We start from the raw sequence: 72,089 nt of genomic DNA, 5'->3' as shown, positions 1-72,089 counted from the left end.
TTAAGTTATGAATCCATAAATGGATTAATCCACGCGTGAACCCAGAGCCGTCATGATCCAATCACTTCCCAAAGGCCTCACCTCTTAGCACTGTTGAATCGGGGGACCATGTCTTCAACGCAAGAGTATTTGGAGGACATTGAAGGCCAGCCCTAATCTTTGTCAAGTCTCTCACAAGTACCCAGGGAGGAGCTATGTCTTCTGCCCAAGGACCCTTTACATTGACAGCTGCTGCTCAGAGGTCTTCCAATACTGAGTAGGGGAAAGAGGCTAACGTCACACATTTGCGATCGAAGCAACCGTGGTACATGCCTCCGATCCCAGGTACTCAGGGATACCTGAAGCCAGCGATGCAAGTGCGAGAACCTAATTGAAAAATAAACGACAACAAAAATGGCTCGGGGTACGGCCCAAGTGGAACAGCATTTGCCTGGCAGGTCTGAACCTCAAACCCCAGTATCACCAGAGGGGAAAATAATGAAGCAGAAAGACCAAACTTACTTAGACTCTAGTTCTCCCGGCCTGTCCTTCACCCAGAAGTGGCCAGCACCTCCATTTCCCTTTTACATGAACTGCTGTGGGAATCCGAACCACACGTGTGACTTGGGCAAGCACATGTCCTTGGCTTCTTCCCTGTCAGTGAGCTCAGGTTGGGTTGATCTACAGCTGCGTGGACCCGATGCACAACTGGGGCAGAAAATCTCCGGCATCTCCATTGTGCCATGTCTTCATACCGCAGCCCCGGCCAGAATTGGCCTAATATCGATGGCACTTGGTATAGGCAAGAAATAAAAAAAAAATAAGCCAATGGCCAGGTGCCAGAGCCTCATGCCTATAATCCTAGCAACGAGGAAGCCGAGACCAGCAGGATGCAGTTGGAGGCCAGCCCAGGGGAGAATGTGGTAAGACCTCCTTCTCCGCCATAGCTGGGCACAGCCCAGGCATACCTGCTGTCCCCGCCAGCAGAAGGCCGAGACTGAGAAGAGCACAGGTCCAGGCCAAGCCAGGAAGCAGCTGGGAGCGGTGGTGTGCATCCCCACCCCAGCTGCGGCAGGAAGCAAATGATAGGAAGAGGGCAGCCCGGGACCCTTGGGAAGGAAGCGGGGCACTGTCTCAAAACTAACTAGTGCAAAGAAAGGACATGGCTTAGTGGTAGAGCACCAGACTGGCACATACAAGGTCCTGAGGCCAAACGCCAGAGAGAAATGTGTAAGCCAACCGTGAGGGACATTAAAGGAAGTACGGGATGGATGCCTGGCTCAATTTAACCTGTAGGTAAGCAACACATAATTTTTGCAGTGCAATTCTGAGCAGCACACAGAGACAAGTATCTATTTCCATGGTTTGTTTTTTCGTCTTTCAAAACAAAAAAAAATGGTTCTGGTTCTGTGGAAAATAATACAGAGGTGTCTCAAAAAATTAAAAATAGGACTGCTATGTGATCCAACAATTCCCTTTCTCGTGACATGGTGGGGGGGGGGATCCCAAGTCAGGATCCCAAGGAAATGCCTACGCGCCGGTCCCCTTGCACGGCTCCTCACAAGAGCCGAGATGTGGGAACAACCTGATTTTCCATCGACAGATGAGAAAAACACAGTCCTTGTGCCCGGCGGAACACGAGTCAGCCTTTAAGAAGAAGGAAGCCCACTGTTGGCAGCAATGTCGATGCGCCTGGAGGACATGATTCAAAGTGAAGTGAGCCAGTCACGGCAGGGCAGGTGTCCATGATTCCCCTTAAACCAAGCCCCTAAAAAAAACACGGGGCTGGGTGTTGGCGGTGCCTCTGGTTTTTTTGCATTTGTGCGAACATTTTTGCACCCGGGCTCTGGCAGCAGGAAAGGCACTGGCTAATCAGTGGACACCAAGTCTCAGCTCTGCAAGATGGGTAAGTCAGCGATCTGAGCAGCAACCGGCTGCTTTGCACACCACGCGTTAGGAGTTCCGAGCTCGGTGTTACTTAGTGGAGGGGTTGTGTCCTTCTCAAAACAAAATAAAAGTCACAATAAAAAGCTGATCCAGGGCCCAGGTAAGAAAGAACGCCCCCTGTGGATCCTACACCTATTGGATCCCAAAACATTAAAAAGCCAAATCCAAAGAAGGCAACTGCTGACCCAGGAGATACCTTTAAACCTATTTTTCTTCTCCACCCGGTGCAGCTTCAAATACAGTCCTTCTTCGAGGGGAGCAACTCCCCAGATGGCCGATTCACCTCCCGAGTGCTGCATATATCTCAGAAATATCTGCTTCTCTAGATAACCAGGCATTCTAGTTCATACCCCAATTAGTATTGCAGATTCACGGGCGGAGCTTGTGAACGGAATCAACAGCTGGAAACAGACTAAGAAAAATATACCAGAGGGGTGGAGTTGGTGGGTACCCCCTCCCCACCCTATGCCACCACCACCACCCCCCACCAATTCCTTCCGGTATTCTACCATGTCTCGTGAATTCTGGAATAACGGAACATGACTCAGTATGACCCCGCACAACGCACCAACACAGCATCAGCAAATGCAAAAGGATCCGTGGTCTTTAAAGGATGTCAAAAACGTACACAGCACTCTCTTCCCTCCTGCCTGGAGATGGGATGGTGGCGGGAAAGGAGGGGAAGAGCTCCTCCCAGTCTTGGGTGCCGTTCTTCACAAGTGGTGCTTCTGTGGTCTCTAGAATTCCCAACATGGAGAACCAGGTCCCTGGAGCCCTGGGCCTTTGCACCTGCCAGAGAGCGCACCTGCTCTGCCTCAGTCCCCCAAGGCCTGGTCATCAAGTTTGCCTCCTGAGCTAAAACCACAGCCTGAGGCACTTGGCTGAGGAAGATATCTTAAAATGACCGACGCTCCCCTGGAGGCCAGTTCTTCCTGGTGACTGGCTGTGTGTCCGGGTTGGGAGGCCTGGGTCCTGGCGGGGTGGCCCGTGCCCAGGGCTGTCCTAACCCACACTGCCTCTCCGGCTCACCTCTCGCGATGGTCCAGCGGCCTCTCCCCCCCCTCCCCCCCCCCAGTTTCTTCAGCCTTGGGAACAATAGCACGGCTTTGGGATCCCCCTTGAGCACATCTGACTCAAACTCCGGCCCTTGAAATACTTCCAAACCCAAAACTTTTTATTTTCCATTTTATTATTATTTCCTTCCTCCTTCCCTCCCTCTCTCCTGCCTCACTCCCCCCCCCCCTTTTGTTGGCTTGAACTCAGAGCCTGGGTGTTGTCCCTGAGGTGGTGGTTGCTTTGGTTGTTGTTTTTTTGTTTTGTTTTGTTGTTTTGCTCAAGGCTACCGATCCACGTGAGCCACAGCTCCACTTCCAGCATTTTTTGGGGGGGTTAGCTGGACCCAGGAGTCTCGTGGACCTCCTTCCCTGGGCTGGCTTTGAACCGCAATCCCCAGCTCTCGGCCTCCTGCGTGGCTAGGATTGCAGGAGTGAGACCCGGGCACGGACGTGCTTTCTCCTCTCGTGAGGACGCGGTGGGTTTGGAGACGGCCGCTTCTGCGCGAGAACGCGCCCGTCTGCGGTCAGCCCCCTCCGTGTGCGCTGAGGCTGTTCCACGACGGCGTGAACCGGGGCGGGGCAGGACGCGCCCTGAAGCAGTCTTTGTGGAAAAGAGTTTTTTAAGTGGGCAAATGTAGTTGCGTGGACCATGTCCAGAAACACTGGCCGCGTCGGCAGCTGCCTTCCGTGCCCGAGTGCAGACATTTGCTTACTCACACCCCAACAGAGAGGCCAGACAACTCGCGTCCTGCCGAGTCCCACTGCCAGCCAGCCCATTTCTATGCCGACAGCACTACAGAGCCGTGCAGCCCCTGGTGCCTTCAGAGAACGCTGTGCCCCCCCCCACACACACACACCCGACGTCACCTGGAGCCCTTCCTCCCGCTGGAGAAACTCCATAAGACACCGAGTAAGAGCTGACAACACGTTCATCATTAGCCTGCGCGGTGAACATGTTTTCACCTTGCAAGCCGTGTGCTTCATATGCCACAACACGATTTCCGGGACATTCACAAATTCTGCAAATGCTGCTGAGATGGAGGAAGCAATCCAGCCGGCAGCCAGGAGAGGAGGGGATGAACGGCGGCAGGTTCTTAGGGCTCAGTAGAACTCCAAGGTATGGAGAAGAGAGCCCCGGAGTTCAGCTCGGGAAGGGAACAGAATGCCTTTTCCACAAGATGCCCCGGGCCCAGTTTCTAAGACACACACGCAGAGCCCGTGGAAACGGGGAGAGGCGCCCAGACCTGCGTCACTGCGCGGAGTCGGTTCCCTATGTAAAAGCAGCCTGAGCCTCTCACCCCCGAGCGCTGTGCGGGGGGAGTGGCGCGGCCCTGCCTTCCATTGCCATCACTTTCTTCCAGGTTCAAAATCCAGTATCCCGCTCTCATGAAAGCCTCAGGAGGGAGGAAATCCTACCCCCACACTGATCACCGATTGATTACCACTTGGCGAAATTATCCATAGATTGTGCGCGTGCATGTGCGCGTGCATGCGTGCGTGTGAGAGTGTGTAAGGAGATAGGCACGCGAAGTTAACGGGGAGGGGGGCAGTTCTCAACCCTCCACGCCGTACACCAATGTCACATTTTAATGTAATATCGTGCCCAATGCATATTCATGAAATAGAATCTTGGCAGTGACACAAGGAGAGTGGGAGGGAGTGTGTTTGGCGGAGTGCGTCACGTTTCCAGGCCAGCGGATTTTTTGATTAAAGTCCCTTATCCGTTTTATCATGCATATCCAGTCTCTGATTAAAGTGATCTGCTCCTGACACTCACAATGTCAGTATGCACTGAGACCCTTCTCACTAAACATGGTTGGAATTTATATCCTTAAAAAAAAAAAAAAGGACCCCCATACACCCTACAGCTAAGCAGCAGAAGCAGGGACGGCCGCGTTCATTTAAATCTGGCTCTGTCGGAGAGCTCTGTGCGTCCCCAAACACCCGTCCCCTGGTTCAAAGAGGCTGAACCCAGAAGATGAATCAGCGTCCAACTTCACACGCTAAATTCTATTCCTTTTTTTTTTTTCTTCAAGTTAACTTCCTTCTTTTCTGATTGTTGGGTTCTTCTTTTAATCGAATGTTTCCCATATAAGAATAGGAACCCACACAGCAGACTATCCAAACGGCTTCTCCTTCCTCCAAATGAAAGTCGGTATGTCCCATTTCCCTGAAACTGTTCATCCCATCCCTTCGCAGAGGGGGCCAAGCACAACAGGACCACTTTCCACTTCACGATGGCCGGGACCCGAGCCTGGAAGACCACAGACAGGGAGGAGTGGGCAGGAACTCCCAGCCTCCCCTTCAGAGTCAAGGGCACAAGTCTCTCTGGAGGTGATATGCTGCTCCTCCAAGGCCAGTAGAGAAAGGAGAGCAGTATACGTGTGTGCAAGACAGGGACCCACAATCCAGAGCCCTGGGTCGCATCACAGCCAACCACCAAGTGGCCTCAGCAAGTCCTACTTCTATCCATGTAGCCATGGCTCTTCTGAGGAAGAGAAGACAACACCCACTCCAGGGGCCAGAGTGCAGCTCAGATGAAATCACAGATCTGCCAAACACAGGTTTATCTGGCCCATAAGTGATCCAGGCGGATGGATGAAAGGATGGATAGATGGATGGATGGATGGATGAATGGATGGATGGAAAGACAGTAGGAGAAAGAGAGGAGGACAGATAGATACATAATAGATATCGGTGGATAAAACAGAGGGATGGGTAGAAGTAAGAAAAAGAAAAGAAAGATTATTGATAGATACAAAACAGAGGTAGATAAAACAGAAGGATGACAGATAGCTAGACAGAATCAGCACTTAGTGCCAGTGACTACGTCTTGTCCCCACTGTGCAAAGCCCAAAGGGCAGCTGGGTCCATGAGCACTGCCCAGACAAGGGGACTCCGTGGGGAGTGGCAGTTATAAATGAAGGTTAGTGCCAGGCGCCCATGGCTCACACCTATAATCCTAGCTGCTCAGGAGGCTGAGATCTGAGGGTCGCGGCTCAAAGCCAGTCTAGGCAGACAAGAGAGATTCTTTATTCCAACCATCAAAAAGCCAGGAGCAGAGCTGTGCCTCACAGAGTAGAGTTCCAGCCTTGAGTGACACCCAGGTCCTGAGTTCAAACCCAAGAACACACACACACACACACACACACACACACACACACACACACACACAAAATCAAGGTGACTTTTGGACAAATCAATCACCAAGCCTGTCTCCACAAGGGTCAAACAGGGAGAAGGATGACAGGAGACAAGCCCACAGGAGCCTCAAGGGACAAAGCAGGAGGGACTGGTGAGGTTTGACAGAGCAGGGGATGGCGGCTTGATCTCCTGGCCAGAGACCAGCAACACGTGCTGTTGGAAGAGACGATCAGGCACAGGGCACACAGATCGGGGTGCCCAAGGCAGATGGCAGGCAACAGCTGGGGGAGGGGACAGGAAGAGAAAGGGGGGTATGGCTACAGCTCCGTGGACCAGCAGCTACCGTTTCTCTAGCAGACTCAGTGCCAAGTGTTCTCCATGCTGTCCATCTCCCATTGGGCCCAGCCATTCTTTAGATCATTTACTACCAGGTTTAGATCCTTTATACAGGTGGACACCGGAGGCCCAGAGAGATGTTGTAACTTCCTTAAAGCTGCGTCGCTAGGAGTTTAAACTCAGGCCAGGAGGCAAGGGCCAGGAAGCAGTGACTGAGTTCAAAAACCCTCTTGGATCCATTGTGCTTTTTGCACACAGGATCTGGGGACCCATCACTAGCACCTGCTTTAACTTCTTACCTGTTACAGGTAACGGGCTTCCCTGGTGTAATCCTGACAGAGTCGGAACAATAGGAAGGGAGGAAAAAGCCAGAACGCATTGCCACTGCAAGCCCAGGGTTTGCTTATCCACCTCCCCAACATTTGCGAGGCTTAATTAAAGACAGGACTGGCTGGCTCTTTGTTTGTGCTACAGCAGCGGGAGGTTCAAGAACAGGTCCTTAAAAGACTCCGAAGTGGTCACAAGGGCTCAGAGAGGAGTCCAAGCCAGCAGATCTGCTCCCGCCGTGGGCTGTGTGTGTACCACGCAGACAGAGCCCCCACCGTGGTAGCCAGGGCAGCCTGGGTGACAGGAAGCGGGCAGAGGCCTAGGGTTGGCCAGCCTGGGCAAAGAGCATTCACCAATGCCTAGAAAGTCTGAAAGGCCACCCTGTGCTGTTGTCAGAGCCTCCACCACATCCATCACCTCCCTTAGCCCCCCTGACATCCCAGAGGCAATCCTCACCATTCCCAGCCTCCTCGTGGTGACAGAGAGGCGGGGGAAACCTGTCACCCAGGCTGCCGTAGCAAAGCACCAGCCGCCACCACGACTGAACTACAACACGCTGGCTTCCCGCCATCCCGGGGCCTGGAAGTCCAAGGTCAAGACGGGGTCTGCAGATGGTGCCTTCTCCGTGTCCTCGAACTCGGTGGGTCTGTGTCCCATGCTCTCCTCCTAGGGACACCGCAGGAGCCCCACCACACCCCGACTTCTTCCTTGCTTACCCACAGGGCCTCACCTGAGTAGCAGAGTGAGAGCTGTAAGCCAGGAGGGAGGAGGGGCAGCTCCAGAAGACCATCCCGGCTGCATTGCTTCCTTCTCCATCCCTTCGCGCCGGACCACGCTGGTCCCGCCATCTTCTCACCCAATGCTGCTGGGGAGAGCAAGCAGGAACCTTGTCAGTGGCCAGGTCCAGCCACCCTTACCACGCCCGCCAGAAGCTGACAGCATCCCCACCTGCAGGTGTGTGATGTGATACACACACACACACACACACACACACACACACACGTCACCTTTCATGCCTCTTGTGGCACGGATTTCTTCCAGTGCTCCCGGGGACGTTTCTAGCATTAGCCTTGTTTGTTACCAATGGAAACTGAAGCTCAAAGCCCAAGCGATCATGCCAGACTCCAGTGAGCATGTGTGATAGCTGAATTCCAAAGCACTGAAGTCTGATCCAGAGCACTGGTATGGTCCCCGATCCAGAGCACTGAGCCCCAACCAACGACGCTGGTCACTGAGCCCCAATCCAGAGCAGACCCTCGACGGGAAGTTCTTTCCCTATCCACAAGCTTCAGGCATCCGGTTAACAAGGCCTTGTGGGGCTCCCACCCCAGGCACCCACCTACCTACCTATGAGGCACCCACCTACGAGGGCTCGCAGGTGTGAGAGAGTGACTGCTCACCTGGTAACAGGAAAATGACCCGACAGGGGCCCTCCAAGGGGGTGACGCGGAGTGAAGACCAAAAGGCCCTGAGGTAGTGTGGTGAGAGCCAACGCTGGAGAAATGGGCAGGGGACAACTGTCCATGACCCTGGGAGAGTCAACTCGTAACACGGGAGAAAGGAACACGACAGACCTCTGCGTGGGAAAAACTTGGGCTTGGTGAAGCCATGGGATCGGGGAAACCAACTTCCCTTGCGGGTGCAGGAAGAGGCTCCTAGGAACCAAAGGGTCTGGTGGGCACTTGATTTAGATCACGGAAAGGACACTGGAGCTTCGGAGGCGCCAGCCTCTGGGACGCAGCTCAGCCTGGCGACCATCGGGGCAGCGGAGTCCCTGCGGCTGTGGTTGAGGCTGTGGACAGAGGCAGGACCGGAAACCCAGCGCCCTCCCGGCAGTCGCCTGAGGGAACCAGATGCAGGAAGGCCGGCAACCCACTCCGGTCCCATTGTGCCTGCTCAGTCAACGGAGGCGCAGCACACCGCCGTAAAACAGCACGACTGTTTTCTCCATCCTAATTGACGAACAGCTGTGCAGTGACTCCATCCCGGAGCTCTGCTCGTCCCAAGGAAGGAGGGCTCCGGGGGGGGCGGGGGGAGGGAATGGGGAGGGAGACAAAGTCTTGCCTTTGTGGGCCCATGGGAGGCGGATGGAGGATGGGAAGTGAGGGACTCCAGAGCCAAGATGGTAAGAAAACCACTCCATCGAAGGGAATTTAGGGCATGGATTTCTTCCCTTGGGGTGGGTTGCTTCCTGGTCATTACTGCTGTCGTTCCAGATTCCCACTAGAGAACCAAACAGCGGCCGAAGGCAGGAGACCAAACCATAGTCACACCACAGACGGACCTACAGCTTTTCATGGCGAGCGTATTCTGCACAAGCACTTCATCATTCAGACAGAGGCGTCTGTAACCAGCTGCTCGGGTTTTGCTGGTTGGAAATAGGCTGGGAGTGGCGCAGGGAAACTGAGTCCAGGGCCAGGACACGGGCCTCTGTGGTGACTGGAAAATGGCCTTCTGTTTGAGCAGGTAAAAGGAGAGAAAAAAAAAAGTATAGCACTTCCTGTCTCATTAGTATTACAGGAACTTTAAGTTTCAAGCACTACGAATAAAGATTTATTCGAACACACATTCCAGTGTCCTTGAATTGTCTTTCCTGGTTAGAAGAGCAGGCCGGGAGAGTTTGGACAGAGGTCACAATGGTCAACAGAACCTAAGATATTCGCCTCTGGCCTTCTAAGGCCTGCCAGCACCTTGTCCGTGGAAGTAAGTAGGACTCGGGAAGGGGACTGACAGAGCCTCAGCCGTGTGTCACAGACAGGCCGGGGGCTGGGGCTTGCTTCCCCTGCAGGAGGAAGGAGGAGAGAGAAACTCAGAAAAACTAGCAACGCGTGCAAAATCGGGTAGAGCATGGTGAACTCGGCGTTCTCCAATCTGCCCACACCGAGGGCGTCCGTGGCTCCCCATCCCTGTCTACAGGGTCGGCGTGTCTCCCCGGTACACAGGGTAGCTGTCCTGTGTCGGGTGTCTCTGGGTCACTCTCTGAAGACAGTGCCTAGTGTGAGCATGTGTGTAGAAGCACTAGTTGACAGGGGTGCACCTGGGAGGGGGGGTTTCTTGTGTGTGCGCCCTCTCCCCTAGGTAATGGCACTCCAATGTGTTGTCTAATAGAGTCCCGGATGTTGCTGTGAAGATAGCTTTTAATTGCAATCAGACATTTAAATCAATAGACCCTAAGGAAAGCGGATGATCCTCTATGGGTGGTGAAGGTCCTTCAGAGATGGAGTCCCACCACTACGCTGTGTTTGGAGTCCCACCACACCAGCTTCTGGTGTCCAGTCTGCCCTGCAGGTTTTGCATTTGCAAGCCCCACAGGAGGAGCATGAGATGGCGGCTTAAAATCCACCTGGAGGCTCTCCACTCAGAGATAAAGGGAGTGGGAAAGAGACAGGGGAGACAGAGACGGAAGAGGACACAAAGCGTCCTGTGAGTTCAGCCTCAGATTCCAGTCAGAAGCAGCTGGGAGAGAAAGGCAGGTCCATCCTCAGGGCCAGAGCCAGAGCCAGTTTCCTGCTCCTGTCCAGTGCTCTTCAGACAAACCCAGGACCAGTTTCTCACTGGGCCTGACAATGGCTGAGCTCCGTCCTCTGTGAGTCACAGGTTCATAAAAGCAGTGACCTCACGGTGCTGTCATGAGGATTAAATAACTGCACAGCACTCAGAGGGGAGGCAGGGCCCAGCGAGTCCCCAGTGAATGTCAGCCATCACGATCTCGTTGCTATCACTCATTCACAACACCCCAGGCTTCCCCAGGGGGCGAAGGCCAGGGCCCGGGCTTGGCTGGAAAGGCCAGGGCTCGGCACGGACGGAGGCCAGGGCTCCGCGAGGAGGCCAGCGCTCATCCGGGCAGCCTCCCAGTTCCTCCAGTTCCAGGAAGAGAGCTGACAATCAGCTGTCAACGTGTACCCACGCCTAGAACACTATTTATAAGCCTCCGTTCTGTTTAAAAGTGCAAGAAATAGTTAAATGTTTCCTATTGTTGTATCAGTGAACCAGTTCAGAGACTGCCGACTCAATTCAATCAAAATTAGTGACAAGAAAGCAATTTTCCCGTTCCGTTCAGCATGGAGGGCTGTTTTGTTCAGCTTTGTCTTACCAGAGGTGATTCTCCATCTCTTACCTAGAGGTAAGCCGAGGACCCCCCCCCACCCGCCTCCACCCCCTACCCAGCAGCTCTGAGGCTCCCTTTGTCTGGATAAGTATTATCCAGTAAAATGAACACAATGAGACAATGTTTACCTTAATGCTGTTTAAAAACCACATCGCAACAAGAGATCAATAGCTCTCCACAACAATTTACCAAAGACCTGGCGTGGGGGAGAGGAATTCAAATTGCATTGATTTTTTTTTCCCATGAGCTTGTGCATGTGTGTGTGCATGTGTGTGTGTGTGCGCGCGTGTGTCACAATAAGAGTGAGCAAGCCAGAGTGTTGGCAACATGGTACATGAGCAGTGAGTAGAAAACACGAGGCAGGAGGCACAAGAGGAAGGCGGCTGGCTGGTGCCGTGGGAATCCACAGAAAGCCGCGATGGCGGGGGGAGGGGGGGGAGGAGTGGGGGGCGCGAGGAGGCCTGGAGGACACAGATCTGGAAAAGGAACTGGAGGTGACCTAGAGCTCCTTCCTGCTTCGCATGCGTGCTCTCCAGAGCCGGGTCTCCCAAGGCAGAGGCTGCCACCCACCCACCCACCCTCCCTAGACCCCGACACACAGTAGGTCCTCCTCAGATACACCTGCTGAACGACTAGACGGAAGGAAAGGAAGGCGCAGGGCAGGGAAAAGCCAGGACCGACACGGAGAAGGGAGAGAGGGACGCAGCAAGTCAACCCCGGCGGGACTGGTACCACGTTAGCCCCGGTGCACGGCTCTGAGAACCGAACTGAACAGGGATGGTTACAAAGACCCTTCCTGTGGGCAGGAGGTACCAAGCAGCCGCAAAACAGTGTCAGGACTTGGGACTCGGCATATCCCTCGGTCTATTCCCCGGGAGGAAAGGCCTCCCTGCTTAAGGCTGTGTGTCATCCCAGGGACCTGCGGGGACACAATCTGCGCCTGCCTTCCCCCCGGGAAGCCTTGAACACCTGCTTTGAAAGGAGTAGACGTGGAAGGCTAACTAAATAAATAAATAAGCAAAGCGGGGGGGCTGGGGAGCGACATGGAGGAGGGGGCCCGGAGAGCGGAAGAAGGAATGTAAGTGGAGAAATTACTGGAACTGAAGTGGGGTTTGAATGGCAGTGTGGGCATCCTGCAATTTCACACATTAAAACATATTTTTAAAGAAACGACTACAGTGCTGATTGTATAAGGGTGAAGCTTTCCACTCCTCGGACTATTAATAAGGGCTTCCCATAGAGAAGACAAATACATGCCTGATGCATTTTTAATCCTTTGCCAATACATTTGACTAAAGCTGTTTGCTGTTTCAATGACAGGATTTAACTTGCCCTTCCGTATTCAACGTTGCTGATTATTAATGACATTTAGAAAACACAAGCTATGGACTTACATTCGGGACCCATGAAAACCTGTCCTCCCGACCCAGGGAAGGGAGACCCGTGGGGGAAGCCTTCGTGCAAAGGAATGCAACCCTGTTGACCCCAGCCTGGTGGGGGTGGGGAGGGGCTCCCCGCAGGGAGTTGTGTGCCGCCCACATGTCCCCCTCTACCCTCTCGGTGCGGGAGCCCCGGTGAAGATCAAGCTTCTTCTTGCTGCTGCTTTTCTCTGTAACCTTCATGACCATTTCCACGTGGAACGTTCACTCCCCGCGTGGTAAGGTGGTAGGATCTTGGCGACATTAAACCAGATCCGCAGAGGGTGTTTAGAGTTCTCAGGATCCACCTCCCCCTCCCTCCCCTGCCAATAATAAAAAAAAAAACCTTGGTGGAAGAAGAGGCAGCGCAGGGGATGGACACGTAAGGAACTTTGAAACAAGGGATCAAAGGCTCAGGATCCAGCTCTGGGATCTTAATAGGATACAATCGGGGGGCTGGGGGGGGGGGGCGGGAATCCTTACCCTGACACAGATGATTATTTTGTGCCTTTTTTATGATTTTAAGAAACAAATTAATGCTCAGGCTAAAATGAAGTCACCTACACGGGCGCCCTCCAGGCCGCCTTTATTCTTCTGGGTCTGGGAATGTTAATAAGAGCCGGACAGCGGATCAGACGGGGCGTGCACGGCGCCGGTGGGAAGCCCGGTGGCAAGTCACCGCGGTCGTTTACATGCCCCACTCCGGGGCAATCGGGGACCCGAGAAGCCAAGAGGAAGGGAGGAAGCGTGGCGTGCAGTCTGCCAGGGACTCGTCTTACTCAACCCGCAAAGAGTCCTTTCCACAAACGCCGTCCCCGTCTTTTCTGCGCCGGCCCTCTATTGTAACGGAAAACAGTTTCCCCCCACGAATCGCAGGAAATCAATACTGCGCTGCACCAAGTTTGCGTTCATCTTACACCGTTCAGACTCCAGATAGGAATTATTGCCACGGAGATGAGCGAGGCCTTTCCACAACACACACACACACACACACACACACACACACACACACACACACACCGCCACCAACTCCACCCCTAGACCTCGGAGGGGCCACAAGTTTGGAAAACACGATCACTGTTTCTGAACGGAGGGGTGAAGAGGATGAAGAAGAAGAAAGGCGGGGTGCACAGGGGTTACCTCTGAGAGATTTCAATGACTAATAATAGGGAGGCAGCATAAAGGCTGAGATCCGATTGAAGCGTGAGAGTCGCCGGGGAAGCATTGCGTGTCAGTCTCGGGGTGCGCCGTTCAGGGGCCAGCTCCTGAGCCTGGCAGCCCAGAAATATAAAGTCCAGATTTAATTCTGATACAGAGAAATACAATTTCAAAACCGGACGTCTTATCATCTGCGTGACCCACTGGAGAACTCATTTTCCTAGCAAAAGGCTGTCAGAGCCATTATGTTGTACAAGGAACCAATTTACCACTACAGCTAAACAGAGCTACCCGGGCTGTGGGAACTTACGCATTTGAAGTTATCGCTCAGGAAGAAAAAAAAAATAGCATTTCAAATGTCAGTGAAATGGGAAGGAATAATTGAAAAGTATCAATCAGAGAAGCACAGGGGTCAGCAAGGCCAGCTGCAGGCGGAATGCTGGGCTTTAGTCTTTTGCTTGTCTTTCCTGACCCTTCCTTCTCTGGCTCACCTCTCAGACCACCCCACCCTCCCGCTCTTCCCCTTCCGCTCCCCCCCTCCCCAGGCGTGTTCAGATTCCACTGGAGGAAAGAAAAGAAGGGCCCCGTTGGGCTGCTGTTCTGCCTCCAACATGCAAAGGGGATGTGTCTCACTTGGACACACACACACACACACACACACACACACCCCTCTGCCGCCCCCACTGATTAGTCCTGACCCACCTTGACAAGGTCACAACTCTCTCTGCATCTCCACCCCAACCAAATAAGGAGCTTCGCATCTACCTTGCAGGGTGGCCCAGGGATAAGTAGAGATGCAAAGTAGCTGGAACCTTGCCTGGCTTGTTGACAGCTGTCCCCGGTGCTCTCCTGCTACCCCTGCAGGTGGGGAATGGTCCCATGGCTCAGCATCTACCAGGTCGCCTGTGACAGTCCCCTATGGGAGCTGGCCGTCCGTCCGTCACTCTCTCCAGAAACCCCTTCCCACCTCTGCGCTCCAGGTTGGCTCTGAAACGCTCTCCCCCATGGCCCACTGCCTCTCAACTGCGTGCACTGCTGGACCAGCAGCTCACCAGCGGCCTTCCAACCACCTAGTTAAGGCTGCCACACCAGCTAGCCTCCTCCTCCTCCTCCCCACACCAGAGAACAAGGGCTGGGCTGGCTTGCTCTACACTCACTCCCTTCCGCACAGCTCAGCTCAGATGCCAGGGACAAAGAAAGCGCACTCGGCCCCTTAACCTTAGGACATAACCTCCTGCCCCCACCCCCCGACTCTCTCGAGGAATAGCGTATGCATTGTGGGACGCACTGGACAAATGGATATTCACATCCTCAGAGGCACAGACCAAGATGCCGTGAGACGTCATCATGCTACTCAGGACAATAACAAAACTTGTCAATTGTGTATTTCTGGAACTTTCCACTATTATTTCCGGATCACAGTTGACCCAGATGAAAACTGAAACCCGGAGACGAGGGGAGAGGGCAGGGGCGGGGATGAACAGTGTCGGGGAGGCCAAGCCGCTGTTGAAGAGGGAACGAACGGGAGAGCCCTCCTGCCAGCCGCTCTCTACGCCCAGGGAGACCCGCAGAACTGGGCCACCCACCCGCATGGGCTGGGCACTGCATGGTGGCATGGGTACCGTGCTGAGAATGGGGGAGGGGGACGGGGGGAACACCCCCCTGGAGTTGGGCTCTGAGACATGGCTGGAGGGATGGGGCTGCCCAAACTCCAGGATGCTGGCTCCTAGTGTAGCCCTGAGGCCGTGCTTCACCCCCGCGTAAACATACCCCTCGGATCCAGTCACACCCATGAATTCTCCACGGTGCCTGAAACCATCCACCCCATCCACCCCACCACACACACACACACACACACACACACACACACACACACCTGTCCCCTGTTCCTTCTTCCTTGTCCTTCCCACTCAGGGTTCTCCTCAGGAACATCTCTATCTCTCCGTGGCCCTTCCCTGAGCCACCTTGTTCTCTGTACTTAGGATTAATGGCTTTCCCAGTTACCACCCCCACTGATCTGGGGTCCCTGGGGCCCAGGGATCTGCCTCAGCCCTGTGTCTGTCTGTCTGTCTGTCTGCAGGGCAGAGGCAAGCCAGAGGAGAATCACCATGCAGAAGGTGGTGCTGAGCCAGTCAGCCGAACGCCCCAGTACCGCATCAGGCTCAGTTCACCTCAGAATCGAGGCCCTTCTTGGGCCCTGATAGGCAGAGAACTCAGCGAGATGACACCCCCAAGTTCACCACGGCCACCGCCATTCCCAGGCTCAAAAATACACACAGCTTCGCATGGGGGGGAAACTTTGAAATTCAGATGTGTTTTACAATCGATGTGAATATTTAACACGGCAGTGTTTCTCTTGTTCTCAAAAAAAAATCTGTCGTTCTGTCTGAGAGTGCCAGCCAGCACTTCAGAGACTGAGAAGAGGGGAGGCGGGAGCTGGTGACCTCTCCTAGAGGGGAAGTCTTTTCACCAGAAAAACTTTTAGGGACTCCCTCCAGCGACATAAATGTCACGGGATCCTGTAGGCAGGGTGGCCACTGTCCCTCTGTGTGTGTGTGTGTGTGTGTGTGTGTGCGTGTGTGTATGTGCATGCGCGCACGTGTGTGGTTTATAGCTACCCAGTCCTCTTTCAACTGGGGGAAGCATCGTGTTTGACGTGTTCATTTTTTTTTCTTTACCTCCCTTTATTTGACCAAGAATCATCAGCTGGCTAACTGACCTCTTATTGTGTCTTTTGATGTCCCTGTAGCAGGGCCCTGGGGCTGTAGCCCTTGTTCATCTAAACTCATCCCGTCACCAGCTGCTTCAGGATGCCCTGGGTAGAGGGATACACGGTGGTGGGCCCTGGGTCTCCTGTCTCCATTGCTGTCAGTTTCTCCTACTTTGCTCAAAGGTCTCCAGTGAAACAGAATGACTCCAAGAAACAGAAGCCAAGCCAGTGTCTCACGCCTGCAATCCTAGCTACTCAGGAGGTTGAGATCCAGGATGGCAATGTGAAGCAGACCAGGCAGACCCTCATCTCCAATGAATCAGGCTTAAGTGGCAGAGCACCACTGGCTAGGGGCAAAAAAAAAAGCCTAGTAAGAACACGAGGCCCTGACTCCAAGCCCCAGAACCAGCACAAAAAGAGGGAAGCAGAAGCCCAGCAGATAACTCTCCTGCTCCCTGTTTATTGGCCAGGAAGGTAAAGGCCACCTCCTCCCCGTCAGAGCTCCTGCCTGAGCTGAACCCAGGGGGCCCGGGCTCCTCTGTGGAGTAGAGGCCCAGTTCCCTGGCCTCCGGTAGCTGCCTCTGGGCCACCCCGGCCCATCACACCTCCTCTGTCCTGGGAGGCACAAGTAGGCAAGAAGAAGAAAAGCGACCTCGGGCAGTCCCTTCGCCCACCCGGCATCTCATCTCTGTAGGAGGGGGTCCTCACCCCTGCCATATCGTACAGGTGTTGTGAGGATCACAGGCGCCGCCGCTTTGAAGGTCACGTGTGGCGTGCCGCACAAACACAAAATGAAAGGGACAGCAGGGAAGCGTCCATCTCCCCATCTGGGCGGTAGCCTGGACACCCGCGGGACACCAGCATGCTCTGGTCTCCAAGCTCCGCCCACACCAGGCCGGTCAGTGGTCAGCGCCGCCCTCTAGAGGGAAGTCCCATGACTCCCATTCCAGAGATAAGCAAGGAGAGGCGGGAACCCAAGAAGTCTGGCTCCAGGCGCTCCCATCTGAACCCGTACCCTACACCCCCTTCTTCCTTGTGCTCCACTCCTGACGCACAGCAGACCCCTGCCCTAAATACTAGGGGCAGAAAGAACCCCCCCCCCCCGCCCCAACGTCCTAAGAAGATGGAAGTAACGGCTGCTCGGGCTGCCAGTGCCTTGCTGGTAGCAGGCTCTTTGTAAGCATGTATTGTGTGGGATAGATGGACTCAAAGAACATTTCTTTGATCCGTTCATTAGGAAACAAAAACCCCGCAACATCCGAAATGTCTACCACTGAAGCTGGAGTCATCTACGGTGAAGGACGGTAGCAAGCCAGAGGCTTCCGTAGCACACAGATCTCAGAGACCGAGCCTGCCTGGCCTCGGGCTGGCTCTTCCCGATGCCTTCGCAAAGCCAGCAAACCTTCTTGTGGCTCTTTCTGTTCAGCCCACGTGAGACAAAGAGAAGAGGTGTGGGGGAGATCAGCCCTCCGTCCACTCTAGAGAGCCAAAGGCCCGGCTTGCGTTTGGGGAAGACCGTTCTTGGACATCACCTTATTCTGAAATCTTGCATCTTAATGTACATTAGTCCTGTGCTAAATGTCACCACGTCAAATTAATATGTGGGCTTGAATACATTAAATCGGCAAGTTTGATCTGCCTCGTTGGTGGAACAGGAAGTCCGGTGTCAGAGTCAAGCTCTCGTCTCAGCACCAGGGCTGACGGCCTCAGGCCCATCACGATATACTCCGCTTTGGTCGTGAGGTGACGGCTACCTCACAACACAGGCCAGCTTCCTCCTCTCGCCTAGCATGTCCTGTGTCACCTATCTCTTAGACGAACAAGTTTTGTGTTATTACCTGTTCACACTCGCCTTGCTTGTTTCGGCGCTGGGGACCAGGAACTCAGGGGCTTGCATGGGCGGGGCAAACGCGCCGGCCCTGAGCTTCCTCCGCAGCTCGGCGCAATATCCCTGTTCAATTTTGTGAGGGAGAAGGCAGTGAACTCAGGGTCTTTCGCACTTACTGGGAAAGTGATCTGGCCACTTGAGCCTCTCTGTCGGGTCTATTATGATGACGACGTGTATGTGTGTACCAGGACTTGAACCCAGGGCCTGGATGCTGCCCCTTAGCTTTACACTTATGTCTGGTGCTCTACCACCTGAGTCACAGTCCTACTTCTGATTTCTCCGTGGTTGATTAGAGACCAAAGTCTCGCAGACTTTCCTGCCCGGGGCCAGCAGTGAACCACGGTCTTCAGATCTCAGTCTCCTGAATAGCTAGGATGCCAGCTCCCAGATCCCTTCCCGCAGGCAGCATGAGTCCTACATAGAAGCCAGTCCTCACAGTGGGAATGGACGCTCAGTCCCCTCTCTGGATGATAGGTAACTAACCATTCGTGTCGTGTCAGACACCACTGACCAAACTAGAAATACAAGTCCAACACCTCCTTCCTGTGCACCAACCTGTGCCTGAACTCAGTGACACACTGGACCCAAGTGTGGTGATAAAGAAGTCGATCCTTCAAACCAATCACGAGAGCAGAACCTGACAATGAGTCGATGGCTCTGCCTGAGTGAGAATCCAGTGTCGTGGGCCATGTGGGGAGATGATGGGGGGAGGGGGAAGGGGGAGGGGGTACACGGAGCCGGCGAGCACTGGGTCTTCATAGAGGGGGGAGATCTGGATGGATGAGCTCAGCGCCAACTACTCAGCTCTATCATCACAGTACAATGCAGACACAGACATGGTCTAAAAAAAAGAAGGGGATGGGGCTGATGTTTGAACTCCATACCGTTTCATTTCGGTTCTCTGCCATTTAAAAACGTAAAAGGTGTTAAGATTTTGTGGTCCGGGCAGAAACAGGGGACGGGGCTGTACCCCGCAGGGCCGAGCTTGGAGAAGATTTCGGATGACTTGAGTCCTTGTCCCAGGTCAGCCACTGACTCCCAGAAGTCTCTAGAAAGCCACTTCCAGCCCCAAGTCCTCAGTGAGGCCACGGGCGGGGACATGCGTGCCGGGATGAGCCCCTCGCCCCCCGGGATGCCACGCGTCTGTTGGGGGGTGGGGTCACACCGAGGGTACCATGTGCACAGTTCAACGATGCTTCAAAGCGTGTTGGTCTCACGGCACACTTTCCTTCGTGGGACGATTCTCCAACGTTTAAGGAATGAGCAAGAGCAGGTGGCGCATACCCACAATCCTAGCTACTCAGAAGGTGGAGGTCTGGAGAATCACAATTCCAGGCCAGCCCGGTGAGAAACGTCTCGAAGACTCCAGCTCCAACGTAACAAGCAAAAGGCAAGGCTGGCCAGGTACCGGTAGCTCGTGGACGCTGAGATCGGAGGATTGCGGTTCGAAGCCAGCCAGATCAGAAAAGCCCATGAGACTCTTCTATTTAACTAACCACCAAAAGGCCAGACGTAGAGCTGTGTCTGTCTTGAAGGAAGAAGCTTAAGGACAGTGCCCAGGCCTTAAGTACAAGCCTAGTAAAATTTTAAAAAAAAAAAAAGCAAGGCTGGTAGCATAGCTCAAGTGGTACTGAATGAGCTGATTGAATGGGAGGTCCTGAGTTCAAATCCTGATACTTGCAAAAACAAAAAAACTCAAGAGAAGAAAGTCGTTGGTCACTGAACTGTATCCCCAGAGACTTTACCTAAAACTCTTACCACCTTGAGGGAAGTGGTGGCAGGGGTGAACACTGAGACAGGATGAAAGATGGGGTGCTTTGCCGGAAAGAGGATACACAGCTGACAACAACAACATCCAAATAAAGGCTCCTGGTGCAGCAGTAAAAGCCACCGAGTCCTGCTAGCTATGTCAAACACCGAAAAGCCAGGCTGAGCCTCAGAGGGAGCTGCAGATTAATACGGAAGCAGCCATGGCAAAAAAGCAAACAGACAGGGACAAGACGGCATGCATCCTCCAAAACACATGTAAAGTTGGCGCGAAATGTCATGTGCATATGTAATTTATATGCAAAGCTCTCCTATCACAAGGCCACTGGCTGCCAAGGCTGCTTTTCCTACCTCTGAGACACTCGAGGAAACTCTGCGATTTCATGTTATCAGTCAGCTACCAAGGGCAAGTCTGTCTGAGGAGAACGCAGAAACTTTCTTCAGGCCAGGGTATGAAATTTCTTCTCACACATGGCTTTCCTGGGAGCTCAGCAGGAAGACCTATTTTTGCTCCCGTGCGGGGCTCGGTCCCTGGCAGTGGGTGGCTGAGACAGACTGCCGTCGACTCTGCCAAGAATCGGAGGCTCTGATGATGTGAGCCAACCTCAGACTAATAATTTTATATCTCAATATAAGCAAAAAAGAGTTCCACAAAAATAGATCGTTTTTAACAGGATGGTATTCTGGGCTGGGAGGCTGAGAGGGCTGGAGAACGCGAACATCTTTCCCCTCTCTGTGGTACCTAACTTTAGGAGCTTCCATATGGCTATTTGTCTGATCGCTGAACTTGGGGAAGAGAATGTTCAATGAGATGTGACTCTTCAAACTCCACGCCTGGCATCTTCCGAGGTGAACACTACCTAGCCGTGTGGATGTTAACACTTCCTTCCTACCAGTTCCCAGGAGACAGAAAACAAACAAGCCAAGGACCATCAGGACTCCATACCAAACCTATTTTTCTTGTGACTAACAAGAAAAACGGCCCTGCCGTGGAAAGCGGGCTCGGAGATGGCCCCATTGTGCGGCAGGATCTCTCTTTTCACGCATCTGAAGTGACGCTGAAGCCTCCCTCCCAACCAGGGTCCTCAGACGACAGCTCAGTCTCCCCATGCCTGGCCCCCAAGGGGTGTCCCTAGATAAGTTCCTCCAAGGCCTGGAAGGTTCCCCTCGGCCTAGCCCTGATGCTGACGTCTACAGATGGACAGGTGGAACCCTTGACTGTTGCGTTGTGTCGCGGTTGGTAGCAGAGGGCCCTGAGCCCTTTGGCTGGTCTGAGGGGAGGAGGGAGGGACGGACGCACAGGCCTCCAGAGCTGTGTGACTTCGCCATGGGTCTCCAGAGCGGAACCAGTGGGGCCTCCGCAGGGGGAGGAGTTGGAAGGAGCTGGCTCGTGGCATTGTGGGACTGGCAAGTCCACGTCCTGTAGGCTGGGCCAGCAGGCTGGAAATGCCTCTGAATTGACCGCTGTCACCTTGAATCCGAAAAACCATAGGGCAGGCCAGCAGGCTGGGAACTCAGAGCTGAGGCTGAGGCCGAAATCTGGACACAGGGTTTCCTCCGCTGCTTCTGGAAGCCTCCAGCTTTCCAACCCACTAGCTGGGACCTATCTACATCAGCCAGAGAAGTGTGCTTTCCTGGTTGTTGGTGCTAACTACCTATAGCAAACACCCCGCCGTGGCACTGGTGCTGCGGCCGGACGAAGTGGCAACCACGCCAGGCTGACTCCCAGAACAAATTGTCATAACTCACAGGGAGGCACCGGGCCAGGCAGGGCCGGGGAAGGGAAGCACTGGACTAGGAGGACCGGTGGAGGAGGGGGCGGGGGGGGCCTGACTGCACAAGGAAGACATGAGGGCGCTTGCTCTGTGCACCAGACTACAGATGGAGGCTGGGCTACCCAGTGAACCACGGCTGTGCTTCATGTACCAAAGATGGAGTTTCCAGAATGGGGAGTTTCCAGTCTCTGTGGTCCCTGGATAAGACAGACCCTGCCCTCCATGACCACTGGATAAGAGGCTGGCTTCACCCCGTGGTCACTGCCTGAGACGGTGACCGCTCCTTACCTGACCATCATCTGCAGCCTTCATTCAACCCTGATCTGTCTCAAAGGACGCTCTGTGTGAACAAGTTATCCAAGCAGAGCTCTCAGGATGGAGCCTGGCACAGAAGAAACACTCGTCAAATAGCATCCTACATCACTAAGAATATTAGTGTCTACGATCTCAATCTCTTATCATTGAGCTCATTGGCTTTTACGACCACTCTAGGAGTAGGAATTGGTACTCTTCCTTTACGGATGAGTCAACGGAAGCACAAAGATTTGCCCAAAGCTACACAGTCAGCAAGCGATGAAAGTAGAAACCAGCACCAGATATCTGACTCCAGAGTCGATGGTCTTAACCTCCACCCTGTGGGTCCTTTCATTCTTGTCATAACGTTCTAAATGTGGGGAATACCACACAGCGAGTGAGACTGAGACATCTAGAGCCCTGAGTTTGAGATCACACGCACCTCAGCACGATGCCACTGTTCTCAGAGCTGATTTGCACCTTTGGCCTGACTTTCCTCTCTGCCAGGCACTGGGACTCCCATCCGCCATCTCACTTTCCCAGGAGCTGAGATCCAGAGGACCCATTCCAACCAGCCTGGGCAGAAAAGTCCATGAGACTTCATCTCCAACTAATTGACCAGTAAAGCGTTGGTCTGGAGCTGTGGCTCAAGTAGTCAAGCAGCAGCTAAGAAAACAAGAGGCTGAGAGTTCAAACCCTGGTACTGTCCAAAAGGATATAGTTCATGGTTTAAGCAATTAATCACAATAAACCATCCAATTTGTAACCCATGGGGAAATAAGTGAATAGCAAGGTGTGACTGAGTCACACCATGGTCACAGACTTCTCAGCTGTGCTAAGACCCCGGCCACCTTCTGAAAACAACGCAAGCCCACGCGACCTCCTCCCGGGGTGCAATGAGCACCCTCTGCTCTCCTCACACTCCGCCCCACCCGACGATACCATGTAAAAATGCCAGCCACTCCTGCCAAGTGGCGCCCTCCGCATGCCGAGCCCCTTCCTGGGGTTCCCTCCCGGCAATGTTTCGTAGCACCTGCTTCGAATTAAAGCTCAGTGAGGCAAGCAGGAGCTCGGGTCTGCTGCATTCGCCACCCCGTCGTGGTCATTCAAAACCCACTGCTTGGATGAGTACATGAATTGTGCTTGCAGACCATGAAGTCCATGTTACTTGCTGGAGGAAGGAAAGTCGTGTGCGTGCGTGCGTGTGTGCGTGCGTGCATGCGTATGTGTGTGTGTGTGGTGGTGGTGGTGGTTCTGGGATTTGAACTCCAGCTCTGGCGCTTGCTCAGGTAGAGCCATGCTTCTAGCTGCTTCTCAATGGTTATTTTTGAGATGCGGTCTTGTTTGCCACCTGGGCAAGCATTGGACCCGTGGCCTCACCAAACTTAGGCTTTGGGTCATTCATTACTGGCATTACAGGAGTGGACAGCTGTGTCTACCCCACCATGGAGACGGAGTCTCGAGGACTTTTCTGCCCCGGGCCGGCCTGGCCTCTCCCATCATCAGCCTCTCGGGTAGCCTGGGATAACCCGTAGGCACCACTGTGCCTAGGTACGGGCTAAGACGAAATCTTGTGACCCTTTCTGCCTGGGCGATCTCAAACCTCAGTCCTCCCAATCTCAGCCTCCCAGGTAGCAAGGAAGACAGGCCTGAGCCACCCGTGCCAGGCAAAAGTCTTCTGATGATCGCAGGAACATTCATTCTTTAACCGTGCGACACGAACCTCTCCTTCCCGGGCCTTCCGCAGCTCCAGCTTTCCATTCAGAGCTAGTTCTTTTGCCCCAGTGACCACTTGCTCCCGCCTTTGTGAACGCGTTGCCTTCTCGCGGGGCCTGTCTTACCATTGCAATCCTGACCTGACATTTCCGATTCAGAAAAGCAGAAGCTCACACCATCCTGGATGTGCACAGGAGCCAAGCGCCAAGGCTTCCACTTCCTCCTGGGCCTCGAGGCCACCCCCAAGTCCCACCTTCCTGCTCCTGGGTTGACCTGAGGCCCAGCGGCTCTGCCCCATACGTCTGCAGCTCGCCAACGCATGACGCACCTCTGAGTGCTGCCATCACACCTAAGGGCGAGAATTGGAAAGAAGGTAAATAAGTAGGGCATCTGGATTCCGCATTATGTTCTCTCGCAGTGCAATTGCAGCACCGTTCGTCCCATTCTTGCTGTATTGATCGGTCATTTTCATTTTCTAATTTTACATAAAACCTCTGGCTGCAGTCAGTGTGGTCTCGATGCCTTGGACATAACTTCGCAGCTCATTTTAGATTCATGGCTTGAAGATGTTCCGTGCGCATCAGTCTTAAGTGGTAATTCTACTTTTTCAATTAGATTGTGGGAAAGAACCAGATAAATGGACTCAGCGCCCCCCCCCCCCCGCCCCCAGCCATCCTCTCAACCTAACTATCAGTCTGGGATGACAGGCCACCCAGCGACGACCCTGAAGCACTGCTCCGGAGCCCGAGCCCTCCCTGCAGCCTCGGTGAAAGAAGCCAGCCTCAGAGACAGAGACAAGGACACACTGGGCCAAGTCCCCTCAAGGTCAGCTGATGGTTCGGGGCTCTAAGGTCAAAGGCCTGGACCACACAGATCTGCCCTCCCTCCAGCATCCCCCAACCGGTACCCAGCTGGATCTTTGCAGAGCAGCCAGCTAAATGGAGTAGGGGAAAGCGACGGGTCTTTGTGGCAAGGAGAGGACCAGCCCAGGCACTACGGGGACATCATCCATCCTGTCCTGTCACTGTGCAAGGTACTTGGCAGGAAGTTCTAGGTCTTCAGCATTGGGAAGCAGGGACAGGAGGGACTTAGCATTACCCACGGGAAATCGCCATCTGAAAAACTGCTCAGCAGAAAATTCCTGAAATAAACAACTCGTAATTTCTAAATAACTTGTAGCTACCATCTAGTGCTGCAATCGCTATTTTATTATTATTGCTAGCACCTTCTTACTGTGGCTAATTCTGATTTCGCTTTTATCACAAGTAGCTTACGGACAGAAAGAAGTGGACTGTACGTGGAACTCGGGCAGGGGAGGCCTGCCCCTCCTCCACCCTGCAGACAGGACCCGCCATGGAGTTTAGAGGAGGGAGCGGCTCGCAGAAGCAGTGAGGAGATACACAAGCACAAGCACCCCCCACACACACACACACACCTGCTCCTGGAAGGACTGAGAAGTCTGCATCCACATCGGGGCTCTGGGGGAACACCCCAAATCTGGGAAAGGATCGAGCTCCACAAAGCTCCACACAGCTCCACACAGCTCCACGCAGCTCGGGAGGTGCCCTCCAGAGACAGTGGACCGCTTTGGGGTTCGCTGGACAGATAGATCTTGCTCATGTGAACTCGGCCTCCAAGCCCAACTCCCAAGAGACACAGCTGGTTCTCTCAATCTTGACCCCAAAAATATTCTCCAGAACCCTCAGACTCCTGGGACAACACTGCCCATGACAGACTCCTTGAGCGCTCTCTCTCTCTCTCTCTCTCTCTCTCTCTCTCTCTCTCTCTCTCTCTCTCTCTCTCTCTCTCTCTCTCTGCTGGAATTCACATAAGTCAAGTGCACCGTTTAAGCACGTTGAAGTGTGTAATCAAAGGATTTTAGCATATGCACATCCAACTCTCACAATTATCAGGTTCTAGAACATTCTCATGGCCCCTAAAAGAAGTTTTCTCCCACCAGTCCCTCCACGAGCCCCTGCACACACACACACACACACACACACACACACACACACACACACACACACACACACACACACACACACACACACACACTGTGTCCGTGGATGTGTCTCCACTGGACGCTTCAGTAAGTGGAATCCTACAATGTGCAAATGTTCTTGATCACCTCGCTTGCTTAATGTGAGGTGGCCACCAGGTTCAGGCATGCCGCCGCAAACGTTAGGGTCTCATTCCCTTTTATGGCTGAGCCCTAGTTCATGGCTTGTGTCTACCATGTTTGATTTCACAGTTGAGGGGTCTGTGGGTATTTCGCAGGATGGGCGTTTCGTTTGATCCACTTTCCACGCTGGGCAGTCCACAGCCCAGGAGAGCCGGCGCTCCGGCCTCCACTGTGGCTACGGCCATCCCTTTAGACCCGCGATGTCTCATTTCCTGCCGCCTCTCTAGCCATAACACAGCAAAAATGGACGTGGCCTCTCCCTGCTGAGCTCCGTCCGGGTCCTCTTCCCTCCACATCTGTCTGTCGTCATACATTTGGTCCAGGCTGGGCTTCCTCCAACAGGAACTCTCCAACACTTCCCACAGCTACACCTGTGCAGGGCTCACCGGCACTGCACCCCAAGATACCCCCACGTTAGCCAGGCCTGTGTGGCCGTTAACACTATCGCAGCCCGCTGGTTTCGGTCTCTGGGAGGGTCAAGGGGGCCTTCTCCCTTCCATCCACAGCTTTGGAGTCCCCCCAGTGAGGTTTCAATCCATAAGCCCTCTTTCCCCAGTGCCTTAAAGAATAAAGTTGAGTGCCTGGAAACAGGAGGTTCTCACAGCTCTCATCTGTAACCCTAGCTACCTCCGGAGGCTCAAATCAGAACCCGGCTAGTCTCCGCTCTCTGACCCCATGGTCCCCGCAGACCCCCACCACAAAGCCAGCTTGTCAAAGGGTAGAAGCCACCTCAGGGACCAAACTGAAACCCCCAAGAGAAGCAAGACCCTGCAGCGGTGAAGGAAGCAAGAAGGCATGGAGTCGGGAGCAGCGTCTGGGCTCCCCTTGAGGTGGGGTTTCCCGAGTCCTTAGCTCACAGCTTGTCAACGAGGGCCGGAGGCCGCTCACCGCAGGCAGAGCTCCTGGCAGAGCCGGTTGTCCCCAGCTTGCAACCTGGGTGCCCCAGGTTCCTGCCCGGTGTTCCTCGCCGTTAGTCCCTCCGTGTTCAAGGTCGTAGTCAAGTGTACCAGGAGAGACCAAGCACGGCGCGAAGAGCACTCCCTCTCCCTCCTCCTTTTCACTGAGACCAAAGACCGTGGCCCTGGGAACCGCACAGGACGCAGACTTGGCACCAAGTGAGACCCCAAGCTGAGAGGGACACGGGCCTGACCTCTCCCCCCAATCCACGCTCTCCCCTTCAGTCCCAGCCGAGAAGAGGCATAGCCCTCAGAGACGCAGGCCTAGCCCTCCCCTGCGAGGTCAGGCATGGATGGCTCACCCCAGGAATCCTAGCTACTCAGGAGGCTGAGAGCTGAGGACTGAGGTTCAAAGCCAGCCCAGGCCAGGCAGACCCGGAGACTCTTATCTCTAATTAACTGTCAAAAAAAAAAAAAGCTGGAAGTAAAGCTCTGGCTCAAGTGGTAGAGTGCTACCCTTGAGCAAAAGAAGCTCAAGGACAGTGCCTAGGCCCTGAGTTCAAGTCCCAGAACTGACACAACACACACACACGCACGCACGCACACACGCACACACACACACACACACAGAGGTCTCGGAACATCATGTCCACCTGAAAATTACAGGAAGTTGGTCCCGGTCAATTCAGATGAAAGCACATTGGACTCCTACACCTCTAGAGCACCCGCCACAGCTCTTACGCTGCCGTGGGCAGTAGCAAGAGCCACATGGCTGCCCACGGATTCACGGGGTACCCCACGCCCGGTGCTTACACCCTGAATTGCTTTGAAGGGCTCACAACGTGTCCATCTCACTATATTTTAGAAGTAGAAGAACAGCATGAATAACTTAACGATGAGCCCAGCCCGCGCTCTCTTCACGGCTGTTATAAAAGGTGATTTGCCGTATCTTCTGATGGAGGAAGCAACCCCAGGTGGGAAACAGCCCCGTGGCCCTGCGGGCGTGGCCTGGGCCACAGCCTGGCCCTTGACAAAGGAGGGGCTGCTGGGACGCAGGAAACCAGAACGCGCCTGTTCACCTCACGGGCTGGTGACCTGGAGTAGCTGGACGGCTGTCCCTGACTGGGGGACCTGCAGCCCTTCTCCGCCAAACTCCGGGGGGCCGGGGCCTGGGTTCATCGGGTTCGATCGCTAAGAATCGGAATGGTGGCGCCACGCTTCAGCCGACAATGACGATGACGACGATGACTCCCGGCCCGCAGCCTGAGGACATGGCACTTGGAAAGCAGTTAATGTGAGGGAGAGGCAGAAAGAAAAAGACCCCCACCTCCCGTTGCTGCTGCTGCGGGCTCCTCCTCCTCCTCTTCCTCCTCCCCTCCTCCTCCTCCTTTTCCTCCTCCTCCTCCTCCTCCTCCTCCTCCTCCTCTTCCTCCTCCTCCTCCTCCTCTTCCTCCTCCTTCTCCTCCTTTTCCTCCTCCTCCTCCTCCTCCCCTCCTCCTCCTCCTCCTCCTCCTCCTCCTCCTCCTCCTTTTCCTCCTCCTCCTCCTCCTCCTCCTCCTCCTCCTCCTCCTCCTCCTCCTCCTTCTCCATCCAGGTGATAGGACCTCCTTGGCATGAGGCAGCCCCCTCCCAGCTGGAAGTCCTGACTGGGGTTTATCCCACCCCACCAGTACCTGGGGGGCCACCCGCCCCTTCCCTGGCACCTTGCTCTCACTTTCAAGTAAACTTTGTCTCTGCTCCCACTTCCCTGCTCCCTCATCACCCTGGTGGCGGGTTAGGTGGGAGGCGGAGCCAGACCTTCCATCCTTCTGGAAGGATTGTCCCCCCACATGGAATCAATCACAGGGCTCGCCCAGGGCCTCAGCCCACCAGGCTTCTCCGCCCACCCTGGGGTGGCGGTGTCCAGGGGGTGGGGGAGGGCGGCACGGCTGGGAACGGCCTTGGGTCCGGCGGCACCTGCCGACGGCGGCCTGGTAATCTCTACATAACCTTTGCGAGGCGGCTGCACACTTCACCCCGGCAGGCGCGCGCTCCCGGTTTTATTTTGTCATTCCAATTTCATTTCCCGGGCCGTGCGGACTGCAGGCTCAGCAGTCGCGCGGTCGGAGCGGACTCCCGGGACCTGCGCGCTGTTCTATATGCAAATGGCCTTGCACCTGGGCAGCGGAGCGGGCGCGCAGACAGTTTAGTTATGCAAATCTGATTGATCTAGAGCATATTGCAGGAGCTGGGCGCAGGCCTGGGACACTGCAGCTATATTTCACTGGCTAAATTCCTGAAGAAGGGGGGAAATTAAATGCCAGGCATTTTGATGCATATTCTCTTCAACCCCTTGTAGTGCAATCGTGGCTTATTTCGGGACGCATTCGGCTCTCGGGTTAGATGTTTCCAATGCAATTTTTTTTTTTTTTTTTTTTTTGCGTGCAGGGTGTGTTACTGCCGAATTAACAGAAGGCTCGTTTCCCGTGTTAAAAATAAAAGGAAGAAAGGAAAGAAAGGGAAGGCAGTTGTGGTGATGTCACAAGTACAATAGGTCTGTCGGTTGATTTGAAATAATTCCCCAGGCAAATGGAGTTAAAGGCAGTGTTAAAATAATAATAATAATAATTAGGTCTTCGGCCTGAAAATGTTCACCCAAGTGGAGGGACTAGCCGAAGTCCCTCTGACTTTATTCTCTTCCACAACAAAAGGAAGAATAAAGCAGAGGGACGCTGATCACACACTGTCGTCCTGTGTCCAAACCATTTGTCTATTTCCCAAACACAGGGTTTGAAGAGGAAGATGGAATGCGGTAGCAGCCACTGACTTCGAGAAAAAAAAAATTTTCTTTTTAAACCTCAAATCTACTTGAATCTGCTAAAAAAAAAAAAAAAGGTAATAAATTCTGCCGCTGACACATTGCATTCATGCATGTTGAAGTCTGTAATTCTGTAGGCTCAGGGAGCCTGGCTTGTCTTGCTAGTCTGCATTTTCCTTATTGATTTATAATCACTGATAAATAAGATATACCCGCACGGCGGGCAATGGCTGCAGATGGGAGAAAAAGAAAGATATTTACCAATGTCTCCTTCAACCACTACTACACCCGCGGATCAACATTTTAAATAAATCAACGCTATGGGGGGCGGGGGGGGGATGGGAGGTGGTGGGAAGAGGGAACGAGTACATTTCCCTTGGTCTGAAACATCATGAAAAGGGCTACAAAAAATAAATCTTGAAAACTGCAAACCATGAAGAGCAGAGATAGCCAGGTATGCACCTGGCTTCAAGAGTCCCCAGGCATAGCTGGGCTCCTGTATTCCTAGCTACTCAGAAGGCTAAGATCTGAGGACTGCAGTTCAAAGCCAGCCCAGGTAGACAAATCAGACTCTTAGTTCCAACTATGCGTGTGCCTGTGTGTGTGCATGGTATGTGCGTGCAAGTGTATATAATGCATACATGGGTAGTGTCATGTGTGTGTGCTTGCATGCGGCCGGCAGCCCACAAATACCCTTAACACTGTTAAGAAACAGGCCAAAGAGGAAAGAACAAATGATACCAACAAACCGATCCAGCTCCAGTGGAGAGCTGACTTGGGACGCTGTGGTGACCGGGGATGAACCAGGACACGGGACACAGGATGCGAACACGGAGACATGTGGCATGGTGTAACGGCACCTGAGCCGGTCTGACCCTAAATAATCAGGTCAGGGGGCAGTCACACAGGAAGCTCCCAGTCCCAGGCATTTGACTGATGGGTTCAGTAACCTATAGACCAAGTGCTCACCTCAGTCTCCAGGGATCCAGGCACACCAATCACCTGGGGGTGGGACTTCCCTTCCTCTCGGAATTCAGACACACCCATCAAGACAAGATGCCAGATAGTACAACTCACCATGTGGCCAAGATAACGCTGGCCAGAACTGACCTCCAAAGCCATGAATGCACATACATCATCATGCGTGTGTGCACACATGTGTACCTTATGCATGCACACGCAAGCATGACCATGCAGGTAAATGCATGACTACACACATCAACACACACACACACACACACACACACACACACACACACACACACACACTCTTTCCTAAAAACCTAGCCATTCTGACAGGCAAAGCCCAGGCTGAGGGTCAAACAGGAAGATCCTGGGGAAAGGTCCAGTTTAATCTCTCCCCAGGATGGCCCAGCCGACTAACAAAAGGGCTTCAGCACTTTGACTGACAGAATTCTTAATTGTATCCACTCATTCATGACAATTTGATTAAAATATTACGCCAAAGTCTCACCCCCTGTTTGCTTCGATCCTCCAAATCTAATTTTGAATTTTCAGAAAGGAGATTACCTCCACAAGCATGACTGGGATGCTATTAACTTCTACTTAATCTTTATTACTGATGTGAATTTAACATATGTACTGCCTCGCTCTGCTCCTGTTGTTTGCCTCCAAAGTAACGTTGAGGCAACACACAAGCAGGGCCGTTCATTTCCTCTGGATATTCTGTGGGGGTCCAGCTCTCCGGGCTCTGTGGAGACGGAGGCAGCCTCTTCCCAGTGGAGTCCGGTCTTGATCAGAACGCAGAGCCTCTACGCCCCCCGCCCCCCGAGCTACGTCTGGATCCCAAGCCTTGTGCTGATTCACAGATGTGAGGCCTGGGCCTCTTCCACGCATGGACAAAATCCTCCGTCTGGACCAGCCTTCGTGGGGGCCCCACAGATGAGGACAAAGGGCTAGAACTCTCCAGACTGTCTGCCTTCCATCCAGCCCTTTGCTCCAGAGCCACACCCGAGGCAGAGCCCATCACTGAATTAGAGCAAGTCCACACGCCAGCTACGTAAGGATTGAAGCCCGAAGCTGCATGCGTTCGGGGGCTTCCGTTCGGTGCCATGGTTTCAGGTTTGCCTCATTTCTGAAGTTTTCTTTCTTAACCTATGAGGATAGACAGCACAAGGGTATGTGCATAGAAAATTCCAGAATCCTAGCCTGCAAAGTGTCAAAGGCTGGTTGGAGAATAGGGACAAAGGACACAGACCATAAAAGAATTTTCTTCTATGATGTAACCCATTCAATCATGTCCCCCTGGACCCTGTATAATACATGACTGGACCTCAGGTACCAGCAATGCAATCACATTTGGAGAGGCCTTTGCTAGGAGAACTGAGTGAGATGAAATTATTAGGGTGGCCCTAATCAAACAAGACTGCTGTCCTTGTCACAAAGGACATCTGAACACACACACACACACACACACACACACACACACACAATTCTCCACATACTGGAGGAGTACTGTCGCCCCAAGCCCAGAGTTACCAGACCCTTGGAGAAAGGCCTGGGTTGAATCTCGCCCAGTGCCCCTAGAGGCAGTGGGACTCCGCCACATCTTACTCCCATTCTCCCTCCTTCATAGAGGAGTACACATCTCATAAAAACTATATCCCCCAGCCTCCCTTGCAGCTCACTGTGGTCATGTGACTAAGGACTGGCAGCTGCCCCTGAAGCCTATTTGTCCTGCCTCTAAGAAAAGAGTTGGCTCTTCCCTTTGCTGCTGGCTACCCTGTAGACCTGGGAGGGCGTCTAGAAAGGGTGGAATGACCAAAGAGGAGGAGCTTGATCCCCAACCCCCAATGGCCACCTGCCAGCCCAGAACTGATTTTTGCCCAGCCTGAGAGCGGGAAATGAATCTCTTCTCTGCCTGAACCATTCTGCTAGGTCCCTTCTAAGAGAAAAGCTGCTCCAGCCATGCCTGGCTGCTGATACCCCCTGGTGAGACCATGATTCTACAGACCTGGCTCAGATGTGCCTGAAAATATGGATGGTACCAAACCCTGTACAGACACAGCTATGACAAAGCTGGGTTTCTAAACCAGGCACAGGAAGAGATTCACTGCGATAACTGGTAAGAGAACAATGACAATCATAGACTGTATTAAAAACTTACTTAAAACTAGAGAAATTATTCATTTCTAGAATCTTCCACTCATACTGTATTTTCACACCATGCGGACTACACAAACTGAAACCAGAGTTTTGTAGGGACGACGGCCGCACCCTCCTGTGAAGGACTGAGCATCCGTTACCCACCGTAACCAACAGCCCTGAGTCTCAAGGTTTCCAGCCACAGAGGTTCACTCCAGGGCAGGAGCTGGAGCAGCGTCACCGGCGGGGGGCAGTGGAGAAGGGACTCACGGAGGCTATGTCCAGTCCCTCCCTGGCTGCCACAGGCCATTCCCATGTCCCCTGCCACTGGCCACAGCAAGGCCATTGTGGCATCAACAGGAAGTGTGATGTAGTCGCAAGACACAAACACCCTCTGCCTTTGCTTCCATCTTTGCGATCCATCTGTCCACCCCTGTCACCACAACTGGCAAGACCCTTCCATGCAACTCCAGGCGGCTAGCAATGGTGGCACTTCCGGTTCTGAATAATTAGTTCAATGTTTTATTCCCAAATCAAGCATAGCTCAAATGCTTCCGTGAGCTCTTTAACTGGAAAGTGAGAACAAGATAATCGGCCAAGAGCGATGGAATCCAAGAGCTACGCGGAGCCCAAAGCAAAGCGGACACTCCGAAGCCGTTGGCTGGGAAATTGAGAAGAATACATGGAGTCATTCATTCTTTAAATACCTGGGGATCTCACCTGAGTGGCGGCCTGGGCCAGACACTGGGTGGTGGGATCTGATGGGTACAGGAGGAGCTGGGAAACTTCCGGATGAAGGAAACTCATAGCTCAGCTCTCTGTTTGTGGGCGGTGAAATCCCCAGCACACACCAGCAAGGCTCTGCCCGCCTCCCTCAAGTCGGCCTTGGGAGTCTGTGCTTTGCAGGACCCACCGCGGAGGAGGGCCTTTTCGGAGAACGAGAATTTAAAAAAAAATCTCTTCTACAACAGTCACCCCGACAGTAAAAGACTGTAAATGTCTTATTTCCTGCTTCAGAGTCTCTTTCCACTTGGTGAGCATTTGATTCATTTTGGTCCTGTGTTCGGTGGGGCTGAAACACGCCTTTGATTGGCTCGTGGGGCCTTCTGTCCACGGCTGCTGCTGCCACCCAAGGCAGGGGGCCCCTGGAGAGATGGGTCGCTCGGGCCCCTGGGCATGGCAGGAGAGACCGCCGGGAAACGTGCAGGAAGGGCTGGCCTCGCTGTGATATCAGGACGCTGAGGAGTCAGGGGAAAAGGAATCCTTCCATACTGTGGGTGGGGATGTAAAGCAGTACGAAGGCTCCTCAAAACACTGAGAGTAGACCTACCGTCCATCAGCTCTGGGGAAGGAGGGAGACCCTGGGGAGAGGCCGTGTGGCAGAAACGCCAGGCCAAGGCTGCCGGCCAGGGTGGAACCTGAGGGCTCAGTAGAGGCCGACAGCTCAGCCAGCGATGGAGCTGCCGGCCAGCCGGGCCCTGGCCTGCAGGCACCGCTTCCATCAGCCTGGTGCTGCCCTGTCCCACGCTGTGGGGACAGCACAGCAAGGTTCCAGGTGCTCCTCTCCCAGCATGAACCCGTGTCCGTTTGGGCTGCTTCGAGAACCCGCCTTGCTCTTCCGTGTCCCATTGGGAGCCAGTAGATGATGGAGACACATCCGTGAGAGGTCTTTGGGCCACGGATGGCAGCTGGAGGAAAATGCTATACGTCCAGGAGGCAGAAGGCCCTGCACCAACTCAAAGACCTTCCGGAAGAGCTTGTAGCTTCCTGAGCCACGATGCCTTCGGCAGGGAAGTGGAAATAACCTCCCGCCCCCACAAAGGAGGGCGCTGTGAGGGTTAGCCACAGTGGCAGTAGAATCAAGTGAACCCCTGGGCTCCCTGCTCCTTGTTACCATGGGGCAGGGAGCTCTGCTCCCTGTGTGATGCTCCCCTTACCATGGCCTGGAAGCAGTGCAGCCAAGGCCCTTCCATGGAAGGGGCCTCTCACATCAGACCAGGAAGAGAGCCCCAAGACAGGAGCTGCTCAGCTGCGTCGTGATGGGAATTTCCAGAAAGGAAGGCTGGGGATGGGAAGGTAGGGGTTAAAGACACCCAAGCACTGTCCTGTATCGCCACAAGGTTAACACATACACACACACACACACACACACACACACACACATGCATGCACACACACGACCACCATGTTCAGTGACATCAGCCAGACTCTGAAACACAAAGGATCTGCTTGTAGACTCTACAAGAAATAACAGACTGGAAGTAGAAGAGGAGAGAGAAATATGTGTGCTGGAGTTCACAGAAGGAGTAAATGGGCAAGATTTGAACATGGACTTGAGGACTCCCAGCTGACGTATTGGGAGAGTTTTGATAATTAAGACATGCTTTCCAAACTTAATGAAAAGCACAAATCGCAGGTTGAGTCATTAGAGATGGCAGCGTTTGAGAGTTCCCTGGCGACTCTGATGCAAAAGCTTCACAAGTCAGCTTGGGCAGATCACCACAGCACTTAACGACACATCAGACCCCAAAGCCACCGAGTTGATTTCAAATGTTCTCAACACACACACACACACACACACACACACTTCAGATACCTGTGTGAGGCAGTGCATATGGGAATTCGTTTGACTGAGCAATTCCTCCATTTCAAAACATGTTGCATACTCTACCTATGCACGATGTTGCTCGTTTGGAATAAATAAATCACGGGGGGGGGGGAAGTGGGAGAAAATGAGGGAGGGGGTAGCACAGTTCAAAAAGAAACATACTCATTGCCTTACTTATGTAACTTTCTTTGTACATGACCTTTACCATAATTTTTAATACAATGAAATTACTGGGAAAAAATAGGAAGAAAATAAAATAAATGAATGAATACATAAGTCTTTAAACCGCACGCACAAACTGTGTATCTAATTTCTACTCAGCACATCCTACAGGGCCCCATACTATCTGTCCTAAACGATGAGTACACAGTCACACGCAAGTGCTTGTAGGAACTCTGAGACTTCTAAAAGCATCTGACAACAGTGAGCAGTGGGAAAGGCTCAAGAAGAACAGAGAAAAGGCTAAAGGAAGCTTTTCCTTTCTGCTGCCGCATTCCTGAGCCATGGTCCTCCATGGGGTTTTAGGGAGGTGACCAGTCTTCGTATGAAGAGATGGTCCAGCAGTGTACGCAGCAAGGGCACTGGCTCAACCCCCCCAAACCTGCCACCTGCCTCTGCTCCCACTATGAGACAGAGTCCATGCACTGTGGTTATCTTAAGCAACAGCAATTTTTGTGTTTTTCTAGTGCACGAATCCTCTCTATTGTCAATTAGGTGACAAGCCAACATAGATTTCAAACCTTTGTCCCAGGCCCAAGACCTAGGAGGGAAGGCATGCTCACCTTCTAAGAAACAGAAGAGCAACAGCTTCCGGCACACCGTACCCCTGGATACCATTTCATCACTGGTCCCAGACTAGCCTGCGTGGGTGACAGCCATTGTACAGTCAACCAAAAGCAAAACTCAGCTGTCAGAGTCCAGAACAGAGGCAAAGCCCAGGTAGAGGCACCATGGTCCTTGAACAAACAGCCGAACAGGATAGCATCTCCCTGACCAGCAGGGTTCCAGCAACAACCAGCCTTGTCCAACACAATCCCCAGTCTCCCTGGTTTAGAGAAAGATGACAATTTGGACAACAAATCCCTTATGTTTAGAAGGTCGGGGGGGGGGGTGGGCAGGGAATGCTAGCTGGGCTTGAGTTTCCCATGATTCCTTGGATTACTGGAAAGTATATATTTACACCTAAATATTCTCCAGCCTCCTCATAGGCTGAAAGACACATACTGGGTCTCTGTGCTTCACCCTCTCCTGTGGTCTCCGCACACCATCTCTCCTTCTATTCTCTCTTTTTCCATGTACATTTGCTGAGTGGTCCACTAGGCATTCTATGTGTAGCAGGTGCTAGAGACACGAGATGTGTAAATGCAGCCATGAAGTATGGGGGAAGAGGGTTTACGCCCATTCTCAGTCACTTGAGGATTGCAGAGGAGAGGGAAAGAAGGTGAGACAGAAAGACAAGCGGGAGCCTCCTGAAGCAACGCCAGCCTTTCCACGGTGTCCTTGAGCCAATTGCCCATCCTCTCACACTCAGCCTTGCCTGCCAAGCTGATCTGCAGGCTCTGAGCCTCTGCAGGCAGGAGCTGTGGCTTCTCATCTGCTTGCTTCTATTATTCCAAAGCACAGGAATAGAGGGCCGAGGGTAGGGGTTGCGTTAAACTGCAGTGGTTTACTGAGCACGGGCCTGCATGCTGGCATCCAACGGCTTTCGCTAAGACCCAGTGTCCTGACTGAGAGGGGGCAGCGCCAACATACCAACACGCCATTCCTGTCTTACGTTCAAAGGCAAAGCTGCTCAAGGAGGAGACTGGGATCCTTCACGTGGGAGAATGGCTCTTCTCCATGCCCTTGGACTGGTTATCCCTGCTCGCTGAGTCGTTCCTCATATTCCTGGAACTGTGAAGGCCCCTCGGTGCTTTTCTGCTCCATTCGCTCTCAGTCTTTGGATATTGGTGGCTCGGTGAGGCTTGATGGTCTACGGCAAAAGAGCAACACCCCCCTGCTGGAAATGTGTCTAGAGCACTTTGTCAAGTAGCTTTGTCCTGACTGCTAAGGAGCTTTGCTGGAAAAATAGAAAAGTTACTCCTCAAATTCAGATGGAAGCGCAAAAGAGTCTGATGAGCCAAGGAAATGGTGAAAGGGGGTGGGGAGGGAAGCAATGCTGGAGGTACCGCAATAGCACACTTCAAACTCTACTACCGAACCATAAGAAGAAGAAACCATGGTGCTGGCACAAAACAAATAGAAGACCCAGGAAGGAATCCACACAGCTACATCCACCTGATTTTTGACAAAGGTGCCCCAAACACACTGAAGAAAAGACAGCTTCTTTAAAAATGGTGCTGGACAGGGACCCACATCCAAAAGCTGGATCCCCCCCAATCTCTTTCCCTGTACTAATAGCAATTCAAAGTAGACTAAAGAGCTTTGCCTAAGACCTGAAACTTCGAAAGTACTACAGGAAAGATGGAAAACACCGGAACATAACTGGCCCAGGCAAGGGCTTCTTTGAACATGACTCTCACCGACCAGCAAATAAGAGCAAAAATCGACACGGGGGATTTCACCAAACCATAAAGCTTCTTCACAGCAAAAGAGACAGCTGCCAGACTGAAGAGCTCGTTTGTGGAGATTCCCCTCGCCCGCATTCCAAACTTCCTAGCAAACCCCACCTCCTCGATGGCTTTTGACTCTGCTTCTCCTCACCCCGCTGCCTTTTCTGGAGGACCCTTCCCCACGGCCCACCTGGCTGGGTCAGATGGTTTTTGTATCTTCGGCATTTGCAATGCTCTATGCAAGCAGACCCTTCACTGTGACCTGGAAGAGGACACGGGTGAATCTGCCCACCTGCTCTTGCCCGGGCCTACTGCCCACACCGCGCAGGGAGAATTCTCAAGTCCCCGCACCCCTGTGGGCGAAGGAAGACTTTGCATGAGGGAATCTACCCTGTTATGGACAGGCGAGGGGTCTTTCTATTCAATTTCAATGGAAAACCTGGAAGCCTGGGTACCTGGAGGCATTTCTTCCAGCAGTCTTCTCCCCAGATCTGCCTGCACAGGGGTTTGGGCCTTTCTTGCGATCTCAAAACTTACTCTGAGAAAGAAACAACCACAGCTGGGGACAGAGGAGTTGTATGAGAATGCTGTCCCTTCTGTTCAACTTGTAAACCCAAACCTACCCTCTCCTATATAAATAAAGCCCACTGACGTCGTTAAACTTTTAAGGCCAAGGACACGAGATGAGTTACTTCAGACAGATGTCTCCTTCCCTACACATGCACTCACAAGGAAATGGATCCAAGCAGCAACACGGGCCTCAGCGGCTTGGACTCGAGTGAACCACACCGTGCCAGCCAGGGGCAGGCAGGCCAAGCAGCCAAGCCTCTCCATCCCCAACACACCAAACCCTTGCATCAGCCCAGAAAAGAGCAGATGGCATGTTCTCCACCCCTCCCCCGCACCATCTTCCACCCACATCTCCTCCCAGGCTGCCCCGGGACCCGGCCTGGAGGCCTTGGGTACGGACCGGCGAATGGTCTGGCCTCCATCTGAGCATCTTCTGGGCAGCCCCGATGGGGACATACGTAACAAGGCGCACAAGCTGTGTCCCTGACCCCACAGGAGTCAGCCTAATAATGACCTTTCGTGCACAGGACCACACAGAGTCAGTGAGGAGGGGGATGGGGGGGGATTGGAGAAGGAGGGGGTGGGACAGTGGCCCCCACACTGCCAAGTGGTTTGTTCTACAGAGTCTCCTTCCACCCCTAACCCAACACCCCCCCCCCTTCCAAGTAGAGGGTCCCCTCACGGTCCCTCCAGTGCCATACCCACTCCCCAGACTTAGGTCCCCTGCCTCCGTGACACAGTGCAGCCAGGCTGAGATGAACCTGGCTCACGTTCACGTTGCGTGGTCCAGAGTCCACACAAGTTAGACGCCCCTTCCTAGATCCACTGCTGAGTGAGTGGGTCCCACACTGTGACTTTAAACTCCTCCCTCCTGCGGGACAGCACAGAGGGACTCCCGAGGGCTGGGCCCCACACTTCTGACCCACCTGGCATTGGTGCATGAAGGGCCCTCCCTCCCTCTCCCCTCACCCGAAGCCACGACTGGCTGACCTCACAGACAGCCTCCATGCACAGGCCCCCATCAGCCAACTTGCCACACTGAAAGTGCGGGGAGAAATCGCTTAGGGAGAGTTTCATGTTTGATTTACACTCCCCAAATCCATCCATGCAAACCTTCAAGAACCAGCCTGGAGGGCTGGGGATATAGCCTAGTGGCAAGAGTGCCTGCCTCGGATACACGAGGCCCTAGGTTCGATTCCCCAGCACCACATATACAGAAAACGGCCAGAAGCGGCGCTGTGGCTCAAGTGGCAGAGTGCTAGCCTTGAGCAGGAAGAAGCCAGGGACAGTGCTCAGGCCCTGAGTCCAAGGCCCAGGACTGGCCAAAAAAAAAAAAAAAAGAACCAGCCTGGACCTTCCTGACTTTTTTTTTTAAACACTGAGTTCATGTGTTTCATCTTTGCTTTCATTACGTATGGCAGAGTCAGAGACACCATTGTGCTCCTTTTAATGTTGAAGGCTTCTCAAATTTCACTCCCCTCATCCACTCTCAGGCCTTAAAGAAGGATTTAGGGCATCCGTGGCAGGGAAGAGAGGGAAAGGAGGGGCCATGAACCAGAGGCAGGGCCAGGGGCGGGTCTGAGGGCCGTTCTGCGGTTCTATCCGTGAGTCAGTCCAGTGGGGATTGCACTCAAACACCTTTCTCCCTTGCTGGCTGGATAGGAGACCTCCAGCAAGCAATGTGTCCTCGTCACCCTGCTGTCCCATCTCAGGAAGCTCTTTGGAGGAGAAGCAGCAGGCGAGTGAATGGGCCACACCAGACACACGGCAGGTGGCTGATGTATCTGGAGCAAAGGACCCTAACATCTTCCTAGCTCCTGCCTGGGGTGGCTGAGCGGATTACAGCGCCACCTTGACCCAGATCCAGCTCTACTGGAGGGACAAACTCTAGACCTTGAGACCCATGAACCTCATGGGCCCTGTGGGGTCTACTCTGTGCCTTGCAGTCTCCTTCACTGGACCCGCCCACTGCCTTCCTGGGGCTTGGCCAATGGGAGGCACCAGGGGACTGAAGGTTCCAGGGCCCTGTTCTCCCAGTGGCCTGGAGGACTGGCTATCCCTCCCACTTCTAGGCATGGCCTCCTCTTGTCCCATTAGGCTTTGTCAGGGAGAGGCCTCCATCGCTGTTAGCTCAATGTGCGTCTTCATCCAGGCTGAAGCTTTCCCCTCCGCCTGCATAAACTGCCCCTCCGCACCAGCCTCCCCGCCTGATCTAAGCATCTAGTCTTGCCGGTCCTCTCCCTCCCTTTATTGTTATTTCATTCCTTCCTCCCTTGTTATTTAATACCGGCACAGTAGCCCCACAAGTCGGGTGCGGTGGGCACCACTGGGAAGACCAAGAAGAAAGAACAGGTGGTCTTGCTCCAGAGCCCAGGGACGGACCTAGCCAAAGCTCTAGAGTCGGGACTCTGTGGCTAGACGCCGAGCACTGAGCACCCGAGGAGTCACGGTCAGAGGAGAGGACAGCACCCTCCCCCGGACAGGAAGTGCTCGAGTGAGAAAACTCAGCCGCCATCCAAACCAAGCTTCTTGCCTCCGCCCCCCACCCCCCACCCCCACCCCCCGCAGCTGCTCCGTGGGTCATCCCGACCGTCCAGGGGACAGAGCTCTCCAGCACAGACCCTTAGTGTCTGCCCTGTCTCCAGCGGCTGCCCTCTGCTTCCCCTCCCTGGGCTCCACCTGCAGGCAGCTGCCTTCCTGTCTCTGTCCGGTCTCTGTTCCCATCTTCCCTTCCTTCCCTGGCTGTGGGCCGCACTGTGTGCCCACCTGTGACCTGGAGCTTTCTCCCTGGGGAGTTCCACCTGTCACCCCAGCCGGTGCCATCGGACTCAAAGCTCAGAACACCGCCTTACACCCTCCCACCAGGCCAACCCCAGCCCCACATAGCCCCAGAGAGACTAGAACCATCCCCTGAATAAATCCCACTGCCAAAGCGCTCAAGTGGAGTGTTAAAAGCCCTGAAAGCACGGGCGCTACCTCCGAAGAATGACTCATTTGCTTCCCGTTCCCTGGAAGGATCGGCCCATTATATTTAATGGACTTTGATACATCTTATTGTAGTACATAAAGGCTATTATTAAAATGAAAGACTGTTACCGTTAAGTAGCTGATCCTCCCCACGTTCCTTTCTAGAGCTACCCGAAAGCAATTGGTGTGACGATCCCTTTAGAGTTTTCCCATTATCTACTGACATTGTTCTCATAAGAAGTTGTTTTAAAGATTATATTGACCTCATTCATCCCCTGGTCTGGGAAGATGTAGGAGGCCATGGCCTTAGCAGTGTGGGGGGGGGGGGTGGAGGGGGCCTCCCCTGGGTGTGGCTATTCAGCCACCTTAGGAACGTCTTCCGGAAATAAGAGCACCCAGCAACTGGAATTCTAGCACAGCATTGCATCTACCTTCTTTGCAGGAGTCATTGGAAGCTGCTCGTTCCCGGAATTGTTCTCCGGAGTGTAAACCACAACAGCCAGGACGATCTGCGCGGGATCCCCGCACAAAGGACGCATGAGCTTGCATACGGGCAAAGGGAGAGCCACGTAGATGGAGCCGAGACAGACCTGTCAGTCACACACCCAGTCCACAAATAGCCAATGTCGCTAGCCTATTTCTCAGACAAGATCAAGGAGAAAGAGGTCTTCCCACCCACCCTGGTTGTCACTGTGGCTTCACAAGGACTGAGGATCATGCCCGCTTGAACAAGAACTCCCAGCCTTAGCATCCTCCCTGAAAAGAACTCCGTGACACATCGACACATCCCAAGGGGTTCCCTTGAACATGCCAAGCAAACTCACAAACAAAATCTCCTCTCTCATCAGGACCTAGTTTTGCCAAGACTCAAAGTGCCAAGCTGTCAGAAACAAGTTTTACATTTCTACTATATTGGTGATTATAAATGGCCTTAAATAGCATTGACTTGGTTTTCTGGTTAGAGAAATTCAAATTCTGGAAGAAAAATGGCTTGCGGTACCAACTTGCAGACAACCTTCTAGGTACAGAGAGAGAGAGAGAGAGAGAGAGAGAGAGAGAGAGAGAGAGAGAGAGAGATGGCTGGATAGAAAATGGGTGGATGATAGATAGATGGGTGGGTAGATAGATGGTGTTTGAATGGACGCATTGATGGATGGATGGATGAGAAACAGTGTACATGCCTTAAAATAGTAGAGTAATCCAGAGAGGAATTAAGCACAATGCAAAAGTCTCTTTAACCATTTGACTTTCCACGTCTCCCTAAAGCTATGCTTTGCAAACAGTTCCCTTTATGTCTCACCAAGAAAACAAAATGTCTTACCCTGGTATCTTCATTTACACTAATTTACACTTAGTCAAAGGGGAAACATAATATATTTGGCTTTCTGCAAAAAAAAAAAAACTTAAAACATACAGAAACTAATGTAGCAGATACCCATGATGTATGTACTACCCAGATTTAAGATATGTTTGCCTTATTTAGTATGCCTCTGGTCAAAAAAGAAAGAAAAGCAAAAAAGGAAAGAGGGAGAGAAAGAGAGAAAGGGAGGATGGAGGGAGGAAGGGAAAGAGGCAAGAAGGGAGGAAAACTGGAGGCAAGGAAAGAAGAAAGTGGGAAAGAGAAAAGGAGGAAGAAAAATGTTTACATGGGGGATCCAAGTTTCTTCCTGTCTCCTCTCCAGATGTGCCCATCCCCTGAAGACTACACACTATGATTCTCATGTTCATTTTTTTTATTGTACTACATGATTCCATACTCAGAAACAACACACTGTAGATCCCACATGTATTTAAAATTACATAAATACAACGATGCCTTCTTGGAGTTTTTTTTTCCCTCAATAAACACATTTGTAATACACAGGTTGGTCTAAGATATTGTCTTAGTCTAGTCAATCTACAGTAACTGAAGTACCAAACACTGAGCGACTCAAACACATTCTTTATTTCTTTATTTTTATTATTTAATTTATTTATTGTCAAAGTGATATATAGAGAGGGTGAAGCAGCCAGTACATTTCTTATCAAACTTGTTACCTCCTCCCTCCTTTTTCTCCCACTTTCTCCCTCCCCAATTCCCTCCCCCACCCTGAGTTGTACAGTTGGCTTACATAATACAGTTTTGTAAGTGTTGCTGTTGCTTTGGTTCATCTTTTACACTTTGTCCCTCCATTTTGATGTTCCTCTTCCCTTCCCTAGTTCCAATAAATGTATATACAATACCCAGGGTAACAAAATCAGTTGCAGTGGCATCAGGGGTAAAACTCTGGGGAAGAAAGGCAGAAGAAAATGGCACAATTTCACATGGCACATTGAAAGTAACAACAACAATGATATTTCCATAACTTAGAGTTCATTTTGCTTAGCATCATCTTATGTGTTCATATGTACATAGCTATTGAGTTATTGTGATCCTCTGCTAGGACTCTCCTAGACGTGTACTAATTATTACCAATGAGGGAAACCATAGAGTCTATGTTTCTTCGGGTCTGGCTCACTTCACTTAGTATGATTTTTTCCAAGTCTTTCCATTTCCTTACAAATGGGGCAATGTCATTCTTTCTGATAGAGGCATAGAATTCTATTGTGTATATGTACCACATTTTCTTGATCCATTCATCTACTAAGGGGCATCTGGGTTGGTTCCATATTTTAGCAATGGTGAATTGTGCTGTGATGAACATGGTTGTGCTGGTAGCTTTAATGTGGTCTTGCTTGTAATCCTTTGGGTAGATGTCCAAAAACAGGGCTGCTGGGTCATAGGGGAGCTCTATGTTTAGTCTTTTGAGGAACCTCCATACTGCTTTCCAGAGTGGTTGAACAAGTTTGCACTCGCACCAACAGTGTAGTAGCGTTCCCTTTTGGCCACATCCCCTCTAGCATTGTTATTAGTTTTCTTGATAATGGACATTCTTACTGGGGTGATTGGAATCTCAATGTTGTGTTGATTTGCATTTCTTTTATGGCCAATGATGTTGAGCACTTCTTCATGTTCCTCTTGGCCATTCTCATTTCCTCTTCAAAGAAGTCTCTCTTTAGGTCTTCAGCCCATTTATTAAGGGGGAAGTTGTCTCTTTGAGGATTTGTTTTGGGGGAACTTAATTTTTTTTTAGTTCTACATATATTTTAGATATGAGGCCCTTGTCTGTTGTATGGCCAGTGAAGATCTTCTCCCAATCTGTGGGCTTGCTATTTATCTTGCAAGCTATGTTCTTTGCTAAGCAGAAGCTCTGCATTCAAACAAAATTTAATTCCCACATTCTAGTTCTTAGATGTCCTCTGCTTGTGTCCTGGCACCGTAGAGGGGACAGAAAGCCCTCTGGGGTCCCTCCTATGAAGACAGTCATCTTGTTACAACCTCATGACCTTATCTCCCCAAAGCCCCTCCTACTTCCTAATACCACCATTTTGGGGATTAGGGGTTTCACCATGAACATTGAGGGGACACAATAAGCCTTAATAAATGGCATTTCAATTGCTTCATAGCATTCTGTCATACAACTCGATCATGGATAGTTAGCCCTTCTGGTCCCTTCACTGATACACAGTTAGGGTGTTTCCTGTATGTTTTCTATATGGTCTTTTCAAGTCCAAACATATTAGAGCTCTTCCCACATCACATCTATATCTACCTCATTTTACAGTCATCCGTGGGGATTTTTATTACATAAATAGACTGTGTTTCATTTAACCTATCCCTTATTCATGGCCATTCAGGTTGTTTTAAGGTTGATGTGCCTATAAACAATGCCTCCAAGAAATGTCCTTGTATCTCTGTCTTTCCACATATTTCTGAGAATGTATCTTCAGGGAAAATTGCTAATAATAGAATAGCTAGTAGCTCTAACAAGATTATCTCCTGAAAAGTTTCAAACAAATCATATTCCCATCAACAATACAAATGAAGGACTCTTCCTCAGGAAAGATTTCCTGGCCAATGCTAAATCATCTTGTCCACTTGAGAGGTAAAAATGGTACCCAAATGACCTTTCATCATCTCGAGCTTCTCTCGTTTTCTCACCCATAATCTGAAGGATGGTTATGAGATAGGTTTCTTCAGAAACCTGTGACATGATTTTACAGAGCATCACTTTTAGGTGACTTTAAAACAAGTAACAGGGGTCCTAGGATTAGGACCCCTGGCATGACTGGCCCCAATTGTTACTATGATATATAGATGAATGGATGAGAAATGGATGGATGGATGGATGGATGGATGGATAAGAAATTGATGGATGGATGGATATATAAATGAATAAGAGATAAATGGATGGATAGAGAGATGAGCAATAGATTGATAGATGATAGACAGATGGGAGATAGATGAATAAGTGAATGGATGATGGGTAGATGGGGTGGATAGATAAATGGGTAAGAGATGGATAGATGGGAAATGAGTAGATGGATTGATGGACAAATGGATAGCTGATAGATGGAGAGTGGATGGATGATGAACTGATGGATAGATGGATGGATGATTGATAGATAGGTGAGAAGTGGTTACATAGATGATGGGTGGATGGGTGAATGGATGAGTGGACAGATAGATGCATGGAAAGTTAAAGAGAACCCTCCCTGTCTACTGACTCTTAGACCACTTGTGTCCTTCAAGATCCTATCACCAAAGGCCCCCCGCCAGGAATGGGAAGGTGGGTCCTTGAGAGATTTGTGATAGCTAGGTTCCTCAGATGTCACCCCCACCATCAACCCCCTAAATGCCACTAGCTTCTTGCTAATGTGACAGCCATTGATTGGCTCTTACAAAATCTGCCTTCTTCACCACCCGCACTGTAATTTGGTGCTTAACTGCAGGTATGAAAGGGGGATGGGCGGAGGAGGCAACCCCATAGCAGTTTTCCAACCAATCAAAATCAAATTATACCTGCGCAGCATAATTGGAGTTTAATGAGTAGTTTTATGTTTTGCTAATCAAATCACCATATTGATGGGGTTTATCAGCAGAAATACAATGTTAATGACTAAGGAATGATAAAAAATTAATGCAACTTCAGTGCAGTGTCCCACATTATACAGCGAAAGGGTGGACAAGCAGGAAGATGGTCTTTTTTTTTTCTTTTAGTGAGTCCAGTAGCTGCCGGGCATGGGAGCTCTGGCTGGCAATGTTTACTTGACATTTTCAATTAAGCATGATTCAAGGGCTTCATGTCGTGCGTGTGCATTAATTCCAAGTTTTACACAGTGCAGGAGGTCAATACCAGATTTTCATGGGGAAGAGGGAGCCACTATTTGTCTTGAAGATGCTGCCCGAATCCTTTCTGGTTGAATTCTGCCAACATCTTCGGTGAGGTTGGAAGCAGATCGTCTCCCCTGCAGCTTTCAAATGCGATTGGAGTGGACCTGTGTCCACTCTGAAAGAGGAGCTGGCTCTGCAGGCGGTTCCCAGACTCCCACAGAAAGGAAGGGAGCACTCAATGCCCAGCTCCCACCTGGGAGATCCAAGATGTAACCCCAACTCCCATTTCCTTTCTCCTCTGCAGACAACTAAGCCAGATGCATAGACAGATGCCAGAGAGTAAAAGAAAAAGTCACAGGTACCCTGAAGGCTGGAGACCGAGTGATGCTCCCTCCACTTGCTCCTCCTTCACCTCCTGATCTCAGAGGTGACCAGACTAAGGGAGCAGCCAGAAGCCTGACTCCCTGCAGGACAGGCTTCTTGTACACATGCACACTTAGGGCTTGGCCCTGGTTAGAAATGAACCCGGCTGTGGTAAGCCACCAGATTCAGGAGTTTGTCATTTAAGTCCACCCTGTGTCCCTAACACAAATAGGGCATTAAATTGTCTGGCACTCACTATAAACTAGGCTCTCTACTAAACTCTTGGTTACAGAATCTTCTCCAGCACCCCAGCAACCTTGTGACGTAGTCTTCACTTTCCCCCATACGGATAGGACACAGGGGCATCTGGCTTTGAATCCGTGAGAATCTTGAATCGCCACGAAGTAAGTAAGCTTAAGGGATTGTGCACTTACCCTGTGAAGGGTTTTTGAGTAGAGAATCATAGCTGTACCCCAAAAGCCTAATTTAGCACGCTCTTACATAAGCCCGATTCTCTCTTCCAATGCTTCTATCAGTGAAAATAGCAACATTCTTTTCTTCTCTAGTGTGAGAGCAAAAGTGATCTTTGAGAAGTAATGAAACATCTTTTCTGAGCACACATCTGGTGACTGTCACCCTGGCTGGCGGTTTGCTGGTGGCAGCGTCATGTCTAGACACACACAGATGTGCCTGGCGTGTAACATGGACAAGAAGATCTGCATGGCCTGTGCAGACACGCGCCACCCGGCCCGCCATGCCTCTCAGAAGGCTCTGGCTGCCTCTCTTACATGTCACACAAAGAGCAGACGTCTCCCACATTTCTAGCTCTTGTCATCTCCTCGGCCATGGGGTAGACTTTCTTCTCATAAGCAAAAGACCCAGGAATCCATCCACAGCCAGGCCCGGGGAGGCTTCAGCCTGCCCAGGTCTCCTGACACACAGGACCTGGCTCTCTGTGGATGGAGACGCTCCTGAGAGCCAGGAGGCCGGCCAGCCGGGCCTGCAGCTGGCGACGGTACAGTGACAGTGGCTACGGCAGACCTTACTTCTCTGGCTTCTGCAGAGGACATAGGAAAGGTAGATTTGGCCAACAGACAGCGCTGAAGCTGGAGTTTGAATTTAAATCGCTGGCCAAAAGCAAATCGATAAACAAAGGAATGTGGAGAGAGGGAAGAAGTGACATGGTCCAAAAAAGAAATATGCTCATTTCCTGACGATAAACCCTTTGTATATCACCTTGGTAATAGCAATTAAAAAATAAATGAAGGAATGTGTGCTTGCAGTATTAAAGGTTTATTCTTTAGAGGTCTTTAAGACCTCTGAAAATTATCCACCTCTCAGCCTTCCTCCCTCCCTCCCCCCCTCCCCCTTCCCCAAGCTTAGCCCAAGCAGGAAGGAAGGATGGAAGCTGGGTTGTTCAACACTGCACAGCACAGCAAAAGTAACACGAGCTTCTGCCCCAGGCATTTGGACTTTCATCCTGCCTTGAAGCTCCCTAGCCTGGAATAAGTGTGACTCATCTGAACACCACAGAATTGCAGGTTGAATTAAAGGAGACTGGTCATTTATGAAGAGCCCGGCACTTGGTAAATACTGACTTCCATGGTCTAGAATTCCTCTCCTCCGTGAAAACTGTTCCCATAGGTCATACTTGTGAGATATTTGTGATTCCAACAGGAGTTTCAGGGGGCCAAGGACTTGTGGAAGTGTGTGCACCGTCTCCATTGTCTCAACTCAGGAGACCCAAGCATCAGGATGATTTCAAGGCTGGGACTGAGAACAGTTCACCAGCATTTCCTTCCCACTTTGTACCAGCTGCAGAACTGCTGGGAGAAACTTGGTGCCTTCGTTTGGGTTGTTAAAGAACATGATCAGCCAGTCTGGGCCTGGGCACAACTCAATTCCTTCCTCTGTGCTGGCAGACATCTGTCTGATCATTGACTTTTTTTTTTTTTTTATGCAATTGTGGAATTTCCAGCAACCGCCCCAACACCTCCTCACAATTGATCCCATTGCTGGAGTTAAGATCTGGAACATCCCCAAGAGGCCCAGGTGTTAAAGCCTTAGCCTCCAGGAATTATTGGGAGATGCGGAAACCTTTTAGAAGTGGGGCCTCCAAGGAGAGCTTTAAGTCATTGGGGAACCAACCCTTGAAAGAGACTGTGTAGGACCCTGGTCTCTTCCTCTTCCCATGTTTTGCCCATTATGTGCTGGGCAGTCTAGTTTTGCCATGTGCTTTCAGTGTTGATGCCCTGCCTCATCAAGGGGGCCAACTGATCGAAGACTGGAACCACTAAACCTGTGAGCCAAGATAAACCTTTTATCTTGATAAGTCAATGGCCTCAGGTAGTTTGTGATAGTAACGGGAGACTAACGCATTCATCTTGTCGACCAAGATACCTCAAGAGACGTGATGGCCTTCCTTGAGTATTCCAACATCAGACATGACAGCCCCCCAGGTAAAGAAGCTGGGAGTTTTCTCATAAAATGTAATCATCATAGACCAAGCTGAGGGAGAATCCAGTCTTGACTCCATCATCATAGAGCACCTGGAGTCCCCAGTTTGGGAAATGGAAACAACAGAGCCTATCCACGGATTGCAGGAGATATCCAGTGAGATACAGCTTGCTTCCTGTCTAGCCCTTGTGTACCCTTGGTAAGCAGTCCACTTGTGTACCAGAGGGACTCAGGAGGAGAGTGCCATCCTCGCCCTGAAGGGCCAGGCACAGGTCTGCTTGCTTTAGGCACATCTCAGAAGGCAAGGACAAAGATTCTGACTCCCAAGACCTCTCAACAAATCCCACCCTAAATCACTGACCCACCCCCCGCCCTTTGGTAGAACACTCCACCTTCCTGCCTACTCCAAGAACAATGTCTACAAAAGGACATGGGCAGGATACGGCCCACAGCTCTACCTAAGACATGAGATGACTCTGGCCAGGGCTAGAGTCCCATTTTCCCCCTGGAGCTTTCCTTCTGAATTAACAGGAGTGGAGGAGCTTCATTTGAATATTTCAGCCATTAATCCTGGGCACTAGCTTCCAGGCTGTTCTTTGGGTGTTTTGAATACATTTTAAGGATCATTGCAAATTTGATTGCCATCAATAAAATTGCAAACAATATAATTATATTTGTTTGCTTCTGTCTAAATAGGTGCACCATTGTGAAATGTGAGGATGGTGATGTAAAGTAAATGCGATGCATATTCGTCTCTGTGATTTCTCATGTGTGTGCATTCATACCTCGGAAGCACACAAATGCTCTTCCGTAACTTGCAAAAATAATCTACTTCTTCGAGGCTATACTGGGAGGAGGGGAAAAAAATCAAATCTAAGCACGGAGGAAGTGAAAAAACTACATGTATCATTCACCTGATTTCAATTGTGCCTCCCTTTGAACCTCAGCCAAATCATTTTGTACATTAAAAATTGGTCAGGGATGATAAGATTCCATTTTCATGGTTGGTAATGCAGAACCAGGGAAAGAATACAATTACAGACCCCTGAGTAAACTCTGCCAATGTCAACCTGATGTAAATGTTCAAGTGGCGACAAAAGGATCGGAGTGGGGTGCAGGCTCAGAGAGGAGCAGAAAGCAAGAGACAGACAGACAGAAAGCAGGAGAGATAAGACCCCATCAGACCGGCGCTCGGCTGAAACATGGGGCTCCGGGAGCCCAGGGATTTTTTTTTTTTTAAAGCATTCACTCATGGCCCATTCTCAAATATGCCAAGGTTTGGCTGCTAAATGCATTTATTCATTCCCCAAACATTTACAAATCACCCACTTGGGCCCACCAATGGCAAGCATTGGGGTGAAGTGGGGGGACTCTATAAAGGCGTGGACCAATCTTGCAGCATTTCCTACCAGGCGGCGTGCTGGGACGACACCCAGTTCCGGGTAAGTGGGTGCACAAACAAAGGTCCTCCTGGGAATGAAAAGCAACTGTCTCCCCTTCCTTGTCTCCCAGCCCAAGGGAGCACTGAGGTTGCCCCCGCTCCACTCCGAGAGTACCCGGGAGGTCATCTGATTTCAAACACAAGGTCCCAAAAATTGCACTACACAAGAAATCATGGGGGGAACTGGACTGTTTCGCTTGAGATGTAAAAACGGAAGGGCATGGCATCGTCAATGAAAACATTCAGAGGTACTAAGAGCTGGGCTTCTAGAAGGATCTGGAAATCAGATTCAGAATAATGAGAGGATAAAGATGGCCAGAGCAGCAGGTTGCTCACTTAGAATTCTAGCTACTCAGGAGGCTGAGAACAGAGAGCTTTAGGTTCAGAATCATCCCAGGTAGAAAATTCCAAGAGACTTGTCTCCAATTAACCAGAAAAAAAAAAGCCAGAAATGGAGATGTGGCTCAAGTAGTAGAGTGATAGCCTTGAGCAATAAATCCAAGCAAGAGCATGAAGCCCTGAGTTCAAGCCCCAGTTCTGACAGAAAAAGGGAAGGGAAGGAGCCAAAGCAGACTTCTGTGTGTCAGACTGATGTCTCTGGACGGCAAAGAGCTCCCTGTGGCCTTAGATGTGACGGGGGACAGTCCTCTGCTTATGCACCAACATGAGAGAGGTATTGATCGAATAATACTAAGGAGGTGCCAAGTCAGTATCCGCTTTGAGAAGAGAGGAGAAGGAGAGACCCAACTCAAGCACTGCTTTCTCTGTGTTCCCATTTGTTCTCCAGATCGGAACCTCCTAGCCTCTACATCTACCAAGCAGGACCACACAGTGAAACCTGTGCAGCCCTCATCCTTTCCTTGGTTTGGGGGTTCACGATTCTCTGCCTCCCTGGTAGAGGCATCGCATGGCAGTCACTCCTCTGGGATGTGAAGTTGCAAAGCTGCCCAGGACACTCAGAACCTCCAGTCTGGGCCCGTTCCACCCATGCTGGATACAAGTGTGACAGTCCCTCCACCCGGAAGTCACCAGTGCCCCTCTGGGATGCCATTTGGTAGTCTCTGGAGCACAGTGGAAGAAAACTCAAATAAGCCCTAAGCCAAGGAAGTGTCTCTCATCTCTCCTGTTGTGGGAGGCTGGTTGTCACGGTGATGGGAGGGAGTGGCGGAACCGAGGAACATGTCAACAGGCCAATGACTTTCCCCCACATGAATGGCACTGTCCACCTAGGTTCTCTGGAGTCAATCTGGGAAGTCCTGTTGCTTCTTCTCTGATGCGAGATACTCTCTGAGCTTCTGGGCGCCATCTTGGTTTCTGTCTTCTCATCATTTTAGTGGGAGTTCAGGGCTTTGAGGTGGTTTTCCACACAGGCATCGTGTGAATCCAGCCATACTTTGGATTTTCCTCTTTCCCCCTTCTGGCCTGCTCATGAGGAAGTCAGCGGGCTGTCCAGTGCTAAGGGTAGCCACCAAGGCTTCCTGATGGCCACTGAGGGTGGACAGGAAAGAACTTGCAGCTGACTGTGTAGACACAATCTTTCCACTGCAGACTGAAGGAACGTCTCTTCTCCTGCCAGGGACTATATAGCTCAGCCAGAGATCCCAGGCAGAAAGAGCTGGGAGATGAAGTGGAGCCAGCAAAGGGTACCCTAGGATTAAAATATTTGGGGACCTTCAGGGCCCATTTGGAGAATGGGGTGTCTTGAAAACAATCCCTTTTGAGGTTCTATCCGATCACCCACCCTACTCCATCTTCAGGAGCCAGACTCGGGATATTCTAGTCCCGTTCTCTGTGTACCTGGGGTTGCGGCTTCCCTGAACAGAATCATGGGATGGATGTGACTCTGTCTCCCCCCCAGCACCTGGGAGGTGAGAGCAAGCTGGGAAGTAGACCTCCAAGTACCCTCACACTGGGCCGAGTCTCCTCCACAGAGGGGTCCAGGGTTGTCCTCACAGGGCAGGGCTGGGAGGAGGAGGGCCATGAAGATGGGAGACAGCCAGGGGTGAGGTCCACCGGGAGCTGGAGCCTGCGTCCTTGGCAGGGCCCAAGATGGGGCATTTTCCAGGAGAAAGAACACCATCTCCACCCTTCCCACCGTCACTTAAGAGCTAAGAGCAAGACTGGTTTTTCCAATTTATTTTAGAATTATCAGCGAGCTGATTAAAGCAGCCGTCAGCCTCGGTTCTTCTCCATGTGTGCTCATCACTGCACACTTCCAGTGAGGGCTTTTTTTTTTTTTTGGTTTCGTTTTCTGTGTGTAGCCTGCATAAATTATTGAAACATTATTTTATTTATCCATCCCCCCTGTGACAGAAATAGGTTTTCTGAACGCAGATCTTTCCCCTAATCAGTTTTGTTGTCTTGGTTTTGCTCCAGATAGCTCTTCGCACATAGGGATGACAGATGTGGAGCTCTGGTTTGCTTGGGTAGGGTGAACCGCGCCCCGGTGGGGAGATAAAGAGAGCATGGCTGTGTCTGGAGGTCCCCCGAAGTGCACTATGGGTGCTTGGGAACTAAGAGACCGCCAGCATGGGTCCCTGTGGTAGAAGAGGGAGGGCGGCGAGTGGAGCCTGTGCCTGTTCAGGACGAGGGGCTGAGCCCATCGGTCCTTGCGTCCTTCCGCTCCTTCCATACAGCCGGCTGTGTCCCCAGGAGTCCCCAAGGGGACCACGCAGGCTGTGCGTCTCCATCCTGAGGAACGCTGGGCAGCCATCTACCTCTACCACACGTGATGAGCCATCTGAGGACCTCCAGGACGGCCGCACAGACAGGGAATACGGGGTCTATGGAGTAGGTGGGGCGGGGTGGGGGTGGGGGAGATAATGCCACTGGGCAGGAAACAAGGGACTGAAAAGAAAGAACACCCCGTGAGCTCCTTTTGGCTCCGCAGACAACGCTCTAGCGGCATGAATGAGCCTTGGGGACCCCTCATGACAGGGGCCAAAGGACCACGTTCACCCAGCATGCACCTTGTGCCCTGGAGGCGCTGAGTCACCCTGAAAGTACCCCCCAAGCTTTCCGTGCAATGTCGCTGGTCTCTCCCTCCTAGGTGTCATCACCAGGGCCCGGGTTCTGCCCAGCACAGACCTCCGGCCGCTACGCCGCGGGGATGTGACCTCCCGGGTTGCAAGGCAGGTTGCTGACGGCCGGAATGACAGCCACGATGGTGATGCAGGCGACGACGGTGAGGATGGCGGTGAAGGTGGGGATGGTGAGGGTGTCGGTGTGGAGGGTGGTGGTGATGGTGGTGATGGTGATGATGAAGGTATTGAAGGCGGTGGTGGTAACTTCATCCGGTCGGGTTTCCTGTGAGGTTCTCCTGCACAGAAAACGTGGCCCTGCCGCTGGCTTTTTCTGGTGGGAGCGTGTGACACACAAATGTGCATGCCGTTGTGTCTTCACCTCTTTTTTTTATTTTTGTCCGTTGAAGGGCTTGGATTCGGGGCCCAGGTGCTGTCCCTCAGCTCTTTCCCTCAAGGCTAGCTCTCTCCCACTTTAAGCCACAGAGCCACTAATAGGGTTTTCCGTGGTTAACTGAGTCTCTGTGATTAATTAAGTCTCAGGGACTTTCCTGTCCAGGCTGGCTTGGGTGACAATCCTCAGACCTCAGCCTCCTGAGTAGCTAGGCTTTCCGACATGAGCCATTGGCCCCGGGCATCCCCCCACCTCTTACGGATCTCCCTCACCCTGCCCAGCCCAAAGCAGCAAACCCCTCACTAAACCAAAGCACCCATCCACACCCCACCGGGGCCCTGCGACTGTGGCAGACGCCATCACTTGTCTCCTTAGAGACTTAGAGCCCCTCACAGCTGATGACTTGGCACCCCAGTGGTATCAGGTTTGGTCATGTGATATCCATTGGACAACAGGAAGTGCAGAAATCGTGGGGCAAAGGACACAGGGAACATCAGATGGGAAAACAGAAAGTCCAATGTGGTCAGGAACCACGAGCTCACACCAGTGAGGGAATGAGGGTTCTCTGTGTTCAGGAATGAGCTCTGAAGGCCTCGTGTAAACACCGCCATCCACACAGCAGAGGATACGGCTCCCACTGCCCCTGGCGGCATGCAACTTTTGATTCAGAAGCGGGAGGAAAATATTCCCTCTCTTTCCCATCGCTCATCATGGAGGAAGGCATTGAGCTTAAATTTTTGCTTAAAGTTAGTGAGCTTTGACTTACTGAAAAAATGAAATAAAGCTGGGCAGCAGTGGCTAGCACCTATCATCCTAGCTACTCATGAGGCTGAGATCTGAGGATCCTGGTTCAAAGCTAGCTAGGTAGGAAAGCCCATGAGACTCTTACCTCCAATTAACCACCAGAAAAACAGAAGTGGAGCCGTAGGACAAAGTGATAGAGCACTAACATGAGCAAAAGAGCTCAGGGACAGGGCCCGGGCCCTGAGTTCAAATCCCATGACTGACAAAAAAAGAGGAGGAGGAGGAAGAGGAGGAGGAGGAGGAGGAGGAGGAGGAGGAGGAGGAGGAGGAGGAGGAGGAGGAGGAGGAGGAGGATGGTTTCATGAAAAAGTCAGTGCTTATGTGTGAGGAATTTGTAATTTGCATTTCCATAACCTAGCTGCCCAGCTATTACATGGAACCCTAGAATAAGTAAATAAACTAGGTGACGAAAGCACAGGCTCTCAGATTCTGCAGTAATGACAGGAAGAATAGAGAGCACAGAATAGGAACAAACACACACACACACATTCTCTCTCTCTCATACACACACACACACACACACACACACACACATCATGAGCAGATCCTTCTGCAAACAGCTTAATGAAGAAACCTTTTAAGGGTGAAAAGTAGCTTTTAACAACTCAAACTAGAGCAAGTTAGGACAGACACAAGCTGCTCCCAGCACTGTGTTCTGTTTATTTTGTTGTTGTTGTGTGTGTTTTTAAAAGTCAGGTGGTTTCTTTCGGCTGTGATTTGGGACTTGTTTTGCAACTCAGGATTTTTCCAGTTTCTCCTCCTCTCCTCTACTTCGTCCTCTTCCTCTCTCTCCCTCTCCATCCTCCTCCTCCCCCTCCCTCCTCTATCCTCTTCTTCCTCCTCCTCTTCCTCTCCTCCATCCTCTTCCTTCTCCTCCTCTACCTCTACCTCCTCCCTCCTCTATCTGCTTCCTCCACCTCTTCCCCATCCCCCTGTCCCTCCTCCTCCCCTCCCCTTCTCCTTCCCCTCCCGCCCCTCCTCTTCGTTTCCTCCCTTCTCCTCCTTCTCTCCCTTCTTTTTCTGGACATTCTAAAATGAGCCGCCCTGGGCTCAGACAGAGTGAGAATAACATTTTACAAGAACAATTAGCAAGAAACAAACTTGAAGCTCAATTTGCCATTTTATTCTGCATCACTGGAAAAGAGAAAAGGAAGGTCATAGAGGTCCACGCAGAGACTGCTGATAAATATTCTAAATCTGTTTCGCTTTCCCTCATCATTAACAAAAAACCTCTATGTTTTTGGGCAGGTGACAATTGGGCAACTTAAATAAAAGTCCCTTCCTCTTTTCTCTTGTAGCGGAGAGTCTATGACACGTAAGTGAACAACGCTGAATCACATTTCCTGGGGCTGGGAAGGTGGCTTAGCGGTAGAGCGCTTGCCCAGCATGAGTGAAGCCCTGGGTTCGATTCCTCAGCACCACACAAACAGAAAAAGCCAGAAGTGGCGCTGTGGCTTAAGAGGGGGAGCACTAGCCTTGAGCAAAAGAAGCTTAAAGACAGGGCCTAGACCCCCAGGTTCAAGCCCCTGGACTGGCAAAAAATCTGGAAATTTCTTTAACAGAAACCGATTTGGTGTTGGAAGTACAGAATTTTCTTTAAACCTTGTTCCTCATTACCCGGATATAAGAGCTGAGAGACAGCAGCCGTCTTGGCCCTCTGAGGGGGGGAAAACCATAACAAGTTCTAACCCCGATCCTCATATCCTTACGGAGCTGCTCACGTGCTAGTAACACTTCCTTCCAGAATCTCATATTAACTTTTTTTTTTTTTAAACCTGGTTTGCTTAAACCACAACAGTCTGGCCTTTATCACTTGGAATTCCTATTTGGTATAAGGTCTTCCGCGGTTTTTCCTTTCAGCGGAAGACCTCCGGTTTCCAAATGAGGTGAATCCAGAAAAATCACAAAGCAAACGACGAGCAAGTGGCTGCCGCGTGTGTGTGTGTGTGTGTGTGTGTGTGTGTGTGTGTGTGTGTAGTGTGTGTAGTGAGTGTGCCTCTTCTCAGAGACACCCGATTACACTCACACTCCTCAAGAGCCGGAGAGCTGGCGAGGATTCCGGTCTGAGGATTTGTCGCACGCACCAATAGCACACGCGTATCTCCTCCGCAACATTTCCCGAGTGTGCAGGGTTGGAAGTAGAAAAGCAACCGCTCCCTCCGCCCTCCCAACAGGGTGGGCAAGCGGGCTGGGAGCGGCTGCCCATCAAGCCCTCCCCCACCCCAAGTTACCAGCTGTCTACACTGAGTGTTAACACGTTTGACTTCACACACTCCAGACGACATGTAGCTCATGTACTTTGAGAGAGAGAGAGAGAAAGCTCTGGACTCAACTTCTCAGGATCAAATCCCAGCCCCGACGTTCCCGAGCCGAGGGACGGAAGAGACGTTGCTCACGGTCTCTGTGCTGTGGGAAGCGCACACGTTTGGAAGGTGAGTGACTCTGTCGATCACGAGGGGAGAAGACCAGCGCTCTCAGAGAGAATGAAACCAGGAGTTCACATGGCGGCAGGGGGCACGGGAAACGGAGCCACAGTTGACCAAAATACAGTTTTAGAAATTACCCAGACCGCCGAACCTCTCATCTGGAACACGAAACTGACCGCAGCTCTGCTATGGGCACACACAGAAGCCCGTTCGTATGCGATGAAATGACGTCCTAGGTTCCCCATCAGTAGCCTTGAAGGGAGGAATGTGCATTCGGCCCCCTCTCTTATAGGAACCCCCCCACACACACATATTATGAAGGGTGTCACGGGTGTGTGCTGCACACAGCGGGCTTCCAGTTGTGTGGAGACCACGGGGAATGGAGGCCGACGAACGCGGGGGTGGAAGGGACACAGGAGCAGAGACTGGCTGAGCTGGGGCGCCTGGCGGGAGGGGGGGGGCACCCCAGAGGAGGCGGGCGAGATCCTCGTGTTTACCCTGCGTTCTGTATTGCGTACAATCTTAGGCTGAACACCTACGCAAGGGCAGGGTTGGGGGGGGGGGGCAGAAAAGGAAGGACAGGCGTGCTGATGCTGCAGACAGAATGAGGCCTGTGCGGGCTTCGGGGTGTGCAGGCTGAGGGGTGAGCGGTATTCCTGACTGCCCCCGAAGGCTCGTTCCTTCCCGCCGGCCACGCCGCGCGCGCGGGGGAGCCGGGGAGCCATCCTCGAGTTCCTTCACGTGGAGAGACATTAAGAGGCGCGAGCTGCCTTGTCCGAACGTCACTGGAGGCGGTCTCCTCGTCGGCAAAGCGAGCGCACCACCCGGCTGGAACCTCAGTAGCAGGTGTATTTAGGCGTCCTTCCCGTACCCAAGTTCTAGTCCCAGCTGGCCACAGTGCCTTTAGGGACGCCCTTCCACCCCAGCAGGCCATCGGGCCTCAGCACGTGGGGGAACCGGGCCTTGTGCGTGGCCCAGGAAAAAATCAGCAAAGTGTCAGGCGTGCAAGAGCTGGAGGGGCTTGCACACCGGGTGAGAAGGATGAGAGGAGCTCTCTGACCCCGCAGGAAGCAAGAGGGAAAAGCTGGCACGTGCCGCACGGCCCCCCACAGAGGAAACCAGGCCACTCAGGCGAGATCACGGGAGACGGTTTCTTTTTCTAAGATACAATTTTATTGCTATTAAGGTGCTGTACTGTAGCGTCACCATTTCCTGTCAGGTAACGAGTGCGTTTCTCTTTTGGCCAATGTCACCCCTTCCTTCGATTTCCCTCAGTTTCCCCCGCATGTCCCTGAGCACAAGTCACAGGGTTCTTTTCCCACACAGTGTCTGCTGAGCGTCGCCACACCTGTGTTGTGAACTCGGTTTCCAACCGTGGGGCTAGGACCAGGCAGGGAAGCAGACAGCAAGGCCTGTGGACTCCCATGCGGGAGGCCTGGGAGGCGAGCACAGAGGCAGGGCCTGCTGGTCTGTGTGGTTCCTCCTCTTTCCAGGCTCCTGTACCACAGGCGACGGAGCAGTGTCCAAAGGGCGTCTTCCAGTTCGGGGTCATCCACCATGCTGCTGGATGGACGGAGGTGCAGGCTGAGAACAGAGCCCAGGGCTGGCTAGAACTCCTGAGACTCCGCTTTCTGGACCGGCCAAGGGCATGGCACTGGAGGGACAGAGGCGATGAGCTTGCCAGCAGGAGAGACCGGCTTGCCTCTTCCCTAGGCAGGGCTCTCTGTGCTCTCCACAAAGCTAAGATGTGCCCAGCCCTCACCATCTGCAGTGCTTGTTTACATCAGCATTGAGACAGGATGGCACCAAGCGATTGAGGCTTTATTTGTGTCTACTTAGCTGGGACTGGGGTTTGAACTCAGGGTCTCACACTCATTTGCCTCGCTTGATCAGCTGGTGCTCTACCTCTTGAGCCATACCTCCAGTGTGGTTTTATTGTGAAACGGGGGTGAGGGGATCTCACAGACTTTTGTACCCAGGCTGGTTTGAATAGCTATCCTACAGATCTCAGCCTCCTGAGTAGCTAGGATTATAGATATGGACCACTAGCAACTTTTGGTATATTTTTTTTGGTACCATTAAGCTGTATTATCTTGTGCCAGACACTGGTGGCTCACTCCTGTGGTCCTAACTAGTCAGGAGGCTGAGATCTACGAATAATGGCTCAGGGGTTGGGAATGTGGCTTAGTAGTGCTTGAGTGCTTGCCTTGCATGCACAAAGCCCTGGGTACAAAGCCCTCAGTACCACATAAACAGAAAAAGGAGGAAGTGGTGCTATGGCTCAAGTGGTAGAGTGCTAGCCTTGAGCAAAAAGAAGCCAGGGACAATGCTCAAGCCCTGAGTCCAAGCCCTAGGACTGGTTAAAAATAGAAGAAGAATGGCTCACTAAACTACCAAAAAAATCCAGAAGGCTCAACCTGGTAGAACACTAGCCTTGAGCAAAAATAAGCTCAGGAACAGTGTCCAGGCTCTGAGTTCAAGCCCCAAGACTGGGGGAGAGAGAGAGAGAGAGAGAGAGAGAGAGAGAGAGAGAGAGAGAGAGAGAGAGAGAGAGAGAGAGAGAGAGAGAGAGAGAGAGAGAGAGAGAATGAATCTGGGTTATACCAGAACAATCTGGAAAGGCAGGAAGGCAAATAGCCTGCTACCTGATCCACTGTGCCTCTCAGTAGGCCTGGCACAGAGAAGGAAACATCTCAGCCCTCACCAGCCATGCCTGCCCCTCTCCTGCCTCCAGCCTGTACCTTCGACGCAACTCCAACGCCACAGTCACTGGCCACACTACTCCTGCTCTCCTGCCCCTCCTCTGAGGCCCTCACTGAGGGCCAGAGAACGGAGTTGGGCAAGCGATAGTCCTCCGTGTTACCGTATGCGTCTTAGTGAGAAGCCTGATGAACTTTGGGCATCGATCTATAGGTAGGAGACCTTCGGTGGGTGGATACAGTCGCTCTATAGGCAGGAGAACTTCGGTGGATACAATGGATCTATGGGCAGGAGAACCTCAGTGGATACAAGTAATCATGCATTTCTCCTTGGGTGCTTGTCTCCCCATCCAACATCACCCAAACTAGCAGAGATGGGTCTGACACCCCGGACCTTCTGGGTGGCCAGGCATCCGGGCAGCAGCCAACCCAAAGCCACAGGGTCAGCTGGCCAAGTCTGAAACCCGGGCTTCCTTTGGTGGCACTGTCACCCCAAAGGTGGCAAATACGAGCACTGTCATTTTCCTTTTCTAAAGAGGAAAAATACATATGCCTTGTTTATAAACAGCCAGGGAAACGAGGATGAACTACCTGGAAGATGTATATTTACCAAAAAAAAGAAAGAAAGAAAAAGAAAAACAGATCCTGGTGATTCTTTTTAATTGGGTTGGAAGGGGTTACTTCATTATGCAGCAAATTAGAAAATTCATAATTTATCATTGCACCCAGTCGAAATGCCACCCAACTGCGTCGCACCCCTGTGAAAACCATCACATGGTAGCAAACTGTCAAGCCTGCTGCAGCCGACGGGCAAAATTAATATGCAAATGTATGCAAGAAATTAAAAAGCAGAATTACCCAGGCAAATGAGGTAGCTATACTTGAATTGTTAGAATTATGAATAATTACTGCGAATTTTCTGCTCCTAATATAACTTGTTTTTTGATAAACAAAGACTTAATTATCGAGATGCGCTGGAGAATTTCCGTGGCGCTCATTAATCTTGCAAAAAAAAAACAAGTCCCTGGTGCCCAAGCCGTAATGAAGAACGCGTGCCCTGAATCTTCAGAAAGATCACAGGCACCAGGGTGCCAGGGCTGGAGAAAAAAAATGACAGTGCCAATGTCCCCTCCTGTACCCCGGAGTGTCATAACGTCTTCCACTAACTATCAAAGGGACTTATTTATGCCAGCAGCTGAGCTATAAGTCCAATTTACGAGGCCTTGAGCGCTGGTGAAATGATGTGTTGATGCGCGTGGAAATGCCATGCGCGCCATGGCGGGCGAGCGAGGGCGCGCGGGGCCTGGGGACGCGGGGCGCGGGGCGCGGGGCGCGGGGCGCAGCCAGGACCCAGCGCCGCCTCGCGTGACACGAGAGGGACCCTCCGTTAGGGCCGCTCTCCGGGGCTCTCCATGAATCCTGGCCGTGCAGCCGGCGGGGCGTCCACGGGGACGAGGGGGCCATTATCATAACCACCACCGCTGCTAAGGGTTCCCAGGCGCCTGGGCACGGCAGCGGGGCGCGGGGAAGGGGTCCCCGGGCAGCCCCAGGAGCCGCGGCCTGCAGGGAGCTGGGCCACCCCACCCCACCCCACCCCACCCCAGGGGCCCGCGCGTTACGCCCGCAGCCCGGGGTCTGAGCCGCCGTGACGGAGCACCCGTCATCATTAGGCCGATTAGCGCCATGATAAACCCCCACCGATCAGAAGGCAAAATTACAAAACATCATTTCTGGAGCGAGTCGACGACCACGGAGGCGCTCCGGGCTGTCGGCGTTTCCAGACTCCGGCTTTCTGAATGCAAGTCTCCAGGTTCCTGATGTCTTGACAAGAACCGTTTCACGGTGTAGGCAAATTGTCACCTTTTACACCAGGGTATCTGTCATCTTGATATTCCATGCAGCCTTTCCTTCCTCCTCACTCGCTTGTCTCTCTCTCTCTCTCTCCCTCTCTCTCTTTCTCTCCTCCCTTCCTCCTCTCTCTCCTCTGTCCCCCCTCTCTCCTCTCCCTTCCTCCCTGCCCCCCCTCTCTTTCTCTCCCTCTCTCTCTCACCTCAGAACGGGCTTTTGCATCTCCTGCGTTGCATTTACACACAAAGAAGCCCTTCTTCGCGTCCCAGAACATGGAGCCATTGCCCAGATCACTCAGCCCCAGCTTTTATCTTTATGCAGAACCCAGAGCCGCCTGTCTTGCGTTCTCTCGCCTTCCCGGAGATTAATTCTCACCCGGGGCCGGACCAGGAGACAGCAGAGACTCAAGCTCCATGCACACACACACACACACACACACACACCAAGTTCCAGAAACAGTTACCCGCCCCCCCCCCCTTCAGTGCAATGCAGGGCCCCCTGGGAGGAGGGGCCCATTTCCTTCATCAGTCATCTGTCCCCCAAGTAAGCCAGTGCCTGGCCCAGGAGGGACCAAAAGACACCTCCGCTTCCAAGGCTGTGTGACTTTGACCAGCCGCTTAGTGTCCCTGGGCCTTGACAGCAAATGACAGCAAAGATGCGTCAAGAAGGACGTGGACTAAGTACACAACACTCCCAGCAATGCCAGATGCAAGACAGGCAAAAAATCTGTTTTTATTGTTGGACTAAACAATGAATTAGGCATCGTCCCAGCCTCGGAGAGGAGAAAGGAGGAAGCCAGGCCGGCCAGCGTCGAGATCTGTGGTGGGTGAGGAAGTCGGCAAGCCGCCAGGCCTGACACTGATAAGCGCCCCGCGACTGGACAGTGCAGGCTCCGACCACCGCTAGACCACAGCCCACCCGCAGCTCCCAACAAGTCCCCCCGAAAAGATGGCCTGCTTGCTCCCCGGGCCTCCCCTTCACTTCCTCCCTGTGGCAGCAGCTTCCACTTTCTGTCTTTGCAGCATCGCCTGCCCTGTGCACCCCGCTAGGAATGCTGCTTCCGTGCTAGGCATCCCTGCTCCCCCCCCCCGACCCCCCACCCTGCATTCTGCCACCTCCATCCTCCTCCCTCACCTCCAGCCCAGGGAGTGGGGAAGGGAGAACCTACTCCCAACTTCCAGGGCGCCTGAGCGCATTCTTTCCGAGGAGCTGATTCACAACCGCATCACCAGGGCCACTTCTTCATGTGAATGACGGTGGAAAATGCCCATGTCCTGAAATGGAAGGACTGCGCCCCCGACGCTAAGGTCCTACTGTTAATTAGTTTTTGTGTGCGCCCGGCCCGGGGCTTGAACACGGGGCCTGCGAGCTGGCCCCGAGCTTTTCTGCTCGAGGCCGGCCCCATGTTCATCTTTTTGGTATTTAACTGGAGATGAGAGTCTCACAGACTTTCCCGCCTAGGCTGGCTTCAAACCACGCTCCTCAGACCTCAGCCTCCTGAGTAGCTAGGATGACAGGCCTGAGCCACTGGAGCTCAGCTTGGGCCAGGTGCTTTCTGTGCACTGTGGTGCTGTCCTTGCCTGCTGGTGATGTCACTGTTCCCACCTTACAGGGGAAGAAACCGAGGCCCTGCGGGTTTAGACGACCCACCGAAGCCAGTGGAAGAAACAGGCGATGGCTCAGATCCAAAGGCTCAGAGCCGCTTGCCTTGGTCCCGCCCTGGCCGGGTCCCGTGGAAGAAGGCCCAGGCTCTGGGAACTGCCTGTGCGTGCAGCACCCAGAGGGCCGGGGTGGGGCTGGGAACTGGGTGCCCAGAACGTTGCAGGGGAAGTTGACTCCATGCTCCTGTGGCAGACACCCTAACAGGGAGAGACGGGGAGAGCCTAGAGCCAGCTGTGCGGGCCTGCCAAACGTCCTGAGCCAGGCGCGCACTTTCAGCGCTTCCCTTGTCTGCCCATGTTTATTATTTACCTCGCACGTGTTTCCCCCCAAGCTCTTTTCGCGGCTGCGGTGAGGAGGACGGGCAGCGTGGAGGAGGCCCAGGAGCACATCCCAGGGGCCCGGGCCTGCCTCCCACCGTGCCGGGGACCGGGCACTGGAGGCCAACCCAGAAGTGTGTGATATGGGGGCAACTTCAAAAATTAATTTTTTGTTATGCCAATACTGTGGCTTGAAAGCAGGGTCTTTTGGGGGGTGTTATTGTTGTTGTTGTTGTTGTTGTTCTCAAGACTAACATTTTACCACTTGAGCCACAACTCTACTCCCAGCTTTTCGTCGGTTAATTGGAAATAAGTCTCATGGACTTCCCTACCCAGGCTGCCGTTGAACCACGTTGCTTCCACTTCAGCCTCCTGAGCAGTTAGAATGACACTCAACAGAACAACCAAAAGGATGTGAAATGTCTCGCTGATGATTGCTCCTCATGTCAATCGCATGTTGACATGGCCACATGGGAGACAATGGCAGTAAATAGATATCCTGCTATTTTGAAATGCCTTTCTCCTGATTCTTTCCGTTGTAGCGTAGCTGAGAGACCGGGGAAGTCGAGGGGGGGGAGGGGAAGGGGGGGAGCCCGCACAGGATGATGTCACCCAGGATGGACGGACTCACGGCTCTAAGGATGTCCCACGCCCCACTTGCTCGTCCCTCCCACCTCCCCTGACTCTTTTTACCGACTCTGTAGTTTTCCTTTTCCACTGAGTAATAGCACGTCTATGGTGCTTACTTAACATTATGCATTTATGATTTCCCATAGCTTCGTGGGTCCTGGCCATTCATTCTTCCTCTCTAACTAATATCCCATTGCGCAGATGCCCCAACATTGGCTTTCATTCATTCATTGAAAAGGTGTCGCGGTTGTTTCTAGGTTTTGCTTGTTTCGTGGTTTTTTTAGAAACTAGCTTCTTCAACCCTCACATCATCCATTTTGTTTTGTTTTGTTTATATTTTTGCAGTACTGAGATTTAAACTCGGGGACTCAAGCTTGCTCAGTATGCTTGCTTGACCAGCACTCCACCACTTGAGCTATGCCTCTAGTCTGGCTTTTTGCTGGTTATTTGAGAGACTAAGCCTCTAAGACATTTCTGCCTGGGCTGACAGCAGTAGCTGTCCTCGGCCTCCTGGGTAGCTAGGACTACAGGCATGCGCTACAGGCCCTCAGCACATTCCACCATCCTTAACAGTACCTTGCAAATTCTGCAAATTAATAGCTGCTCTTCCACAATTCCTCTTCCATTCCACCCCCCCCCAGCGCCTGTCTCCCCACTTTTGTACATGCATCATACAAGGTTCACTGAACTTAAGATCCAAGTTCCTCAAAGCACGATGCACAAAGAAACCATCAGTGACAGCAAAACAAGGTCCCCCAAGTCCCATAGCTCGAGGCTCAGTAACAGATGAGAGTGTGGTATATCCTCAGGACAGAGCATTTACAAAACTGCTTTAAAACAATTGCATGCCATTAATCACAAGTTCTTCCAAATCAGTCTTCTCTTATTTGTTCTAATCTGGCTAAATGGCCCTGGAAACACAGTCTGTGGTTTGCTCAATAAATGCAAGTTGAAAACCATAATGTTCTCATCCAATTTCCAACTCATACATCGTGTTATGGATTTTTTCCCCCGCCAGCGTCTCTCCAGTCCACTAAATATTCCAGACGTACGAGTCTCCGTTTGATTCGTCCTAATAACTTTTTTCATCAATATGACTTTTGAGAATGCATTACTATCACAAATTAAATATTATTTATGACTTTAATTTGTGTCCTATTTGGATTTTTACATTCACGGGGCCAACTTGGCGATCATCATTATCATATTGTTTTACACTAATCCTAAAATGAAAATCCACTCTCATCTTTACATGTTTTATTGCGCCGTATCGAAACGTGATTAATTCTGTTCGGCGAGTGCATATGGCCGGCCTGGCCGCCTTCCACTTCCCCTCATCCCGGCTGCCTGCAAAACGAGCACTTTATTGTTACATTTTCATCTTTTCAATTACCAGATGTGCTTTCCCGGCCTGAACGGTCCGAGTTCAGGTCTTTGCCGTGACTCTGGGAGTCTGCCATCCAGGTCCTGCTCTGGCTCCGGGCTCTGCCACTCACCTGCAAGCTGGCAGGGTACACCTAGCCTCTCCACCTCCTCTGCCTCCCAAATCCCCACACTGACACCTTTCTAGCTGCCGGGTTTCTTCCCCAGGAAGGGTTTCCATCTCCACATCAAGCTCCATCCCTCTCACCAGTACCACCCCCCCCCCCCCACTTTCCCACAGCCATTTTTCCCCAGGCCCCCATCTCTGTGTGCACGATTCCCTCTGGTGTCTGCTCTAGGGCTTGTTTGTCGAGCGGCACGGGCTTGTTTGCCTGGCCCACTACTGTGAGCCAAGGATCCTCACAACCTAGGAAATGCAGGCCCTGTGGAAGTGAGCGCCCCCAAAACAGGATGCGAGCGAGCATGCTTCGCTGAAGCGGTGCAGCGGGGACCCGAGGTCTGCCGGAAGGCTGTGTGTCTTCAGTGGAAGTGGGATGGCGTCCGGGGGGAAGGATCAAGCAGCACTGGAGATCAAGAGCTTGCAGGGAGATCTAGCGCTTTGGTGAGCGGCCTGAGCATGGCCTGCAGTCATTCTGCGACAGGGGAGTGACCTGAGCCACGTGGGCTCGACGTGTGGACAGAGCTCTCCGGTGCCTCCAGTGCAGGTAAACCTCAGTGATACCGGAGCGCTGAACTCCGTCTGCTGAGAATCCTGGGGTTTCCTCGGAGACCAGTGGGTACCGGGGGGGTCTCCTGTCCTCGGAAATGGGTGAAGACCCAGCACAACAAGCACAGGTGCCCCAGTTCTCTTCCGTGGCCTTTCCTCGCCAGGTGACCTGTAGGAGATCATTAGGTCCTGATTGACGCCCTTATAAAAGGATAAGCATCATTTTATGCGGTCCTGTCTACATCGCTGTTGAGCCATTGTGTTCCTCTGCTAAGAATATCATAGACAGATTCTAGTTATTACAAATGAGGGAAACCATGCAGCCTGTGTTTCTTTGGGTCTGGCTCACTTTGCTTAATATAATTTCTTTCCAAGTCTTTCCATTTCCTCAGGAATGGGGAGATGTCTTTCTTTCTGAGGCAAACATAAAATGCCATTGTATATATTATATACCACATTTTCCTGAGCCACTCATGAATTCCAAGAAATGGAAGCAAGGGGTTTGGTTTTTTTTTATTATTGTACTGTTTGCAGTTATTTCTTCTTTCTCTCTTGCCCCCTCCCCTTTGGTTTATTCCCTGTTGTCACTGTATTTTGGTTTCCATACCCTTCTCTTGCAATATAAGCTTATCTGGTTTGGAGAAGGGAAGGGGAAATCACAGAAATGGTGGGACAAATGGTGAATCAAAGATCAATGCAACAGTGATACTCAGTAGACACTATGTCTACTGGGGGGAGCTGGGGGGAGTGGGAGAAAATGAAGGAGGGGGTAACACTGTTCAAAAAGAAATGTACTCATTACCTCTGTACATCACCTTTACAATAAAATGAAGGAAGGAAGAGGAGGAGGAGGAGGAGGAGGAGGAGGAGGAGAAGGAGAAGGAGAAGGAGAAGGAGGAGAAGAAGAAGAAGAAGAAGAAGAAGAAGAAGAAGAAGAAGAAGAAGAAGAAGAAGAAGAAGAAGAAGAAGAAGAAGCCGACCAGAGCTAGTCTTTTCTGCCATCAGCCACAGCGTGCTCTCTCCACGCATGGAAGCTGCTAGTGCCTTGGCAGCCTCCAGAACCATGTGAGAAACAAATGCGTGCTGTCTGTAGGACACCCCATTCAGAGCATTCTGTCACCATGCCCGAACACCTTCTCATTCTATTCTAAGTAATGTAGGCATGAACCCATGACCCTCTCACAACTGTACTGAGTAGGCGCCGAGATTTCAGCTCCATTTTACTGACAACAGAGATTCCGAGTGAGTTCCCCAAGTTCACACAGCCCAGTCAAGAACCGCATGCAGCGAAACGGGCCCCGCAGTCTACAGCCTTGACCACAGAGCAGGGCCAGCGGTGAGTCTGCTGGGGAACAAATCCTGCACTGCCATGCCCCGTGAAAAGCCAGAGACAGCCAGCACCAGCGGCTCACCCCGGTACTCCTAGCTACCCAAGAGGCTGAGACCTGAAGCAGTGGAGGCCTCTGAGACCCCCTCCAGCCAGGGCCTGGCTGGAAGGGGCCTGGGAAGCTGCCAGCCTGCGGACTCAGCTGCTCATCAGCACCAGAGAGCTCACACTCTCGTGGCTGTGTCTTTCCTCATGTGCCTCGCTCAGGAAGCCCGTCTGGGTCTCTTGGTTAGACGTGTTTCCCAGTGACAACAAAAACCCAAGTGTAGAAAGTCCTGGCCTATGCAGGACAGATTTGGGGTCTTCTAAGACCTCCCAAAGGGTTGTTCCTGGCAATCCCACACAAGGGAACAAGAGTCCCAAGACCCAGTGAGTTTTCCTGAGCCTAGTTGGCCAACTCCCATGGCAGGAACTGGAGTGGCTTGTAGCCAGGTGAGGTGGAATGGTGGAGAACTACCCCAAGGACTGTACAGTCCCCTTTGGGTACGGGCTCCTGGGCAGCTTGAAGATGGCCATCCTTCTTCCCACCATGCACTTCAGCTACGCGAGCTGCACGTGGACACCTCCCTCCCTCATACACCAGCACCAAACTCCTTAGCACCTCCGACGCAGGCTGGCCAGGCACCTGGCTCTCTCCAGCTCCTAGCAGGGGCAAGCTGCAGCAGGCTTAGAAGGGAGCCCTTGGCGTGCCGGGGGACAGGGTGAACGGGGGCAGGGAACCAGGTGAGCTGTGTTCTCTTCCTCATTGTGCCACCCTAGCAAGTCCCCACCAAATCATTGCTGCTGACTTGACAATCAGGCAAACGCAATTCGCTTCAGTAGAAGCTGTACTTGGAGTTTCCAACCTGGATCTTCCCCAGACGCTGAGCAGCCCTCGACCACACGAGAAATGCCATACTTTATGCTGTGTGCCTAAGCTTGAAGGGGCAGTAGGTTAGACCGATAGAAGGCATTTGCAGTTTGGGATATTTCCAATTTACGGTGGGTCTCTGAGGGTCACATCTCAAGTGGAGGAGCGTCAGGATTTGGCCCTGTGACACTTGCTCCCTCCTGTCTTCTTCTAACCAACCACTGACCATACTGGAGGAGTTGGCCTAGAAGTCTTTGTACTTCCACAGACATCTGGGCCTCCAGCCACCCATGCCCAGGGCCCGGGCCCCAAGCAAGCATGGTCTGCTCACCTACATCCCAATCACACACACACACACACACACACACACACACACACACACACACACACACACACTCCAGGCTGCTCACCAGCCAGACTCCTAGTAGATCAGCAGAGGCTACCTCCACATGCTGAGACGCCAGCTATGACCCACAGGACAGCCCCGCTGGCTGTGAGGCTTTCTCTGGGTGCTGCTGTTGGTTTGGGGGCCCTGGGTGGGCACAGAGGGAGCTGCTCTGGGATAACTGGAGCCAGGCTACCTGGATTGAATAATCTCTGCTACTTCATAGCTATGGGTTACCCTGAATGTGCTGCTTTAACCCTCTGCCTCAGTTTTTCCTTGTCCATAACATGAGGAGAATAGAAGTGACTTGTGGGAAATCCATGGCTGAAATCCACATAAAGCACACAGCTCATGCTCGCATCTCTAAGGCCTCGGTTCTGAAGGCAGAGGCACAACTAAGATACAAATTCACCTCTGCGGACGAGCCCCTTCATCTATAAAACAAGGGGAGAAAGTGGACCAACCACCAAGCTTTCTTCCATTCCATTTTCCAGTCCCCCATGGGGCCTTTTGGAGCTCCCTGCGCAGTCCCTCCTCAGCTCCCAGGACCACCCCCAGAGTCACCGCCGAAGAACAAACACACCATCACGAACAAGTACAGGAGGCCGCAGGGTGGGACAATGACAGCTCTTGCCACAGGATAAGCAGAATCCTTTATTCTTTTTTTTTAATTTATTTATTAATTGAATACAAATTTTTTTGACAAGGTGTTGTGCAAAAAGGGTACAGTTACATAGTAGGGCAGTGTGTACATTTCTTGTGATATCTTACGCCCTGTTTTTCTTTCCCTTCTCTAGGTCAGGTAGACATATATACAATATACAATGTATCAAGAACATATACAAGTAGCCACATGGCCAAGCCCAAGAAAATTCGCCTAGGGCTTTAAATGTAATGTCGATTTAGACAATATGTCGACAGTAGTCTTATATGAACGTACATACATAGCTTTTGAGCTATTGTATTCCACTGAGAGGTCAATTTTTGACCTTTATATGTTGAGTAGTTGTTTGGTTTTAATTACATACTGTTGGGTCGCTGCCCCAATCCTGTGGGAAATACCATGTGGCAAGCAGTTTTTGGTTTCACAGACCTGGTCTCTACTGTCTCTCCGTCTCCCTTTCTTAACAGTCATATATCAGGGAGATCATGCCCCTTTGTTTTCTGTGTTCTAGGCTTGTCTCACTCAACATTATTTGTTCGAGTTCTGACCATTTCCCTGCGAATAATAATATTTCACCATTCCTAATCACTATGTAGTATTCCATTGTGTATAAGTACCATATTTTTGGGTCCATTCATCTGTGGAGGGGCATCTGGGTTGTTTCCATATTTTGGCTATTGTGAATTGTGGCCGCGATAAACATGGAAGTACAAATGCCTTTTTGATATCTTGGATTTTGCTGTTTAGGATAGATGCCTAGGAGTGGTATGGCTGGGTCATAGGGTAGGTCTATATTGAGCTTTTTGAGAAACCTCCATACTGTTCTCCAAAGTGGTTGTACTAATTTGCACTCCCACCAACAATGGAGAAGGGTTCCTCTTTCCCCACAGCCCCTCCAGCATTTGTTGTTTCCTGAGTTCAGAGTATAGGCCATTCTAACTGCGGTGAGGTGGTATCTCAGGGTTGTTTTTATTTGCATTTCCTTTACTACCAGGGATGTTGAACATTTCCTCATATGTTTCTTTGCCATTTTTATTTCTTCTCTTGTGAAGTCTTTCTTTAGCTCCTTTGCCCATTTTCTAATTGGTTTATTGGGCTTGGAGGGGCTTAGTTTTTTGAGTTCTCTGTAGATGACAGATATTAGGCCTTTGTCTGTTGCTGTGCTGGTAAAGATCCTTTCCCATATGGTTGGCTGTCTTTCTGTTTTGGTGGCTATGTCCTTAGCTGTGCAGAAACTTTTTAATTTGTAGTAGTCCCATTTGTCGAGTCTCTCCCCTATTTGTTGTGCCCCTGGGACTATCAGAATCCTTTATTCTGAGGCTTGAAACCATTCTGAGCTTAGAGGCCCCCTAGCTGGTCTGCTGGATTTAATACGTCCAGATAAACATTTGACTTTTGCCCAGAAAGCTGAGTAGGACAACCAGGACCCAGCCCTACAGTGATGTCCCTTCCAACCCGCTGTATCCCGTCCTCCTGCTCATTAAGACGAGGCTCTTGTTAGTGGCTTAGCAAGAGGCAGTCCGGAGCAAATAGACACTCACTTCCTCCTCCCCAGGAAGCCGGGAACCCCTCCCTCAACTCTCTCACACTACATTTACCTCCAGCCCCTGGGCAGGTGGGGCAAATGCTTATCATCCGACTAATTGATGAAAGGGATAATATGCTGGATTTCAAAATAATTAGGTTGGTGGTAATGAGGGCTTGATGGTTTCTGTGTAATGAGATGGATGGACACAAACACTTTGTTTTTAACCTATACTGGGGCTAATGACCTCAGGTGGGAATTTGGCAGCAACCGCGTTGTGAAAGAAGAGAAATAAAAATATCCTGGGAACCTCGGAGAAAATAAACTACAGGGTAAGCTCCTTCCCACAGATCTATTGCGCTGAATACTTGACCAGATGTTCCCCAGACTCCGCTCATGAAGGATTTCAAGCCAAGGGGAGTGTAAGGTCAGAACTAGCTCCCTTTGGCTTTAAACCCTCCCTGCCCCATTCATTGTCTCCCACCGAAGGCAAGGCACCTCTCCTGACTGGGCCTCAGGTCTTCTGTAAAATGGGATGGGAACGTTTACTTTTCAGGGATACTGTCAGCTGCTGCTCCCCTCTGGGAAGATGAAACAAATGCTGGCTGAGGCTAGGGAGGTAGCCATGGATATAT

This window comes from Perognathus longimembris, chromosome 14 (assembly GCF_023159225.1).
Source record: "Perognathus longimembris pacificus isolate PPM17 chromosome 14, ASM2315922v1, whole genome shotgun sequence".
Taxonomy (NCBI): Eukaryota; Metazoa; Chordata; class Mammalia; order Rodentia; family Heteromyidae; genus Perognathus; species Perognathus longimembris.
Note: the sequence above shows the minus strand (reverse complement) of the source record.